The sequence below is a fragment of the Malania oleifera genome, chromosome 3 (assembly GCF_029873635.1).
Source record: "Malania oleifera isolate guangnan ecotype guangnan chromosome 3, ASM2987363v1, whole genome shotgun sequence".
NCBI classification, from domain to species: Eukaryota; Viridiplantae; Streptophyta; class Magnoliopsida; order Santalales; family Ximeniaceae; genus Malania; species Malania oleifera.
Window position 1 is genome coordinate 116,853,054 of NC_080419.1, and position 72,089 is coordinate 116,925,142.

At 37.6% G+C, this 72,089-nt stretch overlaps 2 protein-coding genes across 6 annotated transcripts; one reads left to right on the forward strand and one right to left on the reverse strand.

Moving 5' to 3' along the window:
• The first annotated feature begins 6,578 nt into the window (after window positions 1-6,578).
• Window positions 6,579-9,100, forward strand: LOC131150263 (protein ALP1-like). The gene has a single exon (XM_058100873.1). It carries the CDS (start codon window positions 7,009-7,011, stop codon window positions 8,560-8,562), a length of 1,554 nt encoding a protein of 517 aa, XP_057956856.1. The 5' UTR covers window positions 6,579-7,008; the 3' UTR covers window positions 8,563-9,100.
• Window positions 9,101-13,805: 4,705 nt separating this feature from the next.
• On the reverse strand, window positions 13,806-46,443 carry LOC131150909 (RNA-binding protein 2-like). Of its 5 annotated transcripts, XM_058101983.1 has the most exons (7): window positions 46,103-46,345; window positions 43,884-43,939; window positions 29,614-29,735; window positions 29,217-29,529; window positions 28,760-28,821; window positions 14,570-14,651; window positions 13,806-14,186 (listed from the first exon to the last, which is right to left on the reverse strand). In XM_058101983.1, the coding sequence occupies exons 2-7, from the start codon at window positions 43,903-43,905 to the stop codon at window positions 14,071-14,073; spliced, it is 717 nt and encodes a 238-aa protein (XP_057957966.1). In that variant the 5' UTR covers window positions 43,906-43,939; window positions 46,103-46,345; the 3' UTR covers window positions 13,806-14,070. The 5 variants fall into 5 exon arrangements, with proteins under 5 accessions (XP_057957966.1, XP_057957964.1, XP_057957969.1 ...); XM_058101981.1 differs by lacking the exon at window positions 43,884-43,939 and having other exon boundaries at window positions 46,103-46,443; XM_058101986.1 differs by lacking the exon at window positions 43,884-43,939 and having other exon boundaries at window positions 13,806-14,230; window positions 46,103-46,367.
• Window positions 46,444-72,089: the final 25,646 nt, after the last annotated feature.

Sequence of the window (72,089 nt, forward strand, 5' to 3'; positions counted from 1 at the left end):
TATGAGAATGGAAAGATGTGGATGTGTGTTGATATTTAGACTCTGGTAATAGATTGTGGAGAATGTTTCATTTATTCCGCTACATATTTTATATTATGAGATGGTATCAGGTACACAGGCATCACTAAAGTAGCACCCCGGGCCCGCAAGGGGTTCAGGGCGTTACAACAATAGTCCTATGTGGGCCACGTACTGGGTTGTACGTAGAATCCCTATGTAGGCCATGTACTGCGAGGTATGCAGTTGCCCTGAGTGGGCCACGTACTAAGATCAATGGAATGTATTGTAATTATGTGTGGTTGTGTGTTGATGTATGTGAACACGTGCATTTTTGGAATATGATTGATATTGGAATATGTGTGAGTACTGATTTTTAAAATTTATTATGTGAATATTTATGGCAAAGTAAATCTCTTTGCCCGAGGGCTTATTGTGAAAGGTGTGTGCCCTAATCGATATCAGTTTTTGTCATACTCGAGTCAAAGAGTACGGTTACAAACAATAACAGAGTAGAGGGAAGGTACATGTATGGGCATGTAATCTTCCCAATCCTCGGGAACAATCGCTATAAATATTGCTTTTGTTTGTGTGAATTTAATATGTATGCGCCTTGCTAGTTGATGTTGATTAATTAATGAGTTTATTTTGTGTGTTTGTGTATATATATATATTAAAACTCTTCAGCCAGCAGGGTCTTTGCAACCACTTCATATTCCTGAGTGCAAGTGGGAGCACATTTCCATGGATTTTGTAATAGGGTTACCATCAACACTTCATGGGCAAAACGTCATTTGGGTAATTGTTGATCGTTTAACAAAAACTGTCCATTTTGTTCCAATCAAAGTTAACTACTCCATGAATAGACTAGCAGAGTTGTATGTTCAAAAGATAGTTAGATTGCACGACATACTAGTGTCCATCATATCAAATAAGGACCCAAGGTTTACCTCCCAATTTTAGAAAAGTTTATAGAAAGCCTTGGTATCTCAACTTACCTTTAGCACAACATTTCACCCCCAGGCTGATAGACAATCAGAAAGAACAATTCAGATATTGGAAGATATGTAGCAGACATTTGTGCTGGATTTTGGAGGAAGTTGGATTTAGTATCTACCATTGGTTGAGTTCGCCTACAACAATACCTATCAGGCCAGTATCAAGATGGCACCATACGAAGTGTTATATGGTCGGAGGTTCTAATCTCCACTATTTTAGGATGAGGTTGGTGACTGATGAATTTTGGGGCTAGAGATTATACAATAGACTTTTGAGAAAATCAAGCTCATCCAGGATAGAATTAAAATAGCTCAGAGTCGACAGAAGAGTTATGTTGATACTCGCCAACGAGAGCTAGAGTTTGATGGAGGGGATAAGATATTTCTGAGGATTGCTCCAATGAAGGGAGTTATGAGATTTGGAAGGAAGGGTAAGCTAAGCCCTAGGTATATTGGGCCATTCGAGATACTGGAGAGGATTGGTCCAGTTGCTTACATAACAGCGTTACCTTTGGCATTATCTAGGATTCATGACGCATTTCATGTGTCCATGCTAAAAAAGTACATTCTAGATCCTTCACATGTGATAAGCTATGAGTCATTGGAAGTCGAAGACACCTTATCATATGATGAAGTGCCAGTCCAGATTCTAGACCGGAGGGATCAAGAGTTACATACCAAGAAGATTTCGTTGGTAAAAGTAATCTAGCGTAATCATGCAATTAGGGAAGTCTCATGGGAATTAGAAGAGGAAATATGTCAGAGGTGCCCACATTTATTCAATGAGGCCCAACGCTAGTCAGGTAACCTGTTTAAGTAGTTGCTTGTTTGTGTTAAATATAAACTTGTTTAGTGTAGGTTATTTAGTTAGGTTTGTTTAGTTATAATCTATCTATTTTTTATTTTAGGTTATGAGTGGTTTTTGGGAGAGTTTTGAATTGGCTACTTGTAATCTCCCAGAGGCCTTATATGTAACCACGGTATTCCTCCGCCATAAGTGAGAGTTCTTAATAAATTTGGGACGGGGCCGCTATGTGGGTGGCTGCCGACTCTTTCTAGAATTGAGTAACCATTTCAATAAATTATGGAGGTTGTGATAAGTGATGGTTAGCAAATTTCGAGGACATGACTTTTATAAGGAAGGGAGGATGTAGTAACTCGATTTGGTACAAGACTAAACCATCGACGGCTTTAGAAATCTCAAGAAAACCATCGACGGTTTTAAATGGTCGACGATTTCAGACGGGTTGAGGCCTTTAAGTTGTAAAAAAGCTTATATTTTTTTAGATACTCACTCTCTCTCTCTTAGGGGTTTCTCTCATTCTCTCTTTTTCCCTTCCTCTAATTCGTGTCTCACTCTCTCTCTCTCTCTCACCCAAATTCTCTCCACTCTCGCTCTCCAATCCTCTCTCTCTCCTCTCCGATTGTCTCTCTCTCCTCAGCAAGCTTTAAGGAAACTAGGTTTTGCCTTCCAAACACTACAGGCACAATTTTAGGAACGTGGTAGGCTTATCTTTGGGAATAGGTAAGGGGATTAGATTATGTTAGTTTATTTTGAATTTGAACCGATTAAACTTGAGTATGTGGATATAGGAATATTATATCAGATTTTTTGAATGAATCAAGCGTATGAAATTGATGATTTTGGTTTATTATACACGTATTCAGGGAAGAGTAAAGTGAGTAGGGTGATCATCTCCTTTTTCCTATAAAAAGTATATTTTGAGTTAAATTAAACTGTAGAGGTGACCATACCTTTATTTTCAGCAAAATATACTGAGTATATTATGATGTATTTTCTATGGTCAATTTAGTAGATTATGATATAACACTCAAGTAGTGTCGCTTGAGAATGATTTATTTTTATTGCATAATTAAACTTGTTGGAATTTTTATGGTGTTATATGAAGAAAGTTTTGGTATTGTACTGATTTCTTGAATTTTTGGGAATAATGTGGATATTGTGAATTGGACAGTTTAATACTGATCCCATGGATGGTTGGAAAATTGTGGAAAGATTATTGTGAACTATGTGTTGAGAAAAAGAGATGATTTTATTGTTTTATTATGTAAATTACAATATATGGTTTAAGAACCCTAATGGACCAGATGTGTTGAAAGCTCGGTACCGTAGTTAGAGAGAAGTATTAGTGCAGCCACATTGTTGTGGAAGTGTAGACGGTGGATAGGTGATTTGGCCCTAGAAGGGTTGTGTACCCTCCTGGGTCTGGACCAGGATGCGGTGGGCAAATCGTACTTACAGACATGTTACTTTTGACTTAGCTTTGGTCGGCTAACCATTGCTAAGTCCAGTCTTCGGACCGCACAACCCAATCATGGGGCTATATATGAAGCTAGTCCAAAAAGGGAGGTTCTTTTATACATATTTGTGGATTTATATAAATTGGATCATCTACTGAGCCAAAATTATATTTTGAAGGAAAATATGTATCTTCAATTATATAGGTGTGGGTACAGTTTACAAATGCCATTTTATTTAAAGTCAAATTAATGGAAGTATTTTGCTTACACTAAAACTCATGTTAGCCACACACTGATGATAATCTATTCCTTCTTACTGAGAGGTGTCTCACCCCATTAACCATTTCATATTTCAGGACATACAGGGAATCAAGCGCAGCGAGCTTCGGGGCGGGACTTAGATAATATAGTTTAGAGTAAGTGCTCGTGAGACACTGAATTAAATATGCTTTTGTATACCTTGGGATGTAACATTGTTTTGGGAGATACCTATGTAATTTTGATTGTTTAGTACTTTGGTATGGTATTTGAGGTTCTAGAATATTTTTGCTGCTTGCTTTAAATTAAGTATGGAAAAGCATATCTTGGACCCCATTGGGATCCAGGTCGTCACAGATGTGGTATCAAAGACAGTATGTTTTCGGATTGTTACAATTGTGGTATTAGAGCTATAGGAACCCTGTTGGGTTCGGGCTACTACAGTTGGTATCAGGTCATAATTTTTTTTTTTTTTTGGATCACTACATGATGCAGATGCCTATATCAATTTAATTCCAAGTCCTAATAAAGTAATAATTTATAGTACACAAGTCACAATAAATATTTGTTTCGATACACAATCCATCAGCTATCTTGTGTGAGACAATTAAGGAGGCATTAGATCCAAATTCATCAAGCTTATAATAAGATCCAATATTTAGATTCCATTATCTTCTGCAATTCTTCAACTTGTTTTAAAGAACGCCCATATCATCCCCAAACCCTCTCGCCTCCAAAAGTATATTCATATCGATAAAGTTAAAGAATGTTGTATACATTAGGAAATTAAGATAACCTACATAGCTCGTAAATCCAAATTAAAGTAGTTAACTAACTACCAAGAATGACCAACCTAGAGGCATTTCTTAATTTTCAAGTCATCTCACTTTCAAAAATATTGGGATGAAAATGTTTTCACTCAATCCAATTATGTAAATCTTACAAATTTACTTTCAAAATGCTTTGATAAATACTCTTCATGGGATATTTTACAATTCCCAAAAATGAGGAGAAATTTTTTTTATCAAGATGATATACCTAATTTCTATCCCCAAACATAATCTTGACGTATCAAAAAAGAATAAGAGAAGTGAGAAGAGATATGGGATGAGAGATAGCAGACTACTTCTCATTGTGCAAAGCCGAAAAAATAAAAAAGGAAAAAACCATTTGGAAGAGTTCACAATAAAAAAATTGTCTTTATAAATATGGAGCAAACGTCAATAAATATCTTCATAAGGTAAATCGTGGTATATTTTAGCTAACTAACTAATTGAGAGTGCTTTAACTAATGTCATACGATTCTTTACAAGGTGTGACGGTGAAGTATTCGATCCACAACACATGAATTAAATTTTAAGAATATGTTTGTAAGAATATTTTTAGTCACTAAGAAATTTGTCAGAAGAAGTGGTAGTCACATTGATTATTTATAAAACAAGATCCTAATTACTAATTAGTATTCGATTAAATACAAAAGTGGACCTTACATTAGCATGAGTTCCACACATATTTATCTAATCGGAATACGAGCTACTACGATACATTTGTCGAGACATTAATTATTTTGCTTTCTATAAATATAATATGATCTTCGATAAAATTGTTATGATTGCAATGAAGATTTGTAATATATGGCTCGGCATCTCTCAAACATTATATTAAAAAAAAAAATTTTAAATAATTATTTGTTTAATTTTATCATTTCATCATTACTAATTTTTTTAAAAAATAAAAAAAAAAAAAAAAAAAAAGCTCATATAGTTGTAGGCGTATTTTGATTTTTTTTTTTTTTTGAAAAAAAAAATAGAGACATCGAGAGGATTTTATTTTTTTTTTGAAGTATTAATTTCTTTTTTAAAAAAAAATAAATATTAAAGTAAAATAAAGGCATCCCATTTGAAAGGATCCAACGGATCCACTCCACGCTCTGCAGCTGGAAGACTTGGTCAAATTTGATTGTTTAATAATTGATCTCTTATCTTCTTATTAAAGATTATGATTTGAATTTTGAACTCCAACTTCATTTGCTTCACTTTAAATTTTTCTTTCCTTTCTTTTATTTTAGATCAGTATAACATGCTTTACTTTAAATTACATCCTTGCTCTTCCATCATCATTTTCCTCTCCAAAGTCCATTTTCTTTCCGGCAAAGAATTGCAAGATTCTCATCTCCCAAACATGCTTTTACCCCTTTTTCCAATGAGCTTCCCCCCACTTGTCCCAGCTCCCGTGTCCATCACACCTCAGCAAGATGACGTGTTAGTATCCACGCAAAAATTATTAAGTTTAATGACATAATCAAGTCATGCTTCTAAAAAAACTATTCAAAGTTTTGAATTTGACTGAGGGAAAAATTGATAGAAATGCCTAATCATGAATTGAAAATCATTCAAAACTTAAAATTTTTTAATAGTGATTTAAAATATAATGAAATATTTTTATATGAAATGGTTGTTATATGTAAAATTTAATACTTACCAATTAAAAGATGTCATGTCAACACTTAGACGTGATGGTGAGAGTTTACTCTGTGAGTTAGCGGGGACCGTGGATAATGAAAGTTCGCTCTGTGAGCCAGCGAGGGCCGTTGATGGTGAGAGTTCTCTATGAGCCAGCGGAGACCATGAATGGTAATAAAGATGTGTCCCGAAAGTCGAGTTGACTGAACGTTTAATTGATACACAGAAGTCGTGTCTGTATTCCGGACTTTACCCTGATCAGCGAGACCTGAAGGTGGAGGACACTGATTCATAGATTTGGTGCCGCACCAGAGAATCTAAATGGCTCGTTGGTGGCTGGAGTTATCATGTAATATATATATATATATATATATTAGATAGGAGCAAACTAATATAACATTTTGTGATTGGGAAGTTCGAGATTTTCTCCTAGTTCTTTGAATCTTGTATCAAGGGGATCCTAATATACACGTCAACACCTAGGCCCACACTTATGTGCCCATTTCACTTGGGCCTTCCCACCCTATTTTCCCAAATGCAGCCACAAACTTTTTTCAAAAAAAGAAAAAAAAAGAGAGGAAAAAGAGAGAGAGGAGGGGGGGTGGGTCATCAAAGCCTTCATATCTACAAGAAGTCTCTTTCTTTCCAGAAGACTGAAGACCCGAAGGCCAAAACCCAAAACCAAAACCCAAACCCCACCACCACCAATTCCAAATTTCCAATACAATAGTGAATGATCTCACAGAACCGCGTAATCTACAGTCACCGTCCTCCCTCCCTCTCTACCTACCCCTCCCCTCTCCTCCCAAAGCCGCGTTCACATCTCCCTACACGCTTCCTCTCACCCTCCTCTCTCTTTTGTATCTTTTCGCTTCCTCTCCTTTCTCATATAAACGCGCAACCCCATTTCCCATTTCCCCATTTCTCGATCTTCTCTCTCTCTCTGTCTTTTGCTTTCTTCTCAATTCACACCTCGATTTTTCACAGTTTGTCGAGTACCCACTTTGCGGAATCCTCCTTTTCTTCGCTTTATGAAACTTCCCTCTTCAGCTCAAGACGACTTCTCCTATATTTACGCTTTGTTGCAGGGCTCGCTTGATCAAATGAGCGAGCACACTGTGAGCAGTAATGGCGATAAGAAGAAGCGTGGACGAAAAGGAGAGGGCGACGGCGACGGAAGCGATGATGGGTCTGAGGAAAAACCAGAAGGAGAGAAGAAGGGCGTGAGAGAAATCATCACTTCTCTGCTGTTACTGGACGAGCAAGAGAAGTGCGATCGGGAAGAGTGGGATAAGGTCACCAGAGAAGAGAAGGAGCTGTTCGAGGCCAACCACAGGAAAAAATCTCGTGCTATGTTGAGTTATTACTCAAATCTTCAAGATTATTACTCTGAATTGAACGAGTCTAGTCATATGTCGAGAAAGAGGTCTCGGGCAGTGAGGAATGCCGCCGCTGCTGCCGCCACCGTCGCTTCAATTGTTTCGGATTCCGGAAGTGGGGTTAGGCAGGGGAGGGACGGCCAACACCGCCGGCTGTGGGTGAAGGACCGGTCGAAGGCGTGGTGGGACGAGTGCAACAAGCCGGATTTTCCCGACGAAGAATTCCGGCGGGCGTTTCGAATGGGCAGGGAAACGTTTGATTTAATATGCGACGAGCTCAATTCGGTGGTCGCGAAGGAGGACACGATGTTGCGGGCGGCGATTCCGGTGAGGCAGAGGGTGGCTGTATGCATTTGGAGGTTGGCCACCGGCGAGCCTCTTCGTCTTGTTTCGAAACGGTTTGGTTTAGGTATATCTACTTGCCATAAGCTTGTTCTTGAGGTTTGTTCAGCAATTAGGACTGTTTTAATGCCTAAGTATCTTCAATGGCCTGATGAGGTTTCGTTAAGAAGGATTAAAGAAGAATTTGAATCCATTTCTGGAATTCCCAATGTTGTGGGTTCAATGTATACTACTCATATACCAATTATAGCTCCCAAGATTAGTGTAGCTGCTTATTTCAATAAGCGGCACACGGAGCGAAACCAGAAGACCTCGTATTCGATCACGGTCCAAGGTGTTGTTGATCCAAACGGGGTTTTCAGTGATGTGTGCATTGGTTGGCCTGGATCAATGCATGATGATCAGGTGTTGGAGAAGTCTGCCCTTTACCAGAGGGCTAATGGGGGGCTTTTGAAGGGTGTTTGGATTGTTGGAAACTCAGGGTACCCCTTAATGGATTGGGTACTGGTGCCCTATACTCAGCAGCATTTGACTTGGACTCAACATGCCTTCAATGAGAAAATTGGGGAGATTCAGAGGGTTGCTCGGGATGCCTTTGCGAGGCTAAAAGGGAGGTGGTCTTGCCTGCAGAAACGAACCGAGGTTAAGCTGCAGGACTTGCCTGTGGTGCTCGGAGCATGCTGTGTTTTGCACAATATTTGTGAATTGAGGAAGGAGGAAATGGATCCTGACCTGAAGATCGACCTCGTGGATGATGAGATGGTCCCTGAATTTGCTTTGAGATCTTCGAATTCAATGAAGGCTAGGGATGCCATTGCTCATAATCTTCTGCACCATGGTCTTGCAGGAACAGCTTTTCTATAGTCCAAAAAGAGTTCTTTTATGCCCCTACCCTTCGAGGTAATTTGTATCCTCGCTTATTGGTCACCTGCTTCAGCTGTTTTGGGGAATTATAACATCGTGTTGTAGTAATTCATCAAAATTGGTTGAAGGGGCTCTGCAGAAAGATCAAAAAGATCACTCTGTGCTCCTCTCCCAAATGGATGAACATGGTTAAGTCCTCGTAGGCTTGACGTATAAGTTATACCTATAGATTGCAAAGATGCGATGTAAGGGGAGTATCAATCTCATACTTCATTTGAAGAGTTTCAGACATGAAGAATGGAGCAACACAACATTCTTCGTGGCATTCTTTTGCATGCCCCCAGTGGATCGTAACTATTTGTTTTGAATGTTATACAAACACATACATGAAAAATGGTATTTTCATGCGAAACCTATTGCATGTATAATGGCTGAAATGATGTAAAATTTTCCCGTTTCAATTGTACCTATCCGAGCTACAAATCCTTCATTTTGGTCATAAATAAATAATAAAATTCTAGTGCTACATTTCAGCAAATGCAGCTCCCTCTTGTTGTCACTTACCAAAATTGCGCCTCATTCTCAGCTTCACATAGAAGTTCACCAAGGGGGGACATTGTCACCTTACTTAATGTCATGAATGTTTGTGTTGAATTTTGAAGACGAAGTTATCTGCTATACTGATTTTTCTTTGCTGATATTGATGAGTTTGATGCTTCTGTGTGACTAGAAAGGATCATTGTGCTTTTTATCCCTGAACTATTTTTGTCTTTGTTATATGGGATTTTTTATTATGGAATTCCATAAAGATTATAATTCATAGGTCTTAATGACATTGGAATGAAAGAGTAGTAGCGATATCGTTTTCAGATGGAGTCAACTGCCTCTACTCTCATTAATAAATACTTGTATCAGCATAATTAATGAAGTTGGCAAACTACTGCAAAGTTCATCAATTGATTTGTTTATTTAAAATTTATGAGCCTGGACTGGAAAATCTATTTCCAGAAAACCAATTGAAAGGAAAAGAAAATTTCCATACAGAATACAGATCCTAGGAATTTGTTTGATGAGCGAAAATGGAATGTGATGGAAATGGTATTATAATTTGATATATTTTCCTAACAATTTTTTATTTCATTTCACTCTTAATCCATTCTACTCCATAATACCAAACATGAGAATGCAACTGAAAGAGAAGTGGCTGTGGTTTTAGTGAATTTCTCATCCCTTATTTTATCTCTGTACCCAAACAAGGGAGCCATGTTTCTTTAAAACAATTGTAATATATGGATTTGTTACTTACAAGTATGTGTTGCAATCACAAGGTAAATGTTAGTGTAAAAAAATTATTAATGTAAACTAGGATTAGATCAAGAATGATTAGGCTATATATGAGAATATTTAGTCATATTCTGTTCTATATTTGTATGAGATAAAACAAGTTTTTGTATGAGTGAGGTTTTTTTTTTACCAAATTCTAAACCATATACAGTTTTTTACTATATTTTATCTTACTCTATTCTATTTATAAGGATAAATATTATGCAAATTAAATGTAATTTACTGCATATTTCAGAACTCGGAATTTGGACATTATAGATTTGTATTTTTGTACATTTGGATAATACGCAATACAAAATTGTAGTGAATTTCATACATGCTCACAAATCTAAATTTCGGATTCAAAATTCATGTTTCCAAACGAAACTTTAGCATATACAGACAAAAAAAAATTTAGACCGAGGAGGCAATTGGCACTATACCACTATTTGGAATTTTTTTTTATAAAAAAAAAAGACAAAATTGGGACTCTATATTTATTAACATACGGCGTTCTCATATTTTTAGGTAAATATAGAAATCCTTTAATAAAGGAGATCACAATAAATGGAAAAAAATTAAAACTATGTAAATTTTAAAACAAAAGTAAAAATATTAAAATATAAAAAAAAAAAAAAAAACCTTGAACAAATTTTGGAGCTCTCTTTATTTTATTTTATTTTTTTCCTAATAGTTGTACTCTCTGTGGGAAAATAAATAACAACTAGCCTTTTCAAGCAATAGGGGAAAATAGTGTTTATCCGCTTTGAAGAGAAAAATCTGCATGGCAAACGGGAGACTAGCAATAGGCAGATTATACAACATACCAACCTATTAAGTTATATTAATCTTTCTTTTAACTCAAGTAGAATCTTACTTACATTAAAAATATTAGTAAGGCTTGGTAAATTTGTGTATTATGCTTGAAGGTTTACGATGAAATTTGATTTCTAGTGATTAAATAAAAGTACTTAGAAAAGCTATTTGAGGAGAATGAAGTAAGGGTTGTTAAGAGTTCGGGGTAAAGAGGGGTAACGTTCTAGGGTTATATGGTTTTAACATGACATTTTATCAGGATTTTTGGGATGTGGTTAAGGATCGATTGAAGATTTATAATGAATTTTACTTTAATGGGGTTTTGGCAAAAGCATGAATTCTAGTTTCATGACTTTGGTACCTTAAGAAAGAGCTAGTCTATTATTTTTGACCTGCTAGTCTTGAGCAATCAGTGTGTATAAGATAAGTTAAGGTCATAACGGATAGGTTAAGTTTTGTGTCAGGAGATATTATTGCTCTAATTAATAGTAGTTTTATAAAGGGCAAACAATTATGGATGTTATTATGGTAAATTAGTGGCTAAGGAGTTTATGGATAATGTTCGTTAGAGAGAAGGAAAAGGAATATTGTTTAAATTGGATTTTGAAAAGACGTAAAAGGATTATTTGAACCTTTTTCTTGATAAGGTCTTTGCTAAAGGTTTGGTGAGAGATGAAAGTCTTGGTGAGGGGGTACTTGTCTAAAGCATCATTTTGTTAATTTCACCTAAGGCGTGACTTAGGACTTCAACAGGTCTTAGGTAAGGGGATCCACTCTTTCCTTTTTTATTCATGCTTATTGTAGATGTTTTGTTGTAGATTTGGATATGGCTAAAGGATTTTGCGAGGATAACTGCGGTAGGAATGTAGGGGGTGGCGATTTGCATCTGTAGTCTGCAGAAGATACTCTTTTTTTTCTTAAATGATGTGTTTGATCCTTTGGAACTTTATTAAGAGTTTGTGTGGATAGTGATCCTAAGTCATCAAGTTTTTGAGATTCAATGGTGGAAAAGGTGTCGAAGCAATTGGATGGGTAGAGGGGTGTTTTTTTTCCCCCTCTCTAGTTAAATTTATCACAGTTATTCATTGTCTTTCTAGCATTTTTTTTTTTTTTTTAAAGTTAATTTGTCTATTTTTAGAACTTGAGCAAGTGTAATTAGTAAGATTGAGGGTTGGGAAGAAAATGGATCACTTGGTTACTTGGGGGATCATTTGTAGGTCTAAGGAAATGAGTTTTCTTAGTAATTAAGTCTAAAAACATGGGTAAGTGGCTTTGACGGTTTCTCTTAGCGGGGGATTTCCTCCAACATGAAACTATAGAAAGTAAGAGTAAATGGGTGGAAGTCAAAACCTTTTTTGAGAAGCCTTGAAGAGGTATTTCAAATAATTATCGTTGCTTTATTTCTTTTACCAATAGTAGATAATGGTTTTCGCATTTGTTTTTTCAAAAGATAATTGGATGGGTGACTCATCACTTTTCATTTCTTTTCCTCATTTATATCACCTTTCCTTGGTGGATAGCCTATTTTTATAGATATAGTAGGGTTCCATTCCTTCCTGTTCTTCTTTTTTTAGGTCGAATGGGTAAAGAGAATGAAGTTTTCTATTTAGTAGGTCACCTTGTCAAAGGGGATAGAGAATCTCTCTTCTTTGTTGTGTTTGTTAAAATGTTGTCATCCTCCCATTGATGGGATCACAAGTTTTGGTTGCATAGAGATAGCTCAACCTCAACCAAATAAGAATATAAGATGTGTAGCTTACAATTTTGTGAAGAAGATGCATGTGTTTTTACGAGTGAGCAAAGACATGTTCTTTGCTGTGAAATGAGATTCATTATTAGGCACTTCGCCGTCTGACCTGGAAGTCACGGGTTCAAAGTGTAGAAACTGTCTCTTACAAGAATGTAAGGTAAGGTTGCCTACTATAGACCCATTGTGGTCTATCCCTTTCTCGGACCCCACATACGCGAGTGCTTTATGTACGGGGTTAACTTTTTTTTTTTTTTTCTTTTAGGCTTGGCTTTGGTCTTTTGCAACTGAATATTCTGAACTCATTAAGAGGATTTTCCATTCTTCATTTTGTACATTCTTCTCTTGAGAAAATTTTTTTTTTTTCTTTTACTAAAAATAAGACATTTTGGATATTCTTCTTTCATATTATTGATTTCTTGCCCAACTTCATGCCTTTCTTTTTTTCTTCTTTCTTGGGTGTAAATTCTAAATACATCCTACCAACAATGCAGTATGCACGTGCTTGTGCACATGCAATCGCATGTTTGAATCTCAGGAACTCTTTTCACTGGTCAAATATCTCGGATCAATAGCTTGCAGCACTTCGCGAACAAATGTAAAATATTTCATGGGGTTTCAAGTGCTTCAATAATCTAATAATCAATAACCTTTTTTATAAATAAAATAAAAAAACTGAGGCAACTCCCACACCCTTTCCTACCAAAAGTCAAATTTACTAATCATGAAACCCTAATTAATAATTTCTATTGCTTCTCCAAAGTTGCCAGAGAGATTAAGCTATAAAAAAAATTTTAAAAAATAATGAAAGAAACCCAAGTCACAGCTCACAACTATCTTCAGAATACTATTTTAAAATGAATGACATAGGAGATTCGAGACCTGCGCAATCAACTGCTGATGATTTATTTTAAACATATTCTTGTAGAACAAAAGTCAGCCATCATCATGATCATCTCAATGTCTCCTATCAGCAACCCTAAAATGCTCAAAGTCAATTTTTTCCGCACAATACCCATGTCATTCTTATCTCATTGTTACTCAGTTTCCATCCCCCATCCAAACTCTCCCTCATACATATGCTGTCAACATCCATCCTAAACATTATTTCCTTGATTTTTCGTTCATCATACAGATGCAACTTTGACGCCCAGAGCTGGAATTCACCTCAGATAAACAGTTATAACACGAGACGAGCCTGAGCCAAAGGCCCTGAAGAATCAAGATCCTCCGGAGTTGCTTTAAACAATATGGGCGTCGATGTCCTGAAATATCCTGATCAAGATTGCCCACCTACACGAAGCAGCATCCACTAACACAATTCCCATTAACAAGCATAATACACTCACCCATATACTAGACACTGTAAACTTGGAATGGCATTAGGAGATTAAGTGAACATTCACAAATGATTGTCTGATGCCCAACATGCATGTTGCATCAGCACAATGCGCGCACACACATACACATGCAATATACAAGCATTGTTAGATATTAGTCTATCCAAAATATTCTTTCAAGTAAAGCCCTAGCAAGTCACCTAAGGAAAACATATCCCTCTATTTTCTGGTGACTTATCTGAGGCATCTCAAATGAATATCATCCCAGCTGCATGTTATGCATCAGCGTGCAACCCCAAACTTCTGATCATCACGATCAGACGGCAAGCAGAAAGGAAAATGTGCAAAATGGAGCCTCAAGACAGAGGAGTCAGGTTTCCTGTCATCAAACTTGTAGCCTGCAGGAAGTTCCCCATATCTAACTGTCAGCTTAAAATATATTCTGTAGGAAGAATAAATTGAACAATTTTAGTTTCTTCATGCAGCTCACAAATAAATTGATGTGAATATTTATAAAAAAAAAAAATTTCAGATAAATTGAACTTGTAGAAAAGGAACAAAAACACATATTCCCAAATGAATGGGAGTATGGATATTTCATATGCGAATATGGGATATTTGACTGCTCCCCACAAAGTTTTAGAAAATTCAGAAGTACAAAGGTTCAATTTCCTTTTTCCAACACAAATTTAGAAAATATTAATCAGAAAGGGGGGAAATGACATGTATGTAGCTTCTCCGTGCAAGTTGTAGGTATGAATTGTTCATGGATATACTTTACCTTGAAGAGCTTCTAAAGCAGTCAGAGCACACTTTTCATCAGTAAACTCAACAAAGCAAAAAACCATGGCTCTGTCTCCACCCTGCAATGTAATTGTCTAAGTAATTAGTCAATGAAGTAAGGAAAAAAAAAATAACAAGCATTATGAAATGGACAGCAATCTCCTCCTCTCCTCCTGCAAACAAAATTTTACTTTATTTTCCCTAGGCAACCAGGCAGTACTGGTCAACTTGCAAATGATCTTGCAACATTAATCAAAGATGACTGGAAAATTCATTTTCACATTTTCACAACAAAACAAACATGATTGCATGGCATCAGCAATACAGCACAGGAAAGTGGAACCAGCGAGTTTTGGGGAAGTCAAAGTAGAATGCTTACACTCTATCATGGTTCTAATAAATGCAAACTCCCAGGGTTGTCCAAATCATATCAGGTGACTATTAACATAATTAACTAGACAGGTTCTGCAGATCCTTACTCTTCCCAAATCCCATAATATACTCAAAAGCTCCTCAACTGACTTTGGACACACTCAAACCTCCTCAAATAATCCAAAAACTCTACTCAACATATCCCAAGTGAGCATTGAAAATGGTAACCATATCTGAACAGCAACCACACAAGTAGCACACTTCAAGAGACAAAGCCTTAGGAGGCTTTCTACTATACAACAGTTGGCATTAATAATATTCAGTACCACCAACCAGACCAAAGGTTTAATCAGAAGGACTTAAGCCTCTGTCAGATGTCCCAGAGGGCCGCCTCAATACTGAAGGATAACATCTCGGAGCTGCCTCGACACAGATAGCGATCTCAGATCAGATGGGAAAAGTATATGAGAAGGTTGAGGAATGAGTCAAATATATGAATCAACGGAATCCCCACTAACCTGTCTTATCCTAGGTGGCATTAGATCACCTAATTAATCACTAATAGTTAATTGGTCTTCTAACTACACCTAGGGAACAGGTAATCATAATCTGCACAACTAGGTTGATTTCAAAAGTACGGTTATTGCAAGTGGAAGGTATCAGCACCCCCTGCATGAACAGTACTTGATTAACCTAAGCCTACCTTTGAAATCAACTAATCAAGACTCAAATTCTTTCATTTTATTTAATTACCATCTTTATTAATATTGGTTCACCCTACAACACAAAAGCACCCTCACCTCAAGATCCCCAAAGGCGTGCACAAACATAACCCTTAAGGTCTGTCATAGGATTTATTTTATCATGTGCATTTTCATTTTATTATTCCCAAGCTAAAGACTTCCCTTATCTCTAGATCCTTAAAGGCATGCATAGACAACCTTGAAATCCGTCATCGAATATATTACAAATATGCATAAGGTATAAAGCATGAATGAAGCAAAAGATGGCATAAGACATTCAAGATAGCAAACCCAAAATAACATGCAAAACTAAGAGAAAAAAAAACACACAAAAGAGACAAGCATAGCATAATATACATAGAAAAGAAGACATTAGGGGCTAAAATATCATTAGAATTTTTATGGAATATCTCTATTATTTCTATTTTCTCCTAGAATTTTTCTTATTTCTTAAAATATTTTTCATGAATTTTCTAAGAATTATTTCATTTATGAAATTTTATAAAATTTCTTATATTTCAATTTTTAATAGAATTTTGTGAAAATTTTCCAACTTTTTATGAATTTATAATGGTTTTTATCATTTAAAAGTCATTTTTATTTTTTTATCATTTTTTATATCATTCATTTAGTTAAGGGACACGTGGTGCGCTTTGGAGCCACCACATGTAGGGTTTTGATGTCTGCATGACAGCATACTAACGTCAGTAGAAGAGGCAGGAATGCACCAGATTAAGCCATGTGTCATGATCCTAGCTATTGACATTTGAGATCCTAGATTTGGCCACGTGGTCAAATCACTGTCCATTGGACGTTGGACCATGTGGTTCAATCTTGAATGCAAATATTGTACAGTTTGGCACAATCCTGGCCATTCAAGGTATTATTTGTTTTAATTTTTTATTTTCTTTTATTTTTATTTTTATTTTACTATTCTTTGTCTTAGAGGCCCACATGGTCTGATACAACTTGGCCAGACACTTTATTTTATCCCAAATGCAGAAAAAAAGGAAGGGGGGGGGGGGGGGAGGGAGGTGGGTTTTTGCTTCTCCTCCTCCTTCCCTTTTCTCTCTCATAATCTCCCCTACGCACCAGTCTCTCAGCCACAGCACCCAGCCCTTTGGCCAGCACCACCTCTGGCTCCTCCAAACCTCCCTGCCATTGCCACTGCAAGGTCCCTCCCCACTTCTCTCCCTCCCTCTCTCCCTCTCTCTCTCTCTCTCTCTCTCTCTCTCCTTAGGGCTACATCTAAATTTCTAAAATATAGGTTACAGGCTAGGGGAGATCTGCATAGATGTTGGCTTCTAGGAGACCTAGGGTTTCCTCCTTTTCTTTCCTTTTCTTTTCCTTTCTTCCAAACAAACAAATCACCCTGATTAAACTTGGGTTGATCAAAGATTAAAAAAAAAAAAAGGAGGACCACTAGTCCAGCTCACTGTTGGGTCGACTCCAAGTTGATCCAGATCCTGGGTCACAACCAGGTTAACTCAAGCATAGTTACCAAAAAACACGGACACCCTAGCAAACCACATATTGGTAGAAGCGTTCCAAAACATGATACATTTTTCATTCCTAAATGCTAAATCTAATGATCAAGTTTTAGTTCAATACTTTTCACACAACATAACTTTTTTATCAGGTGAAAGTGGTGAATCAATACATTTTAATTCTATTTCTGTCATTATTAATATATTCCACAACAGAAATTCTCTTCTAGATTTAGAAACAGTTCAACATCCTCTCCAAAATACAAAAGTCTCATTATACTTTTTTCAACCAATATATCTAATAAAGTATACCCCTAATGTTCCACATTTTAGAGCATGTGTCCTACTGGAACTGTTCCCATTCCACGAACCAAAACGTTCCATGTTCTAGGTAACATTGAACCCCAAGTCTATATGGACAACCAATCCAGATTTACATTTGGGTTAAGTGTTAACCCAATTATAAATGAATCCTAGATCCAGATTATAAGATGGTTTAACCCGAGTTTCAAAAGATTTAGACTCAGATCCTGATCCTCTTTGAAATTGTTTTCCAAGATAACCAAAATGTGCTAAAATATATTTTATAGTTCAAAGAGAACACGTCAGTGATATGTCAGTTTCAACCTATTTTTTGTTAGATTACCACTTTACCTACAAGTTAAGCTATTAGATTGTTGGCCAACAATGTATATCAAGCCTTAACACTCCCCCGCACATGCAGCTCGACAGCACGTGGGAGGATAAAGACATGATAAATAACACCCATTACAGGGACTACAATGACTTTTTTAAACACCACACAATAAATGCAGGCAACAAGACTAGAACCCAAGATCTCCTGGTAACTTGTTCTGATACCACTTGTTAGAATACCACTTCACCAAAAAGCTCAAGCTGTTTTGTGGGCCAATAATGTATATCAAGCCTTAACACTTCCAAATACTCCTTCCATTCAGAACGTTTCCAGTCAAAACAGTAATCACAATCACTCATGCATCAATTCAGGTATACATTTAACAATGGGTATATCAATCCTACTTATGCATTCAACAATGGTGTGCATATCAATTACACTTCACTTTCCTCTAATAGTACGTATATCCTGCATGGCTTGACTTATGATCTGTAACCAATTCATCGGCCAACTATATTGCATTCTGTCCTAAAAATGCATTCAATCATATTTTCACTTCACAGTATCATATATAAATTATGTTCTTTACTCTAATTGCCAGGCAACACATGTATATCAATGATAGCTCCATTTGAATTTTGAAAATCATATCTATGCTTATTACTCTAATTTTCATTTAATCAAGACACACGCTCATCCCTTTTATTTGAACTCTAATGTCAAGACGCATGCATTGATTATATTCAGACTTCAAATATGTAAACCAAAATTATTCTTTTCTTTTGAAAACAGAACATGCACCCACCGCATTCTTACTCCAATTTTGAAAATGATTTATTCTGAACATATTCTTGATATATGCGCCATTCAAATTCTTATTTTCAGGAGCAAAAATGCATTGATCATGTTTTAATCTCAAGACTCATCCATGCATCCAAACATATTCCACAATCCACATTGATCAAAATCCTACTCAAATTTCGTACAACACATATTAATCATGTTTGCATATCGCTCGTAGTTCCATTAACTACAACATATGCATCCATTCTAGTTTTACTCTAATTTGATAACAAAACATGCATCAACTGAATTTGAAATCCAATTTGTACATACCAACGATAACCCGAATTATGCAAGCCAATCCAATTCTAAATTTTGAACCTATGGAAAAGAATAAATGTGGATGAAATGGATAGAAACCTTCTGTTGCTAAAAATCTACTTGTTCTTCAGTTATCCCAGAATTTATCTTCCTGATCTTTATCCTCCCTCTCAAGCGCTTCAAAGTTTACTAGAGCAGCTACTTACTCTCGCTCTCAATTTACAGCTCTCTATTCTATCTCCTAACTAGCTGCCTCTTGACTAACAAACTGTCTAACCAACTGATGCTGCCACTACCTAGACCAGCTTGCTTACAGCTGCCAAAATGCTCCTGCTAACTCTCGTGACCATATTACCCCACTAAGTGCCCTCTAGTGGCCCGCTTCCTTAGTCCTGCCCCTAGAACTTGTATTCCTGAAAATCCCCCCACTGTTTTTGTGTATTTCCATATTTATCCTTCCTGCTTTTCTTACTACTACATTTATATTTTATTTTTTATGGTTTTCATGATTTTTATAATTTTAGCAAGGATAGCCCTGTCCATTGGCAAGGGCTACCCCTTAGAGGTTTTCATCAACTTGCCCAAGTTGCAATGTGGATGGCTGTCATTGGGCACACATTCCCACTTGGAGAATGCCACATCATCGAGCAGTGGAAGACCTAAGTTCAAGACCTTTTATTGTAAATTTTATTTTTCATGTGTTTTTTGGAGTTCATATTTTCGTTAGCAAATGTTCTATTATGAAGGCATGCTTGACAGCTTGAGTGGGATTGGAGGATAATAGGAATTGAGAGCACTCAAATGTATGAGCGAGAGAAGGCCAAACCAAGGCTTTGTTATGCAGGAAAAAACTTAGATGGCCCCAAAAAATGAATGAGAAACTGATTAACTAAGATTCCCTAGGAAAGACCCTCGATGGCACTATAGAACAAAAGAGAAATTCTTATTAACTAAGATCCACTAGGAGAGACCTTAGATGGCACAAAATGAAGAAACAAAACCAAAGAAAACTTTTAGCAACTTCTTAAAAATGAATTTCAAAATAGCAACTCCCTAAATGGTATTTTTGAAAATCAAAGTTAATTTCACTATGCACCGGACAAAATGGGGCGTCTAAAGCCTTCTAAATACAACAACAACAACAACAACAAAACAACAAAACCAAGCCTTAGTCCCACTAAGTGGGGTCGGCTATATGAATCCTTTTCCGCCAATTTATGCGATCATGGACCATTTCTTTTGATAGATTCAAAGATATTAAATCCTTACTCACTATCTCCTCCCAAGTTATTTTAGGTCTGCCCCTACCCCTTCCACTGCCCCCCATAGTAACTAAGTCACTCTTCCTCATAGGTGCACTATAAGGCCTACGTTGCAAGTGTCCATACCATCTGAGTCGTCCTTCCCTTATCTTATCTTCTATAGGAGCTACACTTAACTTACCACGAATACGTTCCTTCCTTAATTTATCTTTCAATGTTATACCACTCATCCATCTAAGCATCCTCATCTCGGAAACTTTTACTTTTTGGATATTATGTTTCTTCGTCGCCCAACATTCTGATCCATATAGCATAGCTGGTCTTATAGCTGTCCTATAAAACTTCCCTTTCAATTTTAAGGGTATTCTACGATCACATAGAACACTTGAAGAACTTCTCCATTTTACCCAACCTACTTTAACTCTATGCATTACATCATCTTCAATTTCTCCTTCAGCTTGCATAATAGATCCAAGGTATCGAAATCTACAAGTGCTATTTATTTCTTCATCATCAAGTTTAACTTTGTCTCCAATATTCCTCCTATCATTACTAAAATTGCATTTCATATATTCCGTTTTATTTCTACTTATCTTAAAGCCTCTAGATTCCAAAACTTCTCTCCATAATTCTAACTCAGCCTCTACTCCATCCCTAATTTCGTCAATTAATACAATATCATCTGCAAACAACATACACCATGGAACCTTCTTTTAAATACTCTTAGTCAATTGGTCCATCACTAAAGCAAAAAGATAAGGACTCAAAGCAGATCCTTGATGTACACCTATGGTAATTGGAAATTCTCTAGTTTCTCCATCTATAGTCTTTACACTAGTCATTACTCCATCGTACATATCCTTAATGACATCGGTATACCTACAACATACACCCTTTTTTTTTAAAACCCACCATAGAACTTCCCTAGGTATCCTATCATATGCTTTCTCAAGGTCAATAAATATCATATGCAAGTCCCTCTTCTTTTCCCTAAACTTTTCCATTAATCTTCTTAAAAGATAAATAGCTTCTGTGGTAGATCTCTCAGGCATAAAACCAAATTGATTTTCTGAGATCTTCGTTTCTAACCTTAATCTTTGTTCAACTACTCTTTCCTATAGTTTCATCGTATGACTCATAAGTTTAATTCCACGATAGTTATTACAATTTTGAATATCTCCTTTATTTTTGTATATAGGTATTAAAGTGCTTTTCCTCCATTCATCTGACATTTTCTTAGTTTTTACAATTGTATTAAATAAATTAGTTAACCATATAATTCCGTTATCACCCAAGCATTTCCAAACTTCAATTGGGATGTTATCTGGTCCCATAGTTTTCCCATTTTTCATCTTTTTTAGTGCAAACTTAACTTCGTTAACTCTAATTTTTCGAATAAATCTTGTATTTTTAGTCTTTTCCTCATTTGACAATTCTAAATTTAAGCCTTCTATTTGGTTTTCGTTAAACAACTTACTAAAGTAACTTCGCCATCTTTCTTTAATATCTTCGTCCTTAACCAAGACCATATCATCCTCACTTTTTATACATTTTACATTTCCTAAGTCCTTGTTCTTCCTTTCTCTAGCTTTAGCAAGTTTAAATATATCTCTTTCCCCTTCTTTTGTACCTAATCTATCATACAAACTATTAAATGATCTATATTTAGCTTCACTAACGGCCCTTTTTGCATCTTTTCTTGCCTCCTTATATTTTTCAAAGTTATCGCTGTTTCTACATTTTTGCCACGTTTTATACCAAATTCTTTTTGTCTTTATGATTTTTTGTACATCTTTATCCCACCACCAACTTTCTTTGCTATTTGAGAATCTTCCCCTTGATTCGCCTAAAATCTCTTTTGCTATCTTTTTAATAAAGCTAGCTAATCTATTCCAAGGAGTATTTGAATCTATCCCATCCTCTAAGGTCCAATCCCCATCTTTGATCATTTTATCTTTAAATTTTATTATATTTTCTCCTTTTAGGTTCCACCATCTAGTTCTCCTACACTGGTTTATTTTCTCCTTTTTCTTCCATTTTTTAATGCATATATCTAACACTAAGACTCTATGTTGTGTGGTTAGACTTTCACCTGGAATAACTTTACAATCCTTGCATGATACACGATCTACCCTCCTAGTTAAAAAAATCTATTTGACTTCTATTTTGTCCACTTTTAAAGGTTATTAAGTGTTCTTCTCTCTTCTTAAAGTAAGTATTCATTATACTAAAATCATATGACATAGCAAAGTCTAAGATCATCTCCCCAGACTCATTTTTGTCTCCATATCCATATCCTCTATGTATCCTTTCATAATTTTTATTATCTCTTCCAACGTGTCCATTCAGATCTCCTCCTAAAATATTTTCTCAATCCCTGGTATGCCTTGTATAATACTATCAATATCTTCCCAAAATTGTCTCTTAAGATTTTCTGCTAAGCCAACTTGAGGAGCATAAGCACTAATGATATTTATTATCTCTTATCCTAATACCATTTTGATTTTTATAATTCTATCCCTTACTCTAGTTACATCCACAACGCTATCTTTTAAGTTTTTGTCTATAATAATGCCTACTCCATTCTTATGTTTTTCTTTTCCAGTGTACCAAAGTTTAAAACCTGATTTATCGATTTCTCTAGCTTTCTCCCCCGCCCACTTAGTTTCTTGAAGGTAAATTATATTAATTCTTCTTCTAATCATTGTATCCACAATTTTCATGCTTTTACCCGTAAGTGTCCCTATATTCCAAGTTACTAATCTAATCCTAGTTTCCTGAACTAACGTCTTTACCTGTCCACGTCCAGAATGATGCAGGAACCCTCGCATATTTGACACCATACCCGGGCGCCGACACGGCGCGTCGCTTCGGGGCGACGACCTAGCCCACCCTCGCCCACTTTTCGCTACACCCGGGTGGTTCAGGTGCAACGCGTCGCTCATAGGGGACGCCCCAGCAAATATTCGGTAAGGATTCATATCATAGTGATTTGACAAATTTTACGCTGGCTGTCAGCTACCTAATGCAACCCTCCTCCTTAACCCGAGCTTGGGACCGGCTGTGTGTGAAAAAATTAGGACATTTAAGTGCATCACAGGCGGAGTTTAAAGCCTTCTAAATACAACGATGAAAAAGGAAAAGACAAATACATGAAAGGAAGTGGAAAAAAAAAAAAGGGGGGGTTTACTAGAGTGTCCACCTGAAGACTCCAACTCCGCACCTGCACATACCTTCCATTAGATATGTGACAACCTTCAACAGTGCACAAGAAGCAAGAAGAAAGCCTCTCCAGCTCCCTATCATTTAAATCCCTTCTAAACTGAAAATCCCAAAAAAAAAAAAAATCACCCTCCTGAACTAAAAATTAAGAAATAGCAGCATTATGGAGGGAAGAAAGGAGATGCAGACCAGAAAATAGACAACAAACCAGAATCCCCATGCAACATCACCCAAAAACGAATAAAATTACCACTTCATAATTTAAACTTGGTCAAAGGAAGAAACAAAGGGTCCTGCGAAATTGGCATCCCGCTCATTCAAATGTAGGCCAACTTTACTTCTCATAACTTTGTGCCAATGAAAGTTTACCTCTAAGGGAAAACATCACAACCATTTACCAAAAGAGCAGTGCTTCTAGACACCAAATTTCAGAGACACTAGCCCCCCTCCTTCAAACTACACACAACCTCCCACTAACCAAGTGATCCCTCCTCTCACCTACCTTTGACCAATGAATATCATCCAATAATCCTCAAACCTTTTAACTACTCCATCAAAGATCCCAAACAATGACAAACAATTCGAAACAATAGTAGACAGGTTAGCCTAGATGAGAGCAGTGCAATCACCTAAAGAGGAAAAAAAGCTCCTTTCTGCTTATCCAACCACTTACCCACCTTAGTAACCAGAGGATCCCAAAACCCTTTCAAAGGAACTCCTTAGGAGTCATTTGGTATCACTGTCAAAAATTAGAGAAACGAAAACCAAAAATTGGAAACAGAAACTAAAAACTAGAAATCAACGACATGCTTAGTTAACATTTATAAAACTAATACAAATTAAAAACTTAATTAAAAAAAATGCTCATTTTCCTCTTTAAATCAAAATATTATAAAAATATGATTAAATAATAAAATTACAGATTAAATAATAAAATTACAAATAATATTACATAAAAAAGTTACTATAATAAAAATAAAATTTATTATAATTATTTTGATTAATTGTTAAAAAAAAAAAGGGCAGCCCGGTGCACAAAGCTCCCGCGTATGCAGGGTCCGGGAAAGGATCGGACCACAATGGGTTTATAGTACACAGTCTTACCTTACATTTTTGCAAGAGGCTGTTCCTACTTTCAAATTTTACTTCACACTAAAAATTTTATTGGACATGACAATTGAAAAATAGTATAAGTATTTGGTAATTGGATTTATTATTATTTTTGAAATTTATGCATATTTTTTATTTCAATTATATTTAAATTCATATGATCAGTTAATTTTGATTTTAATTTAAAAGTGCATAAAATAAATAATTTAATCCAAAAAAAGCTATTTCTAGATATTAAAATTTCTGGCAACTTACTAAAAACCATAAGATATGGTTTTCAGTTTTTTGGCAAATAGATGAAACAAGCAACAGAAATAGGAAATTAACAACAGAAACAAACACATTTTTATAATCTATTTTTCCACTGTGGAGAAACAGAAACAGAAAACAGCAAACAGCAATGATACCAAACAAGCCCTTAGTAATCCAAAGGTCATGCTAAGACACCACACTCAACTAACAACTCAACACTAAAACCCTATCAAAACTAAGATTAACAGGCCCAACTCCACTGTCCCCCATCAGAAACCCTCTCAAGAATCTATGAAATGGAAAGAATATTTACAAAAGACTCAATATCATCATCATCTAAGAAAATAATAATATCACTAATAAACTACAAATGACACTCTCCCTTCCCACCTCAATACTCTCACCCATGCCCCTCCCCCCACCAAAAAAAGATAAAATTAAAAATTAAAAAAAAAATCAACAACCCTATCAACTAATAAACTTGGTGCATTGACCACAAGAACAAACAAAAAGGAGATAATGAATTCCCTTGTTAAACCAAACCAACCCCCCCCCCCCCCCCCCCCGCGGGGGCGCTAAGAAGACCTAAACAAAAACTTCTGGCTCCCTATTATCATTGGAAAAAAATCACATTAGGTAAACACCACCTCATCCATGTTTACCTTGTCTAGGAACTCCCAACTAACCCAATCATAAGCATTTTCGAAATCCAATTTAAACACAACCTTCTTTTTTCTATGTCAAACATCCTCTAGCACCTCATTAGCTACAAAATAGCGTCCACAATTTATCTATCCCCACAAAAGCGCTCTGAGCAAGAGAAATAGTATCACTAACCAATCTCAACCTATCAGCACAAACCTTGGCAATGATCTTACAAAACTAGTTACTAAGCTAATAGGTTGATAATCTAACACCTCAATAGATCTAATCTTCCTCAGCACCAAAGTGACAACAGGGTAGAGTTAACACTTCTGCCAAGACCCCATTCCCATGAAACTTATGAAAGCCCTCAATAATCATCTGTCACCAAATCTCAACACTCCTAGAGAAAAAAAATCTATGTTAAGCCCATCTAGACCTCGAGCCTTATGCCTTTAAACCAAAGACCAGGACCCTAACTTCCTCTTCCGCGAAAGGAAGAAGAAGAAGAAGAAGAAGAAGAAGAAGCTCTATCTCACACCAAATCAAGAAATTAACAAACGATAAATGTAGTAAGGGGGATCAACAAGAAGAAGAAGATAAGATATGCCTATCTCTATCTCACACCAAATCAAGAAATTAACAAACGATAAACGTAGTGAGGGGGATCAACAAGTTATTGAAAATTGTTTTTCTATTTTTCTATACTAAATCAAACATTCCTTGCTACCTTACAATCCCTCAACTCCATTTCTTCAACAAAATTATATCGTGTTTGTCCATTAGCCACTCTATGGAAAAGCTTAGAACTATGATCAAGTCCTCAAAATCTTACACAAATTGATACCCTTGATGAGAAACACATAAAATCAAATTCTTTTGAAGGTGCACAGTCAATTTTTCTTTTTGAAGGTGGGACACCAAAACTTTCAGCTAAGTTTCACAGTTATTCATGTAAGATAAATTTTGTAAGAATTTTTTCATTCTTTATTAGCATCAGAACCTTCATGTGCACTGAAACTCATCAGTTTTAACATTATGAGCCAACCATTCCAATGCTTCTTACAGAAATTTCAATGAAGATATTGAATTGATTTCAGTTTTGCAATTGGCAATAAAGCAAGGAATTTTTTAATGAAACATAAGAAACTATTAATATACATAATAATGCAAAATTTAGAACTACAACAACAACAACGAAACCAAGCCTTAAGTCCCACTAGGTGGGGTCAGCTATATGAATCCTTTGCCGCCAATTTATATGATCAATGCAAAATTTAGAACTAAATATAATTAATCAAATACATCAAGGACAAGTATGCGGTGCGTAAGGTACAATAAATGTAATATAAAAATCATATTCAATTAATATAAATGACATTCATTAAACAGTTAGATATTATTTACTATACAAACACAAATAATTTAGGCATAAATGGTGAAATAAAATGTTGTAGCTAATATCTAAGTTTAATTTTTCATATAATTTCAAAATTCCAAAACATACTCATATCCTTCTTATAATAATATTTAGCTCCAACAAGAAAGAAGATAAATTAAGAGAGAAATATCAATTTGGGTTTTGAATCTCAAATTTGAATTTCCAAGGAAATTCCATTCTATAGTTAAAATTTTGCATAATTTTCACGGTGTCGAAAAATTTTAAACGGGTTCATGGAAATTTCAACAAAAAATTTATAAAATGAAAAATTGACTGCCGTTTTAATTCCAAGTGTGGTGGAAAGTGGGCATTTAAAAGATCACGAGGATGTCAGAAAAACATAGAAGCAACGGGCCCCATAACAATGGTGGCAAGGCCTCATCTGAATTGTAGGCACAAGATAGAGGAAGGTAAAACCCTCAAACAAGAACTAAATTAACTCAACAAATAAATTGTAGGTGATCCTTGCCGTCAACCAAAAATATATTTCTATCATTGAGGATAGCTTGAGCAAATATTTATGATAGAAGCCATATTTCATATATAATGTGCTCAAATTCATGCTAGGAGCCCTTTGTTTTTACTTAAAAGAATTCACTTGGAGTGCCCACCAATCCACTTTATGCAGCCATATTTACTCAAACAGCCTAACGCCAGACACTTTTCTTCATTCACTCCAAGAAGGTTTGATAATTAGGAGACAAATGAATGGGTATGAAAGATTAACAATATAATTGCTTCAAGTAGGTTTGACAATTAGGAGACAAATGAATGGGTATGAAAGACAAACAATATATTTGCTTCAAGAAGGTTTGATAATCAGGAGACAAATGAATGGGTATGAAAGACTTAACATATTTGCTCAAACAGCCTAATGTCAGACACTTTTCTTCATTCACTTCAAGAAGATTTGATAATTAGGAGACAAATGAATGGGTATGAAAGACTAACAATATACCATATTGCAGTTAATGAATCGATAGCAAATCATGCCCATCACACAAATAAGTACACAACCAATTAACTGAACTTTGCCACATGTAGAAGAGGGTTTGATGACCATAAGATAATAATAAACTCCAACTTTAATGGGTAAATCACCACTCAATGCTGTTGAAATTTTAAAGTCTTCCATTTAAGCACAAAAAAGCAAGATAACTTGAAGGAACCCTATCAAACATGGATGTAGATGGAAGCCTACATGACATGGATATGGAGGCAGATGCATAAATTCTTGGGAAAAAAATAGGCATAATATTGTGGGTTTATATTTATAATTAAATGCATATTTCCACATAAACTTGTCTAGATTATACCATGTTCTATTTGAAGCATACAAAAAAAAAAAAAGATTGAATAATTTATAAAACATACATGAATAGAAGTGTCAACCTCTAAAGGGTGTTTTTTTCGCCTCCACACTTTGTGATGATTTCAATAATTACTCGGTAAATAATATATTTCTTTTCCACACAAAAAAGGATACCATGGTAATAAATGTGAATAGGAATTAAGTGTTCAGAAACATTCAGTCCCCTTTCAAAGTCAAGAATCATAAGTATTGCATACATTATAGATACATTTGGGTACATTTTTTAAGTATTCGACATGCATCTAACAGTACTCGATGAGTATAGGTATCTTATATGAATATAGTACATATGCAGCCACCCCACTCGATGAGTATAGGCATCTGATATGAATATAGTACATATGCAGCCACCCCATAGAAGTGTCACATTTCATGGAAGGGAACAATCAACTTCTATATTCAAATGGAAATGGTAATAAAATGATAATAATGTAAACATAATTGAAAAACTTCCATGGAAGCAATCAAAATGCTTAACTCAACAATGTAAAAAAAAAAAGGTCTCTGAAGACAATCCATTAGTAAAGTTTCTGAATGGACTTACACGTCTAGGCTCCTTATGAATGACTTTGATTTCTTTAAAGCCAATAAAAGGACGGAAAAGATCTTCAGTTATATGTCAAGGACGGAGACAAGGAATCGGGACAAATGGAATATTTTCAGCTTTTTTTTCCAAGAGCATTTCTAGGCAGGCATGCTTCCAGAAGGCATTGATTAAAAATGATGAAAATTAAAAGAGAAAAATATTAAAATAAAATGTAGAAGGTTGAATGCTTGTAATTTCCAGAAATCTTAATAAAAATAGAGTGCAGCCAAATAGTCATTATCCATATGTTATGGAATGCAAAATAAACTCACGCGAGTGAAATTAGAATTTCAGCTCAACACAAGTCCACAAGCTCCCTCAACAAAATTCATACAACAGGTACTTTGAAGATATCACGAAGCCAAAACACACGACACACACACACAAATGCACAAGCATAAAATCAAAAGGATACGGCCTACTTCTCTTCTGGTGCAGTCATTTGGAAGCCCATCAACAAACAGAATATTTGATTCTCCTGTTGGGATTGGGAGACCATCAACCTTTTTCAGAGAATTGGGCCTTTCGTTTACTGCATCTGCAACACCACGGGTAATGCCTAGTGCAACATCTTGTCTTTGGCTAATTAAATTTGGGTCTTCTAGAGATGGATAGCCCTTAATGCTTGCTCCTGCTGCTAATCCACTGACTCCAGAAACAGAATCACGATGAACTCCAATGCCCGTACCATCATCGAAGCCGTAAGCCCCAGGACGTAATGGTAAGACCTAGAATTAAAAACAATCATGCATTTACCCAATGCATATTTTTCAACAAAATAACACAGAAGCAAGTTTCTGTGAAGCTCTTACATCTTTCTGTAAAAAATCTGAAGAAGAACCCCGCAAATCATTTGAGCTCCACAAATGATGGGATGTCAATGAAGATGCTTCAGCTGGCATGTAACCAGGAAAGCTAGGCATGGGAACAGTGCCTGTTGAAATGAGGCGCAATCAATACATTTGTATTAAGATCACCTAAAATATAAGTAGATAAGGAAGAAAGAGATAGTTAATCAGAAGAACATCTACTGAAAGAATTTTGAATCAGCGAAGTTCACACATATTCGTATGCATCATCAAAACATAACAGTTTTATAAAGCTTTATCAATCTTTTATTGGCTATACATCTATACTGCAGCAAGTAGTGAATGCTGAAGTACTTGTATAGATATACTAAGGAGAATATTTGATAGCACTTGTATATTTAAGAACGGCTACTGAGGAGTTTCTAAATTTAGAAGATATTTTCTTCGGGAAAATAGACTAATAATGACCGAGAAAAAAGTTATAATGTGATAATACTATTTTTATGCTAATAAAAATAAGAAAAAAATACGTTGACCTCCCTGAAGTTTGCCAAGAAAACCAAACCTCTCGCACTTCAAAAAATGGCATTAGCCTCTCATGACATTTAAATATAATAATACTTTGTTTTGGATAAGAAAAGACAATTTATTAATATCCAAAAAACAGTGAACAAGGCTCAGAGGACAAGTAGTCCTCTCCAAAGATGTGAAGAACAGAAAATGCAGGTATTTAAATTACAAAAGTGCTGCCTTCTGATCCCTTCTGAGATTGGGAAACGATAAACCCCAAAAGAAGCCAAGAGAATGCACCCAAAAGGAAGTGAGGAAGATCACTCTATACCAAAAAATCTGTGAGCAGGTTGTGCAACCCTTAAAAATTCTAGCAGTCCTCTCAATCCACAAGGTCCAAAGAATGGTGAAAATTGCTGCACTCCATAGAGCTCTACCATTTCTATTTTTGCCAAGCCCCTATATGGCTATATCTAACCAATAAAAGCTCTCCCATATTCCATGGCACAACCCACTCATCATCTACATATGAAAATAGGGCATTCCAAAACCGGGCCACCACCCTGCAATGCACAAAGAGGTGAGCATTTGTTTTGTTGCATTCGCGCACATGATACATATGTCGGGACAAAGAGCCTTGGAGGGCCTTCTTATTTTAAGCAAATCATGCATGTTAATCCTATCCAAGATTGTGGTCCATACAAAGGTCCAAATCTTCCCAGGAACCTTGGCCCTTCAAAGGATGTGGCTCCAAGGGAAAAGGTTAACGTATAGGGTTTCAATGGGTGTGAGAAAAAAGATGTTGAAGTGAACAAACCCGAAGAATCACCCTCTCTCTCTCTCATCCTCCATGAAAGGAATTTAATGGTCCAACAAGTAGGGTAGCGAGCTGATCAACCTCTCATTCTTTAAGATTCCTAAAGAAGCGGAAATCCCATAAAGAACCCCTCAAAAGAAACGAATGAGCAGATGGGTGTGATAAGTAAAGATGAAAGTTTAAATAGTTAAGGCGCCTTCAGCTCCAACGAAATCGCACCCACCTATGCATCCTCGAGATAAACCCTGTTATTACCTACATTGAACTGGATAAGAGGAACAAACTGACTAGCCACCTAGGAGTCTGGGACATGAGTTTCCAAGGACACACATGAGAAATGATACCCCTTCCTCTCGTTTCCCACTTGTTACATTAGGTTTGCTTTTGATCACCTTACGCCATAGGGAATTAACTTCCAAAGGAATCTCCAAAGCCACTTACTAGATCGAGAGATGTTTTTCGATACCACCACATTGGCCTAGGCCACCCTTGAACTAAGGTCTACTAACCAATTTCCAGCTAACTAGATGCTCTCTCCTACCCTCTCCCAAAGTCGACCAAAGGAAATCTCACACCAACCTCTCTATACGTCTAGCTATTTTTCGAGGAACTTTGAACAAGGAAAGATGATATATTGGAATGTTGGAGAAGAGGCACTAATGAGTGTGGGGCAAACCCCAAAGGAAAAGCCCTCTTCCAACTCTTGGTCACTTGTCCACCTTTTCTATCATAGGGTCTCAAAAAGGCTTCAAAATTCAAGTTGTCTCAAAAGAGAGGCTAAGATAGGAGAGGGGCCACTCAAAGGAAATGCAACCCACTAGCGATCTAACACTCTCTAGGGCCCTATCCCCCACACTAATGTCAGCAATCTCACTCTTAGACTAGTTGGCTTTTAAGCTTGAAATTTTCTCCAAAATTTTAAGCAAAATTATGAATTTCTAGAATTTTGCTCTGTTGTCATCAAGGAAAACAATGTCTTCAGCAAACTAGAGATGCGAGATCTACGCTTGCACCCTCCCCACATGGAGACCTCTAACCACCCCCAAACCCTAAGCATGTAGAAGCATCCTACTCCTGGTGTCTACTACAAGAGATGGAAAGGAAAGGAGCCCTAGACCAATCTCCTAGTTGACCATTAATAATGACTGACAAGTGGGTTGAACTTAGGCACCCCTTAATCCACTTACTCCACATGTCCTCTCTATTAGTTGGGACCCCATAAGGCATGATACGTTAGTCTAAAGCCGGGGGGAAAAAAAACTTATTTTGAATTGTTGAAAAGAAGCCCTTAAATGAGTTTGAACAAGAACAATGGTGTCAATCCACGAGAACATGCATCTATAGAAATGAAGATGCATGCATGTTTTACATATATCGAATATTTTCTATGGAGTTCACTTCTCTAATCTTTTCACAACTTAGACCCCAGTTCCAAAGAAGGGCAACATTTAGTTGAGTTCTTTTTTTATAGGAAATGGTGAACAATGGAAGCATAAGTGTCGCCATATGTAAACATCAAGGGAAGTCGTGGTCATTTTTTGAAGGTCAAAGAAGGTTTGAATCTTTTTGGAAAATCTCAAGGTCAGTGTATTTTATCTTAAAAATATATGTTAAAGGGATCCCCCCTAAAATCAAAGCCTTTCTTTGGTTGGTTGTGCTTAATAAAAAAAATACTAATGGCTTGTTGCAGATGAAGAAACCTTTAAAGGCTCTCCTTCCTAATATAGATTTCATCCTTACTAAACTCGAGTTGGAATGAGGGAGGGCATTTGTATTTCTCAGCTAACCAAAAAGAAGTGGTTGGAGGCGGGGGATAACAATACAAAGTTCTTTCATGCATTTGTGAACCAAAAGAGGAAGAAGACTATAATTCATTCATTGAAACTTTCGAATGGAGAAGTGTTGGATTCTATGGAGGCTATTCATAAGGGTGCAGTAAGGTATTTTCGAACTTTCTTAACAGGTGTAGGCCCCAGTCGAACAACTGACCTTGTTGATTTAATATGTCCTATGGTTTCTGAAGAGGAGAATATTGCTCTTTGTCGTGAACCGTCCGAGGTGAAGGTAAGGGATGCTATTCTTTCTATCCCGAGAAATAGTAGCCCAGGTCCGGATGGTTTTGGTTCGGCTTTTTTCCATGATTGTTGGGATATTGTAAAAGAAGACGTGATCGATGCAGCTAGAGACTTTTTTGCTGGGTCTCCTCTTCCTAGATTTTATTCTGCATCTTACACTATTCTAATCCCAAAAGCTCAGAATCCCCAGAGTTTTGACAAGTTTAGGCCTATTAGTCTTTGTAGTGTTATCTACAAATTTTTTTCAAAAATTATTGTTGCAAGGATGATAGGTTTATTGTTTGCATTGATTTCTCCGGAGCAGGGAGCTTTCAATCCTGGTAGAAGTTTATTTGAAAATATTTTATTGGCACAAGAAATGGTTCATTCTCTGCACAAGAAGTCTAATGGTGGAAATGTAATGATTAAAGTGGACATGGCTAAGGCATATGATAGGGTCGATTGGGATTTTTTAAACTTGGTTATGAAAAGCTTTGGATTCTCACGGAGATTCTGTGGTTTAGTAGCGGAATGTGTTTCCTATCCTTGGTTCTCCATTATGATGAATGGCACTTATAAAGGTTTCTTTAAACCTTCTTGAGGGCTTCGCCAAGGAGACCCTCTATCTCCTTATCTATTTATTATTTTACAGGAAGTTCTTTCTCGGCTTCTAAAGAAAAATTTTATAGAGAATAAGATAGGGACTTGCTATCATCCTCGTGGGGTGCCTTTGGTATCTCATCTTCTCTATGCAGATAGCATTCTTATTTTTGCCAATGGTAAGAGAAGTTCCATTCGAATGCTTATTAATACTCTTAATAAATATAAGGATTGGTCTGGTCAAATGATAAATAAAGACAAGTCAAGTATTTTTTTGTCAAAGAGAATTGCTTATGCTCGGAAGAGATCCTTGTTAAGGACGACTGGCTTTACGAAAGGAGGTTTCCCTGCTACATACTTGGATGTTCCTTTGGTATCGGGTCATCCTACGGCCCGTATTTTAGAGCCCCTAGTTGCTAAATTGAGGAAAAAGATAGCGCATTGGAAATTTAAACTTTTATCTCAAGGGGGCCGCTTAATTTTAATTAAGCATGTATTATCATCAATCATCAATTGGCGGTAATGGACATTCCTAATATTGTCTTCACAAAGATAAATTCTATGTTATCGAATTTCTTTTGGAGTGGAGTAAATGATAAAAGGAAAAGGAAATGGTATTCGTGGTCTAATATATGAACGCTTGTTTGTGAGGGTGGTTTGGGTATTAGGGATTTTGAGGAAGTAAAAAAATCATTACATATGAAGTTTGTGTGGAGATTGCTAACTATGGATAATCTGTGGACTCAATTCTTTAAAGCCAAGTATTTGTATAATAGACATCACTTGAGAGAAATGAAACCAGATAAAGGAACTAGATTTTGGAGATCGATTGTTCGTGTGATACCTGAAGTATTAGAGCATGTTCGTGTTCAAATTAAAGAAGGGTCGGCCTCTTTCTGGTTTGATCGATGGTTAGCCTCCGGTCCCCTTTGTGCTAAGGTTTAGAAAATCAGAAACCATAAGCTACGAACACAAGATTGTTGGGATAAAGATGGGTGGAATGTTGATTTATTAGTGGATCTGTTGGGTGAAGATCGGGCTGAGGAAGTAATGAACTCTGCTATTTCTTGCAAGGAGGGTCCAGATCTAGTAATTTGGGAACCTTCAACAGATGGGAAATTTGCAAGTGCTTGGGAAATTATAAGGGAGCATAAAGAGGAATTCTTAGTTGCAAAATGGATCTTGCATCCTATGTTGCCAAAAAGGGTGTCAATTTGTATGTGGAAGTCTTGAATCGCTTGTCTTCCGGTTGATACTTGTATTAAAGAAGTAGGTGTTCAGATAGCCTCTCGGTGTGATTGTTATTTAAATGCCAAGATTGAATCTCTAGACCATGTGTTTTGCACGAGATCTTTTGCTCAGGAGGTATGGAAACAAGCAGCAGTAGCGTTGGGTGTTAGTTGTATGACAACGAATACATGGAAAGTCAGAGTTAATGTCTGGTTTAGTTGTGCAAGACGGGCCTCACAGTTAGGCATTTTGGTAGGTCTCATACCTAGTCTCATTATTTGGAGACTTTGGACTCGTCGATGTAGAGCCAAGATGGAATCAATTCATGATTCGGTGAGAACTATGTGGCTTGATATTAAATATTGGCTGAGATCCATTTTGGACAAGTTAACTAAATGTGCACCTGCTTCTTGTACGAATATTGTAGTCCTTCGTGTTTTGGATATTCAAGTAAAAATGTGAGGGTTCATCTTCCTCGTGCAGTCAGATGGTGTAAACCTGGGCTAGGTTGGGTTAAGTTGAATTTGGATGGAAGCTGTAGAGGTAACCCAGGTATTTGCGGTGGTGGAGGCCTGATAAGAGATGAAAGAGGTTTATTTAAAGCAGTTTTTTCCTCATTACTGGGTTATGGAACCAATAATATGGCTGATTTGAAGGTGATTATTATAGGGATTAATCTGTGCAAAGATCTCGGATTTGATCAAGTGGAGATTGCATGTGACTCTACTTTGTTGGTTCAGTGGATAAATTCTGGGAAGTGTTCGGCTTGGAACTTATGGGAATTGTGGGAAGAGCTTGTGCTAGCATTGAAAGGCATACAGTATAAAGTGGAGCATGTTTACAGGGAGGCGAATAAAAGTGCAGATTTCTTTGCCAAGCAGGGTGAATTTGGTATATCTCGATCATATAGTTGTCAGAATGATCTTCCACAACAAGTCAGGGGAATGATTCGATTGGATTTGTTGGGATTTTCTTCCTTGCGCTCGTGATGCTTTGTGCTATCTTCCAGAGTTTTGTTTTTTCCACTTATAGTTGTTTAGTTCTTATTTATTTGTTTGGTTGCTAGTCATTGGTTATTGGTTTTGAATAAGTTGGTTAAGTTAGTTTTAGAGTCTTGGAGTTTGATTTTGTTGTCCCCAAGTCTCAAGATTGGAACCACGGTATTCCTCCGCCATAAGTGAGGGGTTTTCTAATAAAGATAGGAGGTGCCGCCCTCTTTTTCCCAAAAAAAAATGCATGCTTTGTTTTGACTGTTCAGGGTTTATCCCACATCTTTTCTTGCACTGCAATTTTGCATGGAAGGTTTGGAACAAGTTGTTCAATTACTTTGACGAAAGCTGGGTTTGTCCTAGAACAGTGGAGTTCTTGACAATTTCTTTTGTGGGTGTTAGTGATCATTTAGCATTATTATTATGTGTTAGAGTTATGTTAATAAGTGAGAGTTAGTAAGGGTATTATGGCTGGTATTGTACTTGACATATATTATAAATAGAGGAAGAAACCTATCATTGAGGTTAGGTCTTCCATTTTACCCAATTATTCAACACAAAGCAAGATCTGGCCTAAACCCTAATTGCATAACTGCTGTTAAATCAAACCTTAAATATAAATAATACCACGCAACCTGCTGTAGTAGAAGGGTCATCAGCATCACCAAAGTCCAGGAGCAGCTTCAGCAGTTGCTGGAAAATACTGCAGTCACTGGAAAAATCCTGGATGCTGTTGTCCTCTTCAACACCTCAAGAAATCCCTCATATTTTGCAAAACTAACCACATACCAAGCCACAGAGCCTGCTGATCTTCCAGCCCTCAAAATTTCATAGCTAGAGCATCCTCCACATGCCCCCACGCACTGGCAGAAGGCCGGAAGTGCCGACCCCATACACTAGCACGTGAGACATTTTTTAGCAGCCCTTTTGCTCCGATTTCCTCTCCAATGTCTTGGATCCTTCCTCACACCGTGATACCAAGTTGTTTGTCATCTTTTTTGTCCAAATGTATCACCTTTTTTAGTTGTTCTTGTGCGGCATTCCGGGAATGTTTGATTGCTAATGCCTGAAACTGCTAGTCAATAAGTATAGAGTTCATTGAGGCCTGAAACAGTGATATTGCTGTGTTCTTGATTTGTTTTTTTCTCTTTCTTGTTCATTGTGTGCTTGTGGTTTGCTCCAGTTGTCGAACGTTGTGCATTGGCCTGTTGGGATGGTGTCCATTAATTCCAAGAGGATGTTGTTCACTGCGTACTTCAGATGTTCTACTGTATAAAGGCTGTTTGGTACTGTTACAGCTGCATGTTGGTTTCTTCAGGACGTGTTTAAGTCTCTTGGAGCAGGGGCAGCATTTATACATTAATTTTGTAGGGTTGTGGCGGTGCTATGTCCAGTTGTTTAAGTCTCTTGGACCAGTGGCAGCATTTATACATTGATTTTGTAGGGTTGTGGCAGTACTATGTCCAGTTGAATCAACGGTTGACTCGTTCGTGTGCAGTCTGTTGGTCTCAAAATTCACTTGTGGTTGTTTTGGCTGGTCCAAGAGTTCACTTTTGGAATTCCAAGAGCATTTTGTTGGCTGTGTATTTCTGAGTTGCTGCTGTATTGAGGTGTGTGTGTGTGTGTGTTGGGATGGCCTCCTCAATTCCCAAAAGTTTGTTTCCATCATCAGGCATTTGTTCAAGTGAACAACATACTATAACTATCTCGGGGAAAGAGTATTCAAGGTTCCCACAGTATCAAACAAACAAGCATCTCCTCACATTGCATCTTTTGCTTAGAAGATCCTACAGTTTGTATGTCATTTGGTATCTCTCCCACTAGTCCTTGGATTAATGACTCTGCTGCTACTGACCATGTGACAGGTGTAACCAACTTCTTTTCTGCCCTCTACTATTCTAAAAATCCACCTCAAGTTATCTTAGCTGATGGCTCCACAACTACAGTTAAAGGGATAGGAACAGTAAATGCTACTCCCTCCATCTCTCTTTCTTCTGTTTTATACATTACTAAGTCCCCATTCAATCTTATGTCAGTTAGTAAGCTTACAAAGGCACTAAATTGCTTTGTAACCTTCTTTCTTGATTCTGTGATTATTCAAGATCTGAAGACAAGGAAGACAATTGGTGCAGGAGGTGAGGCTCGTGGACTCTACTACTTTGAGTCGCTCTCTTCTCCCATTGCCTACACAGCCACTGCTACACCGCTTCAAATCCATTGTCGCCTTGGCCATCCATCCTTGGACAAATTAAAACAACTAGTTTCTACCTTGAGTTCTGTGTCTAGTCTTGAGTGCGACTCTTGTTAGTTGGAAAAACATCATCTTGTTCCCTTTGCTTCCCGAGTCAACAAACGAGCAAATAGTCCTTTCATGCTCATCCATTCTGATGTTTGGGGTCCAAGTTATGTCACGTCGAATTGGGGTTTCTGTACTTTGTTACATTTGTCAATGACTACTCCAAGATAACTTGGTTGTATTTAATGAAGTTGTTTAATATCTTTTGTGTCTTTTGTTCTCAAATAGAGACTCAATTTGATATGCCAGTCAAAATACTTCGTAGATGATAATGCTAAGGATACTTCAGTACACAATTTAGTACTTATATGACTAATTCTAGTATGATCCATCAGTCTTCTAGTACCCACACTCCACAACAAAATGGAGTTGCAGAACGGAAAAAAAAAACATATTATCGAAGTCACTCAGTACCCTATTGTATCAAAGGAATATCCCCAAAGTTTTTTAGAGTGATGTCAGGCTCACTGCTTGCTCTCTCATTAATTAAATGCCATCCTCCATCCTTGGTGGTAAAATCACATGTTCAGTTATATTCCTTAAGGCTCCTTTATTCTCCCTTCCTCCTCATATATTTGATTGTCTCTTTTGTCCATCAGTTAACTCCAGGAATGGGTAAGTTGGATCCTCGCACTATCAAATGCATTTTTCTAGGGTATTCTTATACTCAAAAGGGATATAGATGTTATAATCCTACTTTACGTTGATTCTTCATCTCTGGTTATGTCACCTTTTTTGGGTCTACACCATACTACTCTAATTCCTTGAGTTACGTTGACCTTAATGAGTCCCTTCCTCTGCCACGTCTTCCAAATCATAACATAATATCTGCGCCCAATCCTCCAACATCTTCATCCAGTTTGAGTCCTTCTTGTAGCTTGGATCATCCCAATTTGTAGGTATACACACAAAGACTCAAGGGAGGAGAGCCCCCTCTAGCTTCCACTTCTACGCCTTTAGTTCCCTCGTTAGATGATCCTATTTACAAAAATGTTGATCAACCCATTGCCATTTGAAAAGGTAAACGTAGTTGTACCTAATATCCAATATCTAATTTTGTTCGTTATGATTTCTTGTCACCCACATATTACTGCATTGTTAGTACTTTGTCTTCTATTGCTCTACCAAAATCTATTTCTAAGGCACTGTACTATTTTGGGTACAGGAATGCAATGATAGAAGAGATGCATGCTCCACAGGATAATGATACTTAGGACTTAGTACGTCTTCCTCCTGACAGGTCTGTGGTTTGTTGTCGTTGGTGAAGGTTAATCTTGATGGTTCCTTGGCTCAATTGAAGGCCCACCTTGTTGCTAAGGGATAAACTCAAGTGTATGGCTTGGACTATTCAAACACGTTCTCTCCTGTAGCCAAACTCGCCTCAGTATATTTGTTCATCTCCTTAGCCACCACCTACCATTTACATCTACACCAGTTAGATATGAAGAATGCTTTCCTACAAGGTAATCTTCAGGAGGACATCTATATGGAGCAATCACCTGGGTTTCTCGCTCAGGGGGGAGTCAGGCTTAGTGTGTCGGCTCAAGAATTCTCTATATAGTTTAAAATAGTCTCCAAGGGCATGGTTTGGTAGCTTCAGTGCTATAGTACTTGAGTTTGGCCCTCAACGGTGTGCAATAGATCATTCAATATTTTATTTCCATACTCCATCTAAAAGGATTCTACTAATAGTGTATGTGGATGATATCATGATTGCTCATGATGATGATCAAGATATTCAAAGCCTAAAGCGTTTCCTGCAGACTAAGTTTCAGACAAAGGATTTGGGACCGTTGAAGTACTTTTTGGGTATAGAAGTATCGAGATCTTGTACAGGAATTGTCTTGTCTTAAAGGAAGTATGCCTTTGATCTCTTAGATGAGACGAAGCCGTTGGATCCAAACCTATTGATACACCCATGGATCCTAATAGTAAATTACTACCAAATTAGGGTGATTTGATGCCTAACCCAGTACAGTACCGAAGACTTGTTGGAAAGTTGAATTATCTTACAATCACTCGACTAGATATATCCTTCGCAACAAGTGTTGTGAGCCAGTTTCTTAATTCCCCAAGAACAAGTCAATGGGATGTAGTAATTCGCATTTTGAGATATCTCAAAGGTGCACCAGGGAGAGGTCTCTTATATCAAGATCAAGCCACATTCATATTCAAAGATATACAGATGCAAGTTGGGCCAAGTCGCCTTCCGACTGAATATCCACAACTGGCTAATGTATCTTTGTCAGTGATTAATTTCGTGTCCTGGAAAATTAAGAAAGAAACTGTGGTGGCCAGGTCAAGTGCTGAGTCAGAGTATAGGACTATGGCCCACACTACATGTGAACTTGTTTGGTTAAAGAACATGTTGAAAGAACTAAATTTTCCACATTCTCAGCCTATAGAGTTAATGTGTGATAATCAAGCTGCTATAATATTGCCTCCGACCCGGTCTTCCATGAGCAGACAAAGCACATTGAAGTTGATTGCTACTTTATTTGGGGGAAACTTGTACAACCACTTATATGAAGTCTGAGTTTCAGCTTGCTGATTTATTCACTAAAGGCAAGGGACGATTTTGTGTAAAATTCATTTGTAACAAGCTAGGAGCATATGATGTATATGCTCCAGCTTGAGGGGGAGTGCTAGTGGTTATTTAGTCATTTATCATTATTATTATGTGTTAGAGTTACGTTAATATGCGTGAGTTAGTAACGGTATTATGGTCATTGGTAGTGTACTTGGCATATATTATAAATAGAGTGAGAGACCCATCATTGAGGTTAAGTCTTCCATTTTACCCAATTATTCAACAATGGGGTTTGGGGGGAAGAAGAAAGGAATTGCATTATGGAATTGTACTTTATTTGCAGTGTTTTGGGGCTTGCGAAAGAAACATAATCTGCATATATTTTCATGCAAGAAGTTACCATTTTGGTTGGTGTGGAAAAAGATTATTTTTATGGGTTCTTTATGGTGTGTGGGCTATGGAAATTTCAAGGGAATGCGTGTTTCAGATGTTCAGTGCGATTGGCAGTCTCTTCTTAGGGTGTGTTGAGTTTCTTTTGTCATTTTTTATTTTTGTCTTTTTTTTCTTTTCTGGTTTTCCTCAGGATTGCCAGATTTTGCTAAGGAGATGTCTTCTCTCCTGATTGTACATTCTTTCTTTATCTAACGAATTTCTTTTTCTATCAAAAAATATATATGTTAAATGGAAAACATAGAACTAACTTTATATCACTAGATTTAGTATTCCAAAGCGAAATTGTGCTAGCCACATTTTTATTGACCTGCAGTTCACTAGGATGTTAGTGTTTTCTGCTAATTATGCTTCTCTAGAAATATGTGGCTGCCATAGATTTATAGCAAACATCGTCCCAATTAAAACCAAGGATGAGTGTCTGTTTGCTACCAAAGGCCGTCATCCATATACAGTGTACATACAATCCCAAATTCCAGCATCTGATCTATAGAACACAACAAGACTAGTTTACAGCTTTTCTACACATTCAAGGGAGCATGAGAGTATCTAAACTTTAGGAAATGAGCCTGGTAGCCATGGCACAAATGGCTTCTCTTTGGTCTATTAGGGAAAAGAAGCAAGATGGATTAATCAGAAGCATTGGAATAGCTTTCGTATGACATAAAGTTTGAAAAAAGTAGAATTCTCCAATCATAAATCATAACACTTTGTCCCTAATAAATTGGTTACAGCTGGCATTCACCACGTTTCACCTAAATTAAAAGGAATCTGAATAAGAACAGGTTGACTGAGATCCATGCATTTGATATAATTAGTTGTGCGCCCGCTACACCTGCCTATGCACAGGGACCTTTTTATGCTTAAGAGATGTATATTCCGTTGACGCTTCAACTTTCATACGGAAAGAAAATAACTACAACAAAAGTCTCCCTACATGAGAGAGAGAGAGAGAGAGAGAGAGAGAGAGATCAAAAAAATTATGAAGAGACATTAGATGTTTATCCAATTTCAAATGAAAAGGTTACTTTCTTCGGGTGTATAGTTACAAGAAATACTATTCATTTTTGAAACATTGTGTAGTTGGTGAAATAATAAAAGAGACACCCACAAAAAAGCAAAAGTAATGAAGTCAAATACAATACATAGCAATGCTTTAAAAGGCTCAATAGAGAATCACCTGAAGGCAAAGCATGCCGGCCAAATCCAGAAAATGCCAATGCATGATACCCAAGGCTTGCGCATTTGTAAAAGAGGCACGCTTTTGCAGCTCTTAGTTGAGGCTTATACATTTGGGCGTGTGAATCTCAAATTAGATTTGGCTAGAAATTTTCAACTAAATGTTTATCTAAAAGGAATGTTCTAAAATGAGTTGGTCTCTGAAACTCTACCCTCAACCTGTCCAAAATAATTGAGAGTTGCATTTTTTTTTTCCTTTTGACAACAAAAGAAGAGATTTCATTGATAAGAGAAGAATTTGCAAAACAGAAAAAAAGACTTCTCCCGTCAAAATTCTGGAATAATCCAGAAAAATAAACTAAAAATACAAAAAATGGGAAAAATCAGAGAAAATATTCCTCCATTCTCGCTGAACCTCCGAAAAGCTAACTCCCTTAAAGCAACCGAAGCCAACAAAACATAAAGAGGCCAAGTATTGAATCTTCTCCCAGACCAGCTGCCAATTCAATTTTCTGCCTGAAAATAATCCATGCATTACGTTCCAACCATAATCCCCTCAACACTGCAAAAAATGCCACATTTCCAAAGTGCAGCCATCTCCTTCCTTCTTTCAAACCCCCCAAAGAAATAGAAAACATTCCCTCTACCAACACCAGGCAAACCCAAGTTTCTCCCATCACACCAAATAATTTGTTCTAGATTCTCAAAGCATAATCACAGTGTAGAAATAGATGAGGTGTCGTATCAGAATTCAAATAACAGAGCGCCAAACATCTAGAGATAACGCCTCCAAAGAAGTTGGCCCCAAGTTGGTTCCCCCTTTAGTCATGGGCACTGCAGCTTGTCTCAAGGGGCTGAGATTCGTGGATCCTCGGTATGCTTGGTTGGTGTGTTATATGGATTGTTGCCTTTCATGATATAGTTTTTCAAGTTTACTAAATAGGATTCTATATTCTCCTTTGTTACATTCTTTCTTCCTTAATAGTATTTCTTCACACCATCTTTGTTATAGTTTAGAGTTGGTTTTCTAGCTTTCTTTTAGGCTTTTCCTACTCCATTTTTTTGGGTTTCTCTTGAATGATTTGAAAAGAGATAGGGGCGGCACTTTTGTACTTGTTTTTAGGAGGAAATCTTGTACAAACCAGTTGACATAAAGAATTTAGTGAAGTTAAAAATATTTTATGGCGTGATAATATGTACATCGTCGACCATCAGTAACTAGTGTATTAGATTAATATTTTGAAAGACATGTGCAGATAATACACAGTTATACAATAAGCATGTGAAAGGTATTTGAAAAAGTCAAGGCATGGTTATTTAAGATAATATTTTAAAATTTAAAATGATGAAACATTTAATGCATCTAAACTCTTTATCGATACTTTTATAATTATTTAATACTATTTTTATATAAAAGAAGTATTATTAAGAAATAAGGAGTACAATCAGTGGAGAACAAGAAATCCTCCTAAAGATACAACAGCAACTATAAGAAGAAACTAACAACTCATAAAATTTAAAATAAAGAATAAAAATAAAATCAAAAAACCTACAATCCTATAAACAGACCAAAAGCACTATTCCAAAAAGAAGCCAAAAACAGAACCCTACTCCATACCAAAGCAAACGTCGCTCTTCATTAAATATTCTAGAACTGCATTCCAACCAAATATACTGCATCACAGAAAAAAGTACCACAATCATGCATTATTTTCTTCTCTTTGCATCTCCCAATGGTCCCAAAAAATACCAAAAAAGCGTACTCTAAATGTGCCAAGAGAAAGAACATTGCAATAATAAATTTACATTTGTTTCACTACTCTAGAAACACATAAACCAAACATCCATTAAAAAAGTTGTAAAGGGTCTTGCATCCTAAAGCAAATAATTTGTACTGATCCAATTAAGCATAGTAGACCGAATAAAAGCCTTAAATTTGTAAGGAGTATTGACTTTCTAGATCGACAAATGCAAAGGAAACTAGTATCCTTACAAGTCATCAAAAAAACAATTTACAAGAAATTCCCCTAAGCTATTCAAAAGTCAGAATGTCCAAGCAGATCTCATAAATGGTGAACAAAAGAAGCAAAAGCTCCAAAAAGAACAATATAAATTGTTTCTACAAAAATTAAATTTCAAGACACACAATCCCTCTCAAAATCTAGGGAAGAAGTCATAGGGGTGTCATGATAAATTGCAAGACAAAAAATAACAAGGGAAATAGCCCAAAAAAAAAAAGGAGCATATCAAATCCAAAGTTCCTCTCGTGCTTGAAGCATCTCCTCATCACCAACGCAAAACCTCAATGATTGAAGGAAAATATGAAAATTTTGGCATGAAAACTTCCAATAGCTCGCATTAGTATTAACACTAGCTTTAAAACCCTTGTTGGATCCCATACTTGTTTCAGATGACCTTATACCATAGGGATACACATAACAACTTCCATGGGAAACTACAAGACACAAAGCAATGAGAAGACCCTCGAACCTTAGCATAAGAACCCTATCCCAATCTACTAACTAGGTGATCCCTCTTAGTCTCACCCACCTTATTCTATGTATAAGCCACTCCTCTTCCACTTACTTTTCCAACATGGAACAGATAACGAATGAAAATTTCCAACACTCTCCCTCCCTTGCTATTATGTGGCACTTCCCCTTCAACAAAAGCCATTTCTCTTATTAGCAAGCCTAATTATCCGATAATTGCTGAAAGTGAGACTTGTCCAAATGCCTTCCATGCCTCAGATTATATTTCACATTCCCTTCAAATCAAATCCTACAAACCTACCTTCCAAATTCTTGACCCAATTTGGGTCCATCTACTTGATGATACTTACTAGCAGCAATCACACACTTGATCCTCTTAACAAGTGAGAACAATTAATTTTTGTTATCACTTGTCCAAAGTTACGAATGATCAGCTCTAATACCATCTCTAACGATTTTCGACTTTCAAAGGAATTGGAGGACAGCTCTATTGTAATCTATTTTAGCTGTTGATCACATCTCTTTGAGGGCACATTGTCCTCATCCTATTCTATACAGTTCCAATTCTCAATAAAATGTTCTAGTCCCAAAAAAATAAAAAATAAAATAATAATAATAAAAAAAAAAATTTAAAAATCACTTTTCTAACATCGGGAGAGTCTTTGTGAGAGCTTGATATACATAAATGAGTACCAACTTGACCCCAAACACTTAGCCATTAGGTCTTTGGCTTATCCATATATAGAACTCACTCCTTCACCACTCTCTTTTCCAATGTAGAACAACTACAAGTGGATATTTCCAACAAAAATGGGTACACAGTAGAACTTAATTTTGACATTTCTTGCCTAATTATTGCCTTGATTCTTAAAAGCCTATAATGCTGAACAAGGAATCTGTATCCCCATCCATGTTCATACAACACCACCATCCTGCATGGATATCTGATCTTTCTTCATATTCTTTGGTTGGTTTAGAAATCCAAAAATTAACTTATCATTGATGAGGTAGAACTAATTTTGCCCCGACTCATATAGTTTCCCATAAGCATTGGCATTCCAAATACTTCTAAGACTTCTGACTTCAATTTCATAGAACCTGAGATTAAAGTCACATCTTCTGCATCATTTTTCTCACATTCTTTACTGTACACGTACGCATGCACCCTTTTGGAAATCTAATAATAAGTTCGTTCAACAGTCGGAAAAATCCAATCCCTTGTGGTGGATGATGAAGGAAGTAACAATAATAGTAATAGGACAACAATTATACGCAGGAGATGACATAGAAGCAATGAAGATTTGAAAGTGTTCGACAACTACTGTTGGAATTCAGGATCATGTACCTCTATCTGCGGAAGCAGCGTATCTCCAGTAGGGATCCGCCATGACTCTTCGAGTGAACAGCTAGCTCGCTCTCTCCCCGAGTGAACTAAGAATCTTCAAACCCTCTCACGCTCTTCCTGGGTTAAACCCGCTTTCCCCTCCGCGGGCACTGGGTCACGACGGTCGAGGGATGTAACGCCGTAATGGATCGGATCGATTGGGTCAATTCAAGTAGGGGACCCGACCATTCTGATCAATTTCAACCCAATCAATCCAAAAAAAAAACCAATTTTTTGAAAACACGACTAGCTTTTAATACATATATGTATATAAATATAAATATATATATATATATATATAATAAAATTAATAAGAGTTTATGATTATTTGGGAATTATGAAAAAATACATATAATGGATCATAGAATTGACATGTTTTAGAATATTTTAATTTTTATATTTTCTACTTTATTGTAGTGATGTTGACAGATGATGTTTTTATCTTTTTAGAAGACAGCTGACACATTTTATAATTTGTGGTTTGATGTGAGTTGAAATATATATATATATATATATAAATTTTTTTAAGTATCTTCAAACTCTTATTTAAATTTTGTTATAATTGAACAAATATAAAATATAAAATATATATTATGTTACATCATAATGTCACATTGATACAATTTTTTAATAAAAAACCTTGATAAGGGTAAAAAATACTCACCTCCTTTGAAATTAGGCAAAAAGATAAAGACATCGTTTGAGGTTTTAAAAATAACATAAACCTTTTATTATGTTTCAAAAATGTTACAACTTACCCTAAAATTTCCAAAAAAAATAAAAATACAGACTTCCCCTAAGAAAACTTATCTTTTTGTAAAATATAAATAGAGGTTAGGCATATGGGATTTTTAAAATCATAGATGAGGTCTCCAAAATTTTTGAAACTTCAAATGAAGTAATTGGTTTTTTGGCAAATACGAGGGAAGGTTAGTTTCTTTTGTCATATTTGAATAATACTAGTATAAGTTGTATTTTCAATGTAACGTATATTATTATGTTTTCCATAACCCTTTTACATATATTGATGTGTGTGTGTCTTTTCTTTTTTAACTTGACTTTTGAACAAGTTAAACCCTCAACCTAACCCAACCCACTGAAAATCTAACTAACCCAAATTAATTCAAATCACACGCTCAACTATTCGAATTAAGATTGGCTTTTTTGTCAAACTGACAAAATCATAACAATTGGAATTTTAGGCATAAACTAACCCAACTCGACCCATGAACCCTCCTACCCACATTAATCAATTGATGATACTTACAAATGGAGAAATTTTTAGATTTATTACTTGATTTCGTCATGTGTGTGTATTAACTAAGTTAGTGGTATGTATTTAATTAAATTAGGTAATTTTTTATACGCATGACAAAATTATGTTTGTTGCTGCCAAAAATCGAATGGTTTTTGTGAATCATACTTCGACCATGACCACCTGAAAAGAACCAAACGTAAATGGCTTGGAGGACCCGCAGTGTACTCCGAGTGATCACTCCAATGCTTAAGTTAGGGACTGTGGGAGGCTTCAAATTGTACTGGTAATAGAAAAGAGAGTAAGAATTAGATGCTTACCTCCTCTCAAAGTACTATTTTATAGCGGCGGAGGTTGACCCTCTTTCAATTTGGCATTGATGGGCGTATTATTGTGCTTATGGGGGGTTATGGAAAATTTAAGGGCATTTATGTGAGAGTTTTAATTACGGTTTTATAGTTGTTTCCCCTCGTGAATGAGCATATTGACTTCAGCATGTTGGTTATGCAGAGGTATTAATGGTGGTTTCGTAATTGTTTCCCCTTATGAATGAGTATATTAATTTTGGGTATATCAATTGCACCCCATTAGTTTCGAATTTTTGAAAAAGGTTTTTAAAATTCGAGTGTTTCAAGTTTTGCTATTCTATTAGAGCCGATTATTTTTTATTTTATTTTTGTTCAACTCAATCTGAGTCAACTAACTCAATACTTAGCTTAATTTGAGTCAGGACGTTTACTATTCGGCTCCATCTAAATCGGGTGCGTCATTGTTCGGCTCAAACTGAATCGATTCCTTCATTATTGGGCTCAAATAGTCACTTTAGCATATGACTCAATCCAAATCATGTTCCTTATTATTTAGCTTAATCTGAGCCAATTCCTAAGTTGTTCGGCTCAATCTAGGCCGATGCCTTCATTGTTCGGCTCGAATGGGTGTTTTAGCTTACGCTTGAATCCAAGTTGGATACATCCTTGTTTGGCTAAATTCTAGCCAAATTTTTCACTATTTAGCTCAATTCGAGCCAAATTTTTCACCGTCTGGCTCAATTTGAGCCAAATTTCTCACCGTTCAGCTTAATCTGAGCTGGATGCAACCATGTTCGGCTCAATCCGAGATGATTCTTTCACTATCCAGCTTAATTTGAGTCGGATGCATCCCTTTTCAACTTAATCCGAGCCAAAATTTTCATCGTTCGACTCAACCCGATCTGGATGCATCCCTATTCAAATCAATCTGAACCAGATCTTTCACTGTTCCGTTCAATCTAAGTCGAACACATCTCAGTTCAAAGCCATATGTTTCACGGTTTGACCCAATGCGAGCTAGATTTTTCACCATTTGCTCAATTCAAGTCGGATCGTTCATTGTTCAGCTCAATATGAGTCGGGTGCATAATTGTTCAACTCAATCTGAGCCAGATTTTTAACCATTTGGCTTAGTTCTGGTAGTTTGATTCAATTCAAGCCAATTTATTAGCAATTTTTCTCAATTTTAAGTCGATCTTGGCATTGTCTGGCTGAGGTCCAAGCTTAACAATCTGAATCGTGGGATTTGCGCCACTGGGATTCTATAAATTGCCTCCTTCACCTCATTTCTCTCTTATCTCTAAAGGAAGCTCTTCCTGTAGCCATCAGGTACGCCTTCTTCTATTGTCTTTTTCTTTTTGCCCTCTATGCCTGTTTATTTGAGTCTTTGTTGACATGTATATACATTCTTTTTTTTTTTATGCACTTTTCACTGTCCTTCATGGTGCTCTTCACGTGTTCTTCATGCATTCTTCAAAATCTTCCCAAAGGAATGGAAGAATGGAAACTTCTGAGGCTCACTCTTCAATAGTAGTTAGTATAATGAGTGTCAGATCTTGTCTTTCTCCATACGATCTGTTGAGCCTACACAACTTGTACTTTGTTCTGAGCACCATTCGCCTTAGGGTTTCCAGTGACTCAAAATCGACCCTCTAACTAGGTCCATATGAAGTCTGCTTGTATGCTAACTACTTTGTGACCGAGCTTAGGTAGCCCTTCCACCCATTCAATTATGATGTTATACGGCTCTATAATTTATTGCCTAGCCAATTGGCTCCCAACTCATACCTTACTCTGGTGTGCTTTGAGGCACTAATTGTAACGCCCCAACCTGGGTTTGCCAGGGAGCACTGCATCTCTCTTCTTCCACCTGGACCAGACAATAGGGGGCAGGCCTTATCGGACTAATGACTGGCCCCACAGATCAACACGTGTCCTTTTCAATGTGTTCTGTCCTTACTCGCACACTTCCTGAGAAAACTTCCCAAGAGGTCACCCATCCCAATATTGCTCCAAGGCAAGCACGCTTAACCATGGAGTTCTTATGGGAAAGCTCCTAAAAAGAAAGATGCATCTTGTTGATATAGGAAATAACATCTAATCTTTTTAAGTCTTTCATCTATGGGGTATCACATTCTCCGCCATTTATAGAACGCAACGTCCTCGTTGCGAACCCCTATTAATCTCCTCACACTTCCGGCTAGGTGTTGACTCTGATACCATTTGTAACGCCCCAACCTGGGTCTGACAGGGAGCACTGCATCTCTTCTCTTCCACCTGGACCAGACAACAGGGGGCGGGCCTTATCGGACTAATGACTGGCCCCACAAATCAACACGTGTCCTTTTCAATGTGTTTTGTCCTCACTCACACACTTCCTGAGAAAACTTCCCAGGAGGTCACCCATCCCAATATTGCTCCAAACAAGCACGCTTAACCATGGAGTTCTTATAGGAAAGCTCCCGAAAAGAAAGGTGCACCTTGTTGATATGAGTAGTAACATCTAATCTTTTTAAGTCTTTTCATCTATGGGGTATCACATTCCATTTCTCGATTTGTATTTCTATTGATCCGAGTAAGATTGAGGCGGTAGTAGACTGGGTATGACCAAAGAACGTGCATAAGATCAAAAATTTCCTAGGATTGGCTGGGTACTACCACAGGTTTGTTGAGGGTTTCTCTAGATTGTCAGGTCCACTTACCCGATTGATCAAGAAGGGAGTGAAGTTTGAGTGGTTTGATGAATGTGAACAGAGCTTCAAGGAGTTGAAGCAGCGACTCTTCACTGTGCCTGTGTTGACGATACCTTCAGGAGAAGAGGGGTTTGTAATTTATAGTGATGCGTCCCATAAAGGGCTCGGATGTGTATTGATGCAGCAGGGGAGAGTAATAGTCTATGTCTCATGACAGTTGAAAGAATATGAGAAGAACTACCCTACCCACGATCTAGAGTTGGCGGCGGTTGTTTACGCGCTGAAGATTTGGAGGCACTATCTATATGGGGGTAGGTGTGAGATATTTACTGACCATAAGAGTTTAAAGTATTTCTTCATGTAGAAGGAATTAAATATGAGGCAGAGGAGATGGCTGGAGCTAATAAAGGATTACGACTGCACTATCAGCTTCCATCAGGGAAAGGCTAACGTGGTTGCTGATGCTTTGAGTCAGAAATCAGTGGAATCATCTGTATCTACAATGGAGATTCAGCATCCGATTCAGATGGATCTGGAGAGGCTCAGTGTGGAGTTGGTAGAGGGCGATCACCAAGCGTTCATTGCTGACTTGGTTTTGCAACCGACTCTACAAGAGGATTAAAGCAGCTTAAAGGAATGATGCAGAACTAGTAGAGCTTATGGGAAAGGTACAGGATGGTCAGGAACTAGAGTTTAGCATTTCAGATGATGGAGCTCTGAGGTTCCGTACCAGGTTATGTGTTCCTGCCGATCCTGAGATCAAGAAAGTCATTTTGGAGGAAGCATATTGGTCCCTATATATTGTACATCCAAGTAGCACTAAAATGTATAGGGATCTTCGAGAGTCCTTCTGGTGGAGCAACATGAAGAGGGAGATAGTTCAGTATGTGGATCAGTGTTTGACGTACCAGCAAGTAAAGGCTGAGCATCAGAGACCGGCAGGATCATTGCAGCCACTCCACATTCCTGAGTGGAAGTGGGAGCATATAGCGATGGATTTCATCTTAGGATAACCGCCAGTATTGCATGGACAGGACACTATCTGGATAGTGGTGGATTAATTGATGAAGACTGCCCACTTTTTTCCGATCAGAGTTCACTACTCCTTGGACAGATTGGCTGAGTTATACATCTAGGAGATAATTAGACTCCACGGCGTCCCAGTGTCCATAGTTTCAGATAGAGACCCACGGTTCATATCTCGTTTTTGGAAGAGTCTGCAAGGGGCCATGTGTTCTCAGTTGTCATTTAGCACAGCTTTTCATCCTTAGACAGATGAACAGATAGAGAGGACGATACAAATTCTGGAGGATATGCTGTGAGCATCTGTGCTGGACTTTGGAGGTCGTTGGATCCAGTATTTGCCACTGATTGAGTTTGCTTATAACAACAGCTACCAGGCCAGTATTGGGATGGCACCGTATGAGGCACTGTATAGCAGGAGGTGCCGATCCCTGTTGTACTGGGATGAGGTTGGAGAGAGACGGATATTGGGGCCAGAGCTGATACAGCAGACTCAGGATAAAGTCAAACTCATCGGAGACAGGATCAGGACAGCGCAGAGTGGCAGAAGAGTTATGCTGATACTCGATGGCGAGAATTGGAGTTTGACACAGGAAATCATGTATTCCTGAAGGTGGCATCGTTGAAGGGTACTATGAGGTTCGGGAGGAATGGTAAGCTGAGCCCTAGGTATATTGGACCATTCGAGATTCTTGAGATAGTGGGTCCAATTGCCTATCATTTGGCACTACCACCAGTCTTAAGGATCCATGATGTATTACACGTTTCTATGCTGAGGAAATACGTCCCAGACCCCTCCCATGTGATCAGATATAAGGCATTGGAGTTGGGAGATACTTTAGCTTATGAGGAAGTGCCAGTGCAGATTCTTGACTAGAAGGAACAGGAGCTACCCACGAAGAAGATTCCACAAGTAAAAGTTCTGTGGCGCAACCATGCCATTGAGGAGGCTTCCTAGGAACTAGAGGATTAGATGCGTTAGAGATATCCACATTTATTCAGTGGAGTTTAAAGCCAAGTCAATCAAGTGAATGGAATAGTATTGTAGTTTTTATTTGTATAGTGTAACATAGGATATATAGGGTTTTTAGTTTTGAAACATGAATGGTTTTGAGAAAATTTTGAATAGTTGTAATCTCCCAGAACTCTCGTTGTAACCACGGTATTTCTCCGCCATAAGTGAGGGTAATCAATAAAAATTTGAAGTGTTTTCACTAAGGAAGGCAAATAGACGAATGGCAAATTTCGAGGACGAAATTTTATAAGGAATGAAGAATGTAAAAACCCCAAAAAGAAATATAAAAGATTAGTAGAATGATTTCCAAAAAAAAAATTAAAAATGAAAAAAAAAAATGAAAAAAATTAATTAAAAAAATTAAATTAAAATTAATTAATTAATTAAACGAATTTATAAACAAAAGGAAAAAATAATAATTAAAATTAAATTTTATTTTATTAATAAAATATAATATTATTAATATTAATTAATTATTATTATTATTATTATTATTATTATTATTATTATTATTATCCTCCTCCTCAAGCTTGCTAAAACTTCAGGAGATTCAAATTGAATTTATTCTTCTTCTTCTTCTTCTTTTTCTTTACTTTTTCTTTTCTTTATTTTTATTCTCTGCAACTCTCTGAACTCTCTCTCTCTCTCCTCACGTTCTCTCTTCCTCTCTCCTCGATTTCATGATAGATTTTCACCCGATTGAAAATTCGAAGATACCACTAGACTCCATTCGCCGCTGCCGTCATTTCTACCGGAGCGGATCGGTGGTAGGAGCGGCATAGGCGTATTCCTTGGGGTAAGTCAATTTCCCTTTTTTCTTTAATTTCTTGCAAAATATAAGCCCAATTGACGAACGGACACCACCACGAGAATCTAGGGATGATTCTCTACAAGTCTAGAAGGACGGAATTCTCGTGGGGGTGTCGGGCCAAAACCCCAAATTTGAGGTACGACGGTTATTAAGGGGCTTATTTTTAATTAATTATCATTAATTTAGAAATGCTAAAATATTAAGCTTCTGGGACTGAAGTAGGATTTCTGAAATTTAGGACCCGGGTGAACGTTGCGGTTGTAATTTTGGGACCCGTATGCAAAATTTAGAAAATTAAGTGGGAATGTTAAATAATAGTTTAAATATTAATTTGAGGTATATGGAGCCTAGGGAAGGCTAGATGAGTATTATTTTAGAGAAATAGATTAATTAATCTGGGAAAAATGTAAATTTCAGGAATTGAATTTCGAGCGCCAAGGGGGTAGGATTTGGGTCCTAACGAATTTCTCAGTAGCCAGGTAAGGGAATAAACTAAAGCAGTTATTTTCCATGCAAATTATTATTAATTATGAGTAAATTTATTTTCAGAAAAGCATATGCTATATTGTTTATTATGAATGAAATGTGCGATTGGGAAAATACTGCTATGATGATTAAAATATATATGTATGTATGAGATGCCGAAAAATCACGATTTTAGAATATGAAGTATGACTTTTAATAGCATATGTGTGGCATGAATATTATTTTATGTGAAATGTATTATGATGCGAAAGATTTTACGAACAAAGCATGATTTTCAGGTATTATGAAAAGATGAGTTATATTGTGATGAATTTGACGAATATATGATAAATGATTTATTTTTAGAATATATATATATACCTGAAACGATTTTGGCGCGAGGCTATGTATTTATGTTATCGGCACGAGGCCATATTTATATTATCGGCACGAGGCCGTATTTATGTTATCGGCACGAGGCCGTATTTATGTTATCAGCATGAAGCCGTATTTATGATATCGACGCGAGGTCGTATTTATGCATGATTTCGGTACGACGCCATAATTACTATATTTTCGGCACGAGATCGTAATTATGTTATATATATGATCATGTATTATATGTTATCACAAGATGTTAGTTTAGTTTAGTTCAAGAGCTCGATATCGTAACTATATTGTAGATCAGATATCTACGTCAGATTAGTACTAACCATCCCACGAGAGGATGGGAGATGGATAGTTGATGTGGCTTTCAGTAGAGTGTGGACGTCCATCTGGCAGTCCGGACCAGGGTGTGGCGGGCTCATTGTACTTACAGACATATTTGACTTGACAGTGGTTGGCCAGCTATTGTTGGGTCCCGCCTTCGGGCTGCATAACCCGTCATGGGGGGTAATACATGACACCAGCTAGCTAATCATCCTGGGTATATGTTTTCAGTATTACCGGTATAATAGATGTTTTATGTAAGATATGACTTACTAGAAAATATGAAAGCATGTGATTATTCAGTATGATATGATGAACGTTTACGAAATCTGAAATGTACTGTATACGTATAATTACATTAAATATTTATGTTGCCACAAAACTGTATTTAGTTTATTTTCCCTTACTGAAAAGTGTCTCACCCCCAAACTTAATTAATTTTTCAGGAGCCCTTGAGAGACCGGCGGGTCAAGGCCGCCGTTGAGCTAGTGAGATTACCCTGTGAGAAGGGTAAGATTTTGTAATAGGGTCAGAGTTATTTTGTGTTCGACCCTAGAGATATTTTGATGTATATGAGGATGTGTAGAAGTACAGTTTTATAATGTTATAGAAAGCTCTTGTATTATGTTTTATGGATGGATGTTTGGATTTTATGTTTACTACTGCGTAGAATTCTGCTGTGTTTGACAGGTGTCCCCGTTACCCACGGGTTCGGGTTGACTATTTGATCTATTATGTGACATTTTATGTTAAGAAATTGAGGGACGTTACACTCCTCATCCACAAGGGCCACTAACCTACGATCAGACTATTTCAATCCTGTCATTGATTGAGGAAACATTCTTTTGAAAAGGAGGTGTTATATTTTAACTGCCTCCCAAAATTTAAGCTCTCTACCCATTGCACTTCCTCCATACATCAATGGAATTCTAAGCTTTTTTTCACCTTCGGGGAGTTACACTTTTATGGGCCTCACACCTAGTTAACCCCTCTTGTCGGTGATATCTCCTCTTTTGTCCTTCCTTTTGTTTTTATGTTCTTTTTTGCTCAATATCTAATTATGCCACCTTTGCAGCCCGCCAGTGTCACCTGCACCCCTGTTTATCTCATATGGAGCAAGCCATTATTGTAGAGCTTCGACTTGGGGATAGTCAAGGAATCGTCCCTTGTACTAAGTTGCTCAAAGAGAAAAATATTGTGCACTGCGGATTTAGCCATATTCCATCTATCATCAATTTATTTTTCATAATCCAAATTTACTGTCTTCTAATGTCTTCCTTTTTCAAAAATCGATTGGATTGATTTTGAGTAGATGATAGCCAAAAAGAAGAAATGGAAGCAACACCAAAAAGAAAGCTTCATTAGGGGAATCTTCCTAGGTGGATGATGTCTATGTGGCTCCTAACAAGGTTCCTGCTCCACCACCTCTGACTTTTGTACTCGAGGGGTCAGGTTTGCATGACCCGATCGTCTCTGGTACTGCTCTCCAGCGTGTCGTGCTCCTACAAGATGCTTATAAGCTGAAGATAATGCTTCGTGAACCTCTTACTTCAACTGCCCGTCATACGGCCTACCGTGTATGTTTCGGGTGCTTATAAATATATGTTTGCTTGTTCATCCTACTAATCTTTTTTTTTTTCCAGCTCTTAACCATTATCCTTACCATGGAGTACAAAGTCAGTGAAATGCACAGGGTTTCCTTGGAGTCTCGACAAAGGCAGTGGACTTACAGATGCAAATGCCAAGGCCACTCGGGATAAGGCTCTTGAGAAAGAGATTGCATGAATTTGAAGTGTGGATATATTGACTGTTGTTGTCTCTACCATAGCTAGTTATCAGAATTCTGAAGAATTTCAGCTGGACAGAAAGAAATTTGGAGTCCAATCGTATCGTGGGGGCTTTCACTAGTGCTAGGAGCAATTCAGGATGAAGTACCCCCACATCGATGTATCTGGAATCCACTCTACCAGGTATGGCAATGTGAGCCCTCCATTGGGAGAGGAGGACGAAGAAGAGGGTGAAGAAGATGAGGAAGCGGGAAATTTGAGGAGTTGAAACTTTCACTTGTCGAACTATTATTATGTAATTGCTTCAAAAGAGCATACGAGTTATTGATAACATTTTTTAGTTCCACATGTTCTGAATCTCATTCACTCATAGGTATTTTAATATGTATGTTTCAGGTTTGATTTATGTTGCCATTTGACAAGGCCCTTCCTAGTTGGGTTTCAGCTTGTTGGGTCCTAGATCACCAGGATTATTTCGCACTTTCCTTAACACCAAATCTCTTAATTTGAAAACTCAATCTTTGACTCGGGCATTATAGTATTTCATCACCCTCCACTGGTATGCTGCCACCTGATTTGGGCTTGGTCCCGCTTTTCTTCTAGCAGATCTAACTCTACTATGAGCTTCTCATTGTTCCTTTCTTCGTTAAAGTGTTGTCTTCACCATGACAGGATTCCTACCTCGACAGGAATAACCGTTTCTGTTCCAAAGGCGAGTAGGAAATAAGTCTCCCCCATGGCTGTTCTTTGGCCAGTATGGTATTCCCATATGATGGAGGAAAGTTCTTTGACCCACCTACCTTGTGCCGATTCTAGGTGAGTTTTCAATCCATACATGATGGTTCAATTTACATTTTCTGCCTATCCATTACTCTACGGGCGTGCTACAAACATGAAGAACAACTTTATACCCAGGTCAGAGCAAAAAGCTTTAAAATGATTGTTATCGAATTGCCTTCCGTGGTTTTGTCAATATTGTCCAAGGCACTCTATATCTGTATATGACGGAGTCCAGATGAACTTGGTGATATTCCACTCTGCGATGTGAGACAAAGCTTCAACCTCCACCCATTTTGTGACAACCCGAATAATAATGGGATTTAAATAATAAAGAAGAAGGGAAATGGAAAAAGTAACAGAAGGAGGACGTCGACTTCGTTGACGAACGCTTTGCGTTCGTCATCGACATTGCACTTTGGGAGTATTAATCGAGGGAAATCATTAGGTCCTTGTTGACGAATATAAGGGATTCGTCAACAAGTGTATAAGAGGGTCTCGTCGACGAAGCCAAGTTTCATCGATAAGAAGATACTAAGAGAGGGTTTTGGGGGAGTCTGAAATTCGTCGATGAAGGTGCAGGTTTGTCGATGAACTTTCTTCCGGACTCGTTGACGAGGTGACGTGTCTCGTCGACAAATCCAACCTTATAAATAGTAGAAATCCAGATTTAAACGTAAAAATTAAGAAATCTCTCACTCTCTTTCTCTTTCTCCCTTTAGCTCCCTCCTCTTCTCCCTTCGATTTCGGGTCGGATTTCCTCCTGTTTGAGGATCTGAAGCCACCATGACGCTCCTGGAGAAGTTCTTTGCATATCTGCCGGAGCGTATTGTTGGTGGAATCCCATTGAAAATCATCTCTGAGTTGAGATAAGACTTTTTATACCAAATTTGGTCCTACTGTAGTTATAGGAAATGATATTCGAATGAAAATACTGGAGTTTAGTACTGGGAGTTTTCATTTTCAGGGTATTGATTAGGAAATCCTACGGGTGTGAGACCAGAATTTATAGAGGCTTTTCTCAATAGCCAGGTAAGGGAATAAACTAAAGTAGTTATTTTCCATGCAAATTATTATTATGTATAAGTAAATTTATTTTCAAGAAAGCATGTATTATATCTATATATTACAAAAGAAATGCAAGTTTGGGAAAATATTGCTATTATGTTGAAATGTATATATATATATATATATATATATGTATGTATGAGATGCCAGAAATTATGATTTTTAGAATACAATGTATGGCTTTATATAGCAAATGTGTGGCATGAATATTACTTTACGTGAAATGTATTACGATATGACTTTGTTACGAATGAAACATGTTTTTAGGAATATGAAATGTTACAGTACAAAATGATGTTGAAAATACATGATAATTGATTTATTTTCAAAATGATATTTATGAAATGATTTCGGTGTGAGGCCGTATTTATGAAATGTTTGGCGCGAGGTCGTATATATGGAACAATTTCGACGCAATGTCGTATTTATGAAATGTTTGGCGTGAGGCCGTATATATGAAATAAATTTTGGCGCAAGCCCGTATTTATGAAATGATGAAAAATGTTATAATCTCATGTATTATATGTTATCAAAACCCGGATGTTAGTTTAGTTCAGTTCAGGAGCACGGTACCATAGCTTATAGATCAGATATCTATGATCAAATTAGTGCTAACCACCGCATGAGGGGGTGGGAGGTGGATAGTTGATGTGACTTTCAATGTAGAGTGTGGACGTCCACCTGACAGTCTGGACCAGGGTGTGGCGGGCCCATTGTACTTATAGACATTTTTGACTCGGTAGTGGTCGACCAGCCATTGTCGGGTCCCACCTTCAGGCTGCACAACCTGTCATGGGGGGTAATATATGACATCAACTAACTATTCGTCCTAGGTGTGTTTTTAGTATTATTAACTATAATAGACATTTCATGATCAATATGAATTATTAGAAAATATGAAAGTATATGATCATTCCACTATGTTATGATGTATGTTTTTAGATATATGAAATATACTGAGTATGTATAATTGTAATAAATATTCATGTTGCCATGCATCTGTATTTAGTTTATTTTTCCTTGCTGAGAAGTGTCTCACCCTCGAATTTAATTAATTTTTCAGGAGACCCTGAGAGACTGGCGGGTCGTGACTGTCATTGAGTTGTTGAGTTACCCTACTAAGAGAGTAAGATTTTGTACTAGGATCAGGATTATTTTGTTGTGGGATCCTAGATGTATTTTTGATACCTTGAGGTTGTATATATAAATTCAGTATTTTGGAGATATAATAGACTCTGGTATTATGTAATTGTTAGCTTTGGTGTAATCCCAAAAGGGGGGTGAATTGGAATTTAAAAATTTATCGCTTAGGTTAAACTAATCTAGCAGTAGTACATTCACAACTTAGGGTCTGTCTATGCAGTTCCAAATGCGCAGATAGAAACAACGTGCGGAAATTAAAATCATGCATAACATTCACCAATTATAACATACATGTGTGGTAAATATAAAGAGTAGAAATATAAATAAGGCACACGATATGTTATCGAGATTTGGCCAACTGTGCCTACGTCCCTGCCTCTAGCTCGCAAGTTTGAGGATTCCACTAATGCTCACTTAAAGGGTGAAGCGGCACTGATTACAACCAGGTCAATTACCACAGGGCTGACCTCAACCTTAACCAGGTCAATTAAGGGGCTGACCTCAACCAACACGCCTAACCAGGATGGCGTACCTAGCTTTTCTAACCGGGTCAAAGCCAATCCGAGACTATTCCACAGGGTTAGTCTCCCTCTTCAGGCCCGTGCCTGGAAATACAGTAGTATTTTTTTCAATAAAGTTGGTACAGTGATTGTGCTTTCGTGTAAAGCAGATATGTACCCAAATACGCGCAGTATCCTTAATCAATCACATACACATAAATAATGTAGGTAAATGTAAGCTCAGTGATGTGTATTTTTGTGCAAGCCACACTCAACAATATAAAATTGCTAATATGCTCAAGAGTGTTCTAAACAAGTTGTATTTTTGAAACAAGCTAAATAAAGACTCAATAGCAAATCAGTGTTTCAAAGATGTTAATCAAGTATTCAAACTATCTCAAAAGATTTTTCTTCAATGTAATGAGCACAAGAGTAGTTTGAAAATATTTTATCTCGTAGAAAAATATTTTGCACAGTAAAAATCAAGTTATAGGAATCTTTGCAATGACAATGCAAAGATCCTTAAGCTAATGAGTTTTTCCCAACACTAGATTTATCAAATAAAAAACTGTGGGAAAACTCTTGCTTGACTCCCCAAAAACAATAACAATCAATCAATAAGAACAATGGGATTATAAGCAAATATAGAATGATGTATAAACACTCTAAGCACTCTCACTACACTTGGTTAATCAATAAAATCAAAGTTGTAGAGTGTATGGAAGTAGTATGAGCAAAAAGGGTTTGGAAAATTTGAGAGAGTTTTTTGGCTTAATCCTATTTGCTAATCCACACTTAATCTTGACAAATGAACTCCTATATATAGAGAAAGGGTAAATTATAAACGTTGGGGGACACATAGGGTATTATTAGAAAAGTTCAAAAAAGCTTAAGCATATTTAACCTGAATTAACCTAATTTTACCATGGTTAAATTGATTTTAACCCGCCGAGGTTCGGGTGGCTGAACCAAGGTTCGGTTGCCCGAATAGATACAGTTATAAAAGCAATTTAAATCAGTTCGGTTGCCCGTGTTGTGGTTCGGCAGCCCGAATAAAAGTTAGTAGCATTGCTTTGTGACTTCGGGGGCCCAGTCCTTGGTTAACCCGAACTCTTGTGTTCGGTCGCCTGGGGTTCAATTTGAACTAATTAGTTTGGTCGCCCGAGTTGGTGGGATGTCCCTCTCGAGGGGTTCGGGCGCCCAAGGACAGTATGCTCATTTTTGGTCGGTCGCCCAAGAGCCCAAGTCAACTATTGACTTTTCAACAGTTCAGGCGCCCGAGGAGTTTTGTACTCCAAGGGTTCGGTCACCCGAGCTCTCTTAAGTTGCTAAGAAATTTTCAATTCAAGCACAATTTCAACACTCCTATATATTATATGTTGTGTGTGTGAGTGTTGGGACCTAGAATCTCACTAGGGTCTTTTCAAGGGCCGTTTTGAGATAGTCCCAAAAATCCTGCGTCGGTCGACCTTCGGTACCCTAAGGTCAGTTTATGGTCATGTTGATCTTACAAACGCCTACATACATGACATGCAAAGATTATTACAGACCATATAATAATATAAATTACAACAAGATAAATCTTCTGGGTCTTCTGGCTTTACTTCATGTGTCGTCAATTGATCTGCTAATATAACCTTGCACACAAACTAGATAGCCATCAAATACCTGAGTATTTGTCATTATCAAAACCGGAATATGACCCATAGGGTCAATAGTAATTATTGGTTGATGAATGTGATTTACATTTACTGCTGTCTAGGTTCCGCTGTGTATAACAAAGTGTCCCCACTACCCACGGGTTCAGGTTGACTATTTTATTTATTATGTTTCATAATATATTAAGATTTTTGAAGTTGTTACAGTTTGGTATTAGAGCCTAGGATACTAGGTTTTGTAGACTCGGCAGTAATTATATCAGAGTATAGGATAAGGGAATTTGAGGTCTGGTTTTGTAGTCTAAATGCAGGACTTCCGTGGTGGTTTGTGTGGTTTTCCTTGGGTGACAATCTCAGGAAAGTCGTGGTAAACTATCGTCGGGTTGGGTATCTAGGTTGAAGGATTGAACCTTGAATTAAGATCATGAGAGATGAATTAATTAGGAGAATATATTATATGAGTTGGATGATATGTATAGAGAAGGGGGTTCTGAGTTAAGATATTTGCTTTTCAGGATGGACCCTAGTGGCAGTAGTGCCCACGCTAGTGGGAATGAGGGTACTAGACCCTCAGGCGCTGCAGGCAGTGATTCAGATGCAGTCTTACATAGCGTGGCACAGCAGGTTATGACCGAAATTGCCAGGAGTTCGAGGGAACAGGGTGGTCCATCAGCAGGCCACGGTAGCTCAATAGAGAAGTTCATTAAGATGAATCCTCCGGCTTTCTTAGGGGGAACAGATTCTGTAGTGGCTGAAAATTGGGTACAGGAGATGGAGAAAATATTTGTAGTGCTGCAGTGTTCTGAGGAGCAGAGGGTGCTATTTGCTACCTATAAATTGACTGGAGAGGCTAAGTGATGGTGGTCGGCAGTGAGACTTTTGGAGCAGTAGAGGACAGTACATGTGGAGATGACATGGGAGCAGTTTAAGGAGACATTCTTCAACAGGTATTTTCCAACCTCGTCTAGGGAAGCAAAGATTAAGGAGTTCCTAAATCTGAAGTAGAGATAGTCATCAGTGCAACAGTACGCAGCGAGGTTCGTCGAATTATCTGGCTTTGCCCTGTACATTATACCAGATGAAGAAAAGAAGGTATGACAGTTTGAGAGAGGTTTGAGGAGGGAAATTTATAAATAAGTGTCGATTCTGAAGCTGCAGGATTTTGCTGAGCTAGTGGATAGAGCCACTATAACAGAGATTGGGGAGCAATTGGAGGCTGAGGAGCAAAGGCAAAAGAAGAAATTCGCACCTTTCAGTTCCCAGCAGGGAGTTGGCCGTGGTTCATGGAAGAGAGGTGGCTATTATAGAGACTAGAGATAGGAGAGCGGGAATGATAGTTTCCAGGGTGTGCAACCATCTTTAGCTTGCCTATCTTACGAGAAGAGACACCTAGGGAGGTGTCGTTTTGGGCAAGGTGTTTGCTACAGGTGCGGGGAGCCAGGATATATGATGAGGGAGTGTCCGACACAGATTGGTGCTACTTCTACTCCTAGACCTGCTAAAGGAGGCTACCAAGCACCACGTGGAGGCCAGCAGCGGAATATGGCCCCAGCTAGGGTTTTTGCTTTGACGCCGGGTGATGCTGAGACAACCGGTGACGTGGTGATAGGTACGATTAATATATTTTCATTTAAAGTTATTGCACTTTTTGATTCTGGTGCCACCCACTTGTTTGTGTCCTTGGGGTGTGTTAAATTGGGTGGGGGTTGAAACACGATCACTAAATGTCGAGTCATTAGTGGCTACACCGACCGGGTCAACAGTGAGATGTAGTAGGATGCTTCATGGTTACCCAGTTGATGTTCATGAGAGAATTTTATCTTCTGATTTGGTGATGCTGGATATGCATGGATTTGATATCATCTTCGGCATGGATTGGCTAGCAGCTAATTCTGCTATTATGGACTGTCGCGCAAGGGAAGTGATATTCAGACCTCCAGGGAAACTAGAATTCAGATTTACAGGATCACGAGTGCAATCTTTACCTCAGACGGTCTTAGCTGTTCAGGCGTGGAGTATAATGACCCGAAAAATAATGGTATTTAAATAATAAAAGGCAAGGGAAATGAAAACCAGAAACAGAAAGAGGCAGTCGACTTCGTCGATGAACGCAAATTTGGAAGGAATAAATCGAGAGAAATTTTCAGGACGTCGTCAACGAACACAGGGGATTTGTCAACAAGGGTATAAGAGGACCTCGTCGACGAAGGCAAGATTCGTCGACGAGGAAATACCGAGAGAGGTTTTTGGGCAGTCTGAATTTCATCGACGAGGAGTGGGTTTCATCAACAAAATTATTAAAGGACTCGTCGACTAGATAACGTGGCTCGTCGACGAATCCAGCCCTATAAATAGTGAAAAACTTGAATTTTTTATGGAAATTAAGCACAGAAACCCTCTCTCTCTCACCCTTCAGTTCCTCCTCTTTCTCTCTTTGATTTTAGGCCGGATTTTTGCTAGTTCAATGATTTGAAGCCACCACGACGCTTCTGGGAAAGTTCTCTGCAAGTCCGTCGGAGCGGATTGTCGGTGGGGCTGATTTGGAAACCATCCTAAATCTAGGGTAAGACTTTCTACTCAGTATTTGGTTATTTTACAGTTGTAGGAAATGTTGTACGCGTAGAAATACTAAACTTTAGTTCTGGGGAATGCTGTTTCCAAGGTGTTGAGTGGGGAACCCTACGGGTGTAGGACAGATTTCCTTAGGAACTTTTCAAGAATTAGTTAAGGGGATAAACTAAGCTAGTATTTTATGAAAATATATATATTGTCATAGCATTCGATTTTAGAAAATAAATATAGTTATATATGATTTATATATTTAGAAAAATACTGTTGAAAATGATGGTATGTTGAATATGCAAAACACCTGTTAGTGTGGCATGAGTAGAAATTGTTATGAAATACTGTTTTTTGTGAATGTATTAATGATATAGATTTTTATAATGGAAAACCGGCATATGGGCCAAGATTTTTATATATTTTTCCGGCGTACGGGCCGTGCTATGTGTATGATTTGCCAGTGTACGGGTTGAGCTATGGTTATATTTTGCCGGCGTACGGGTCATGCTATACATGTGATTTGCCGGCGTACAGGCTGTGCTATGATTTGCTGGCGTACGGGCTGTGCTATGATAAAATGTGTAATACTGGCATACGGGCCGATGATTCTCATGATATACGTATATATGAAAAATGATATGATTGATTTGATAATTAATGATATGAAATATCCATGTATCACAGTTTCAATATATGTTATATGATATTAGAACCTGGTTGGCTTGGTCTAGGTTAGCACTTGCACGGTACCGTTACTATATGTCCATGGTCGTTACGATCATGATATCTGTGTTAATGCCGCTGTACGAAGTGGTGTAAGATTGGATGGTCGATGTTGTTTTTAAGAAGTGTGTGAGAGCCCCTGTGTATGGACCAAGTCTGGCAGACCCATTAGACTTACAGACTGTACTTTTGACTTGGCAGTGGTCAGCCAACCATTGTCAGGTCCCGCCTTCAGGCCACACAACGCAGTTATGTGGGGGTAATACATGACAACAACCAGCTAACCTACCGGGAATGTTTTTGTATTATATTCTATGAGATGAAATATGATTATGAAAATGCAGTATGTTCTGCCATGTTATGATGATATATATGATTTCCTAGATATGACATAACAGTTGTTAAATATGTTTCTGTACGATATATGTATAACATGGGATACTCATGTTGCCACACACTAGTATTAGTTTATTTCCCTTACTGAGAGGTGTCTCACTCCAAAATTTTATAAATATTTCAGGAGCCCCTGATAGGAGAGCGGGTAAAGCCCCGTTGATCTAGTACGGTTGGTTTGCCCTTCCAAAAGGGTAAGTATTTTGATAGGGTCGGATGTATTTTGTGAAAATGGCCCTAAGACATCTTTTTGGGTTAAGTGTTGCGTATATATGTATACAGTGATTGTAGTAACTCTGGTATTGTGATGTATGGTATAATGAGATGTATATGATTGTATGTTTCCTACTGCTTAGGCTTCCGTTTTGTGTTCTGATATATCCCTAGTACCCACGGGTCCAGGTGGATTATGGTCTGCCGAGATTTGTGATATTGATTTTATTATATTTTGAAAAAAAAATAAGTGGAAAATAAGCAGGTTGTCACATGGAGACTGCTCCAGAGTGGCTATTAGGGATTTGTGGCTTTTGTGAAGGAATGGTCAGGAAATGAATTGAAGCTTATCAATACAACTATGGTGAAAAAATTTGCAGATGTGTTCCCAAATGAATTACCAAGTTTGCCACCTGATCGTGAGGTAGATTTCCCTATTGATCTACTTCCTAGCACAGCGCCGATCTCTAAAGCACCGTACTGAATGGCGCCAGCAGAGTTGGCCGAATTGAAAGAACAGTTGCAGGATTTGCTTGATAAGGGCTTCATACGACCTAGTGTATCTCCGTGGGTAGGGGTGAGCAAACGGTCGGTTCGGTTAAATTCGGGTAATTAACCAAATTAACCGAAAAATTCGGTTAATATAAACCATTAACCGAACCGACCCCGACCGAATTGCCCATTCGGGTAATTCGGTTAACCGATTTTAACCGAAATCATTTAAAATTAATTGTTAGAAATATAATACAATTATAATTTTTTTTTAAAACCAAATCCAACTTAATTAAATACCTTATTTATTAATTTATTAATGAAAATAATATTTTAACATAGAACAAAGAATCCAAATAGGTTAATTAAACTCCTTAATGCACTTACATAAGCAAAATTTATATTCATAAATTATATTCAAAATCTAATTAATTAGTAATTCGGTTAATTCGGTTAACCGAAATTTTTTTTACCCTTAACCGAACCGAAATCGATTAACCGAAATTTTATAGAATTATAACCGAACCGACCGAACCGGGATTTTTACCCTAACCGAACCGACCAATTTCGGCCGGTTAATTCGGTTAATTCGGTTTTCACCAAATTTTGCTCACCCCTATCCGTGGGGAGGTCCAGTGTTGTTTGTGAAGAAGAATGACAAGTCTCTAAGGATGTGTATAGATTACAGAGAGATTAATAAAGTGACAATCAAGAACAAGTATCCTCTACCCCGTATCGATGATTTGTTTGACCAACTCCAGGGTACACAAGTGTATTCCAAGATCGATCTCAGGTCAGGCTACCATCAGGTAAAGGTGTGAGCAGAAGATGTATCGAAGACTGCTTTCAGGACCAGGTATGGGCATTACGAGTTTCTTGTTATGCCTTTGGTCTAACGAATGCTCCTGTAGTATTCATGGACTTGATGAACAAAGTCTTCCACCAATACTTAGACCAGTTTGTTATTGTTTTTATTGATGATATATTGGTTTATTCGAGGAGCTATAAGGAGCACGAGATACATTTGAGGCAGGTCTTACAGATGCTCAGGGAGAAGAAGTTGTATGTAAAGTTCAGTAAATGCGACTTCTAGCTTGAGAAAGTTGTGTTTTTGGGGCATGTTATCTCAGGAGACGGAATTTCTGTGGATCCTAGTAAAATTGAGGCGGTGGTGAAAATGGCAAGACCGAAGAACATCCAGGAGATCAGGAGTTTCTTGGGATTAGCCGGATATTATCGTTGTTTTGTCGAGGGCTTCTCAACTTTATCAAGGCCTCTGACATGATTGACTAGGAAGAACGCCAAATTTGAATGGGACGACAGCCGTGAACAGAGTTTTCAGGAACTAAAGCAGAGGTTAGTCATAGCGCCAGTACTGATCATCCCGTCTGGGGGTGAGGGGTATACTATCTATAGTGATGCGTCCTTGAAGGGACTTGGCTGTGTATTGATGCAGCATAGTAGGGTGGTCGCATATGCGTCCAGACAATTGAAAGACTATGAAAAGAACTACCCTACCCATGATCTTGAATTAGCTGCAGTGGTACACGCATTGAAAATTTGGAGGCATTACCTGTACGGCAAGCAGTGTGAGATTTTATCCAACCACAAGAGCTTAAAGTATTTCTTCACCTAGAAGGAGTTGAATATGAGGCAGAGAAGGTGGTTAGAGTTGATTAAGGATTTTGACTGTACTATCAGTTACCAACCGGGGAAAGCAAACGTCGTAGCTGATGCACTGAGTAGAAAGTCTAGGGAATCAACGTTGACGGCTATGGAGATCCAGCGTCCGATCATGATGGATCTGGAGAGACTCGACATTGAATTGATAGAGAGTAATCCTCTAATATGTACCGCCAGCCTAGTGGTACAACCTACGCTGCAGGAAAGAATTAAAGCAGCCTAAAAAGAAAACCCAGAATTAGTAAAGGTGATGGACAGAGTGCAGAGTGGTCAGGGGGAGGAATTTAGTATTGCAAACGATGGAACTTTACAGTTCCATTCCAGATTATATGTTCCTACTGATGCTGACATTTGGAGGACTATTTTGGAGGACGCTCATAGATCCTTGAATACAGTTCATCCCGACAGTACGAAAATGTACAGGGATCTGCAAGAGTTTTACTGGTGGAGTGGTATGAAGAGGGAGATTGCTGAGTATGTAGCCTAGTGCTTGACGTGCCAGCAGGTAAAAGCTGAGGACCAGAGGCCAGCGGGTCAGTTGCAGTCGTTATTTATCCCAGAGTGGAAGTGGGATCATATATCTATGGATTTTGTATCAGGGCTACTGTCGACATTGCATGGCCAAAATGAGATTTGAGTGATAGTAGACTGGTTGACTAAGACTGCCCATTTCCTCCCTATCAAGATCAGCTATCCCCTCAGCCGTTTGGCGGAGATTTCTGTCCAGGAGATAGTTCATTCTCATGGGGTGCTAGTATCTATAGTGTCAGATCGAGACTTGCGTTTCACGTCATGGTTTTGGAGAAACATGCAGGAAGCTTTAGGGTCTCAGTTATCTTTCAGCACGGCATTCCATCCTCAGTCAAACAAGAAGATTGAGAGGACGATACAGATACTAGAAGATATGCTCTGAGCGTGTGTATTAGATTTTGGGGGTAGTTGGACTCAGTTCATGCCGCTGGTAGAGTTCGCGTGTGTTAACAGTTATCAGTCCAGTATTGCATGGCATCATTTGAAGTACTGTACGGTAGGAGATGTCAATCTCCTTTGTATTGGGATGAGATGGGTGAGCGGCGAGTTATGGGGCCAAAGCTGGTACAGCAGGCGTATGATAAAGTTTGACTTATCAGGGATAGAATTAGTGCAGCTCAGAGCTGACAGAAGAGTTATGCTGACAATTGCCGCAAGAATTTGGAGTTTGAAGTGGGTGATCACGTATTTTTAAAGATATCTCCATTAAAAGGAGTTATAAGGTTTGGTAGGAAGGGTAAACTTAGCCCTAGGTTTATCGGTCCATTTGAGATTTTAGAGAAAGTGGGGCCGGTGGCCTACAGGCTAGCTTTGCCACCTACATTATCCAGGATGCACGACGTATTCCACGTATCTATATTGAGGAAATACGTTTCAAATCCTTCTCATATTATCAGTTATGGTGAGTTAGAGCTCAGCGATTCGCTAGTCTATGAGGAGGTACCAGTGTAGATTCTGGAGAGAAAAGAACAGGAACTACGTAATAAGAAAATTCCTCTGGTAAAGATTCTATGGAGAAATCATGCAATAGAAGAGGCTTCTTGGGAACTCGAGGAACAGATGAGACAGAGATACCCGAAATTGTTCCGAGAAGTCCATATGTGATTAAGAAATGTGAGTAAATATGTAATGTTTTTCTTTTACAAGTACATGTAATATTCTAGTAGTAAGTGGTATTTTAGTTTTGGGGGGGAATTTTCTTTTCATTTATGTAATCCCCACTACTTGAAATGTAACCACAGTATTCCTCCGCCATAAGTGAGGGTAAGTAATAAAATAAGTAGACCATTTTGCCTAATAAGGGATGATGAATTATATGAATAGTAAATTTCGAGGACGCAATTTTATAAGGAGGGGAGAATGTGAGAATCGAATAATAATGGAATTTAAATAATAAAGAGGAAGGGAAATGGAAACAGTAACAGAAGGAGGAAGTCGAAGCGTTCATCGACGACATTGCACTTTGGGAGTATTAATCGAGGGAAATCATCAGGTCCTCGTCGACGAACACAAGGGTTTCGTCAACTAGGGTATAAGAGGGCCTCGTCGACGAAGCCAAGTTTCGTCGACGAGAAGATACTGAGAGAGGGTTTTGGGGGAGTCTGAAATTCGTCGACGAAGGTACAGGTTCTTCGACGAACTTTCTTCAGGACTCGTCGATGAGATGACGTGTCTCGTCAACAAATTTGACCCTATAAATAGTAGAAATCCGGATTTAAACGTAAAAATTAAGAAATCTCTCACTCTCTCTCTCTCTCTCTCTCTCTCTCTCTCTCTCTCCCTTCGGCTCCCTCCTCTTCTCCCTTCGATTTTGGGTCGAATTTCCACCGATTCGAGGATCTGAAGCCACCATGACGCTTCTGGAGAAGTTCTCTACATATCTGTCGGAGTGGATTGTTGGTGGAACCCCATTGAAAATCATCCCTGAGTTGAGGTAAGGTTTTTTATGCCGAGTTTGGTCCTACTGTAGTTATAGGAAATGATATTCATATGAAAATACTGAAATTTAGTACTGAGGGTTTTCATTTTCAGGGTATTGATTAGGAAATCCTACGGGTGTGAGACCAGAATTTATAGGGTCTTTTCTCAATAGCCAGGTAAGGAAATAAACTAAAGCAATTAATTTCCATGCAAATTATTATTATCTATAAGTAAATTTATTTTCAGGAAAGTATGTATTATATGTGTATATTACAAAGGAAATGCACGTTTGGGAAAATACTGCTAGTATGTTGAAATATATATATATATATATATATATATGTATTAGATGCCAGGAATTATGATTTTTAGAATATAATGTATGGCTTTATACAGCAAATGTGTGGCATGAATATTACTTTACGTGAAATGTATTACGATATGACTTTGTTATGAATGAAGCATGTTTTTAGGAATATGAAATGTTACAGTACAAAATAATGTTGAAAATACATGATAATTGATTTATTTTCAGAATGATATTTATGAAATGATTTCAGTGCGAGGTCGTATTTATGAAATGTTTGGCGCGAGGCCGTATATATGGAATAATTTCGGCACGAGGCCGTATTTATGAAATGTTCGGCGCGAGGCCGTATTTATGAAATAATTTTTGGCGCGAGCCTGTATTTATGAAATGATGAAAAATGTTATAATCTCATGTATTATATGTTATCAGAACCCGAATGTTAGTTTACTTCAGTTTAGGAGCACGGTTGTAACGACCTGAAAAATAATGGTATTTAAATAATAAAGAGAGAGGGAAATGGAACCAGTATCAGAAGGAGGCATCGCATTTTGGATGGAATAACCCGAAAGATTTTCCACAGGGCCTCGTCGACGGACACAGGGAGTTCGTTGACAAGTGCATAAGGGACCTCGTCGATGAAGCTACGACTCGTTGACGAGGAGATACCGAGAGTAGAATTTGGGTTACTCTGAATTTCGTCGACGAAGGGTAGGGTTCGTCGACGAAATTACTTAAGGACTCGTCGACGAGATGACGTGGCTCGTCGACGAATCCCGTTGTATAAATAGTGAAAACTCGGATTTTTTATCCTATTTCAGTGCAAATTACCCTCTCTCTCTCTCTCTCTCTCTCTCCTGCAGCCTCTCCCTTTTCTCTCTTCGATTTCGGCCTCGTCAGTTGCTAGATCGACGATCTGAGGCCACGACGACGTTCCTGGCGGAGTTCTCTTAAAGTCTGCCGGAACGGATTGTTGGTGAAACGAAGTTGGAATTCATCCTAAATATGAGGTAAGGTCTTTTATTCTGTTTTTGGCCTTCTAACAGTTGTAGGAAATGATGTAGGCTAAGAAATATTGATGTTTTGTTCTAGAAAATGTGATTTTCAAGGTGTTGAGTGGAGAACCCTACGGGTGTTGGACCCGTTACAGTAGGAGGGTTTAGTAGAAATCAGGTAAGTGAAATATGCTATGCTAGGTTATTTGAGTATGACTTCAGTATAAAATTATAAATGTTCCACCAGAGTATTATTCACAGCAGAGACTTATACATTTTATCAAGTGTGATTAATATGTTTTAAAATTACTGTATGGCTTGAGAATATAAATATAGTATAGAAACATGCTTTACAGTATTTTTCAGAGATGTGTTTTACAGAATATACAGACAGTGAATGTATTTTACAGCAATTACAGAAATACCATGATTATACAGTTTTACAGTACCATGACATATAGATTTACAGTTAATTACAGAAACACAGTTGATATAGATATAGTTTTCTACAGCGTCATGGTTTATACAGTTATTACAAAATCATGGTAAAACAGATAGTTGTATATATAAGGACGTATTATATAGTATTAGACCCTGTTGGACCATACAATTTACAGAGTACGGTACCGTAGCTACATACTGTTTATAGAGTGCAACCACTTATTCGGATAATACATGGTATAAAGGTCGATCGCATAGAGCCCACGAGTGGACAGGATCCCCATCAGATATGGGTAGAGGAGGGCTGATTAGACTATGGAGTATAGTGATTTATTCCTAGTTGGCCAGCCAAGGTAAATCCCGCCTACGGGCCGCACAACCCTGTCATGAGGGGTTAAATCATGACACACAGTTATCCACAGGGAAGTTTACAGTTATTACTATGTTTATACAGGTTTACATAAACAACGGTAC

Coding starts and splice junctions, on each gene's coding strand:
- LOC131150909 (XM_058101981.1), bottom strand. CDS start 46,145: ATGGCGGATCCCTACTGGAGATACGCTGCTTCCGCAGATAGAG. Junction 28,822..29,216: donor CACCAGAAGAGAAGTAGGCC/GTATCCTTTTGA, acceptor ATATAACTGAAG/ATCTTTTCCGTCCTTTTATT. Junction 14,187..14,569: donor TGCTTTAGAAGCTCTTCAAG/GTAAAGTATATC, acceptor AACTTCCTGCAG/GCTACAAGTTTGATGACAGG.
- LOC131150263 (XM_058100873.1), top strand. CDS start 7,009: ATGAAACTTCCCTCTTCAGCTCAAGACGACTTCTCCTATATTTACGCT.